Source organism: Gossypium hirsutum, chromosome A10 (genome assembly GCF_007990345.1).
Source record: "Gossypium hirsutum isolate 1008001.06 chromosome A10, Gossypium_hirsutum_v2.1, whole genome shotgun sequence".
Classification (NCBI taxonomy): Eukaryota; Viridiplantae; Streptophyta; class Magnoliopsida; order Malvales; family Malvaceae; genus Gossypium; species Gossypium hirsutum.
The window spans coordinates 20946903-21018991 of record NC_053433.1 but is presented as its reverse complement, the minus strand read 5'-3'; the positions used below and the strand labels follow the sequence as shown (position 1 = coordinate 21018991).

General features: G+C 35.3%; 2 protein-coding genes and 1 long non-coding RNA gene across 11 annotated transcripts; 2 read left to right on the top strand and 1 right to left on the bottom strand.

Annotated features, from left to right (window-relative positions):
* The first annotated feature begins 33944 nt into the window (after window positions 1-33944).
* LOC107897585 (serine/threonine-protein phosphatase 5) lies at window positions 33945-44368 on the top strand. 8 transcript variants are annotated; one of them, XM_016823082.2, is made up of 14 exons: window positions 33964-34116; window positions 34538-34686; window positions 34891-35060; window positions 35143-35214; window positions 35995-36145; window positions 38359-38467; window positions 38547-38664; window positions 38987-39134; window positions 39529-39777; window positions 40453-40578; window positions 40699-40799; window positions 41825-41899; window positions 42011-42091; window positions 43807-44368. In XM_016823082.2, exons 2-13 carry the CDS (start codon window positions 34608-34610, stop codon window positions 42068-42070), a joined length of 1458 nt encoding a protein of 485 aa, XP_016678571.1. In that variant the 5' UTR covers window positions 33964-34116; window positions 34538-34607; the 3' UTR covers window positions 42071-42091; window positions 43807-44368. The 8 variants fall into 8 exon arrangements, with proteins under 8 accessions (XP_016678564.1, XP_016678571.1, XP_016678570.1 ...); XM_016823081.2 differs by lacking the exon at window positions 43807-44368 and adding an exon at window positions 42351-42574; XM_016823078.2 differs by lacking the exon at window positions 43807-44368 and adding an exon at window positions 42343-42574.
* A 987-nt stretch (window positions 44369-45355) lies between these two features.
* Window positions 45356-48118, bottom strand: LOC107897586 (uncharacterized). Of its 2 annotated transcripts, XR_001684207.2 has the most exons (3): window positions 46857-48036; window positions 45976-46693; window positions 45356-45862 (listed from the first exon to the last, which is right to left on the bottom strand). It is a non-coding gene; the product is annotated as an uncharacterized lncRNA (long non-coding RNA). The 2 variants fall into 2 exon arrangements; XR_001684206.2 differs by having other exon boundaries at window positions 45976-48118.
* A 3909-nt stretch (window positions 48119-52027) lies between these two features.
* LOC107895777 (restin homolog) lies at window positions 52028-53175 on the top strand. Its single transcript, XM_016821004.1, has 2 exons — window positions 52028-52726; window positions 53011-53175. The coding sequence occupies exons 1-2, from the start codon at window positions 52028-52030 to the stop codon at window positions 53173-53175; spliced, it is 864 nt and encodes a 287-aa protein (XP_016676493.1).
* The last annotated feature ends 18914 nt before the right edge of the window (window positions 53176-72089 follow it).

The window sequence follows — 72089 nt, the reverse complement described above, 5'->3', positions numbered from 1 at the left end:
CATACTGGGCAACTGAACGACTGTGCTACTGTACCGGAAATTGACTGTTATTGATTGATATATAATTTAACTAAATGTTTCATTGAGAAAGAGCTTTGAATATAATTAGTGCTATTACATTTGAAATTAATAGCTTAAATGCATTTTGTGTTAATAATTGTTTAAGTGTTGGTTTATAGAAATACCACTGAGTGAATACTCAGAGTACGGTTTGTTTCCATGTGCAGGTTAAGTACGAAGGTGACTAACAACTCAGCATCCAAGACAAGCCCGAACTTAAATACTCAGTGATGTATTTTATTTTGAGAAATGGCATGTACCTAGGTTGTCTTTTGAAGTTATTTTGAGTATGAATGTTATTAGTGTGAGAATGAAAATGGTTAACTCATAAATGCAAATATTGTGTTTATAATATAGTCTTTTATATAGTTTATTTTGAATTGATTTGGATTATTTGAAAGATTTAATTTTAAATTGCTTGTTATTAATGTTTGCAGGGTTGGTAAAATTGGACTATAAGGTTCATTTTGAGTCCACACGGCATGGCACACGGGCGTGTGATCAGACCGTGTGTCTCACACACTACCCTTACACGGGCATGTGAGCAGGCCGTGTGTCCCTTGCATCTAAAATGTAATAACCAGAATGCTCAGGTATGCCCACACGGGTATGTGCTTGGCCGTGAAAACTGCTCTAGGTTTGAATTGAAAATAAATCCACACATGCTAAGCATACGGATCTGTGTTTTGGCCGTGTAATATTAGTTTGTTCTAGAGTTATAAGTCAGAGAAGTACACGGGTAAAGAACACGGGCGTGTCCCAGCCGTGTGAGTCACATGGGGTGACAACACGGGTGTGTCCCTAAACCACACGGGCGTGTGGTACTGTTCATTAAAATTTTTTTGGAAATTTTATAGAAAACTTTATAAGCTTCTGTTTGGGTCCCGATTTGTTTCTAATATCTTTAGAGGGCCTGAATTTCCATTAAAGGGTCAATAAGATAAATTACTGAACTACATAATGATTAATTTTATATGATTAGTGTTATACACTGTAGTGACCGGTAATGCTCCGTAATCCTATTCTGATGCTGGAAAAGGGTTAGGGGGTGTTACAAGATCCTTCCGAATTCGACTCTTCTTTTGCTCCATCATCTTTGTTTTTGCATGAATCGCTTCGCTCCCTCTTCGGTAATGGGCTCTATGGTTCAAATATGTAATCTGGAAACTCAGGCACAAAAATAAACGGGTCGTTGTAAATTTTCATAAGAGCACTTCTCGTCGAGTCATCCCTTATTTTTTAGTATCTCTAGTAAGCTTGTTGCTGCCACTGCATATGTTGCATTATGTCCATCAACTTTGACAGCTCATCTCGAAGATCTGGGCAAGGCAGTTGAGCTCTGAACATTGAAGTCTCAACATTAGGTTCAGCTTCTGGTTCCATTGGTTCCACCCTATCAGGGATCTCGGCTGATTGCATTGGTTCGATCTCTGTGGGATCTTCTTTTTCTTCTTCGGGATCCTCACTTTCTTTAACTTGTTGCTGTAGAATAGAGTCTCCAGCTAGTCGGTAGAGGTCCCAATTTGTCTTCTTTATGTTTGCAAGAATTTTAGCTTTCAAGCACAGAATTGTTATTGTAAAAGGAAAGTAAGCTGGGCCAGAACGTCTAATGGCACAATTCAACATTTATCTCAGGATGGTTTTCCCACATCAATGGTCTTTCTAGTTAAAGTCGAGTATAATAAGACCATTCGCTCTAATAAAATCGTAGTTCTATGTGAACTAGGCATAAGGCTGAATCGAATGAAATAAAACCATACCTTTGCAAGTGGTGCCAAATATTCTCTTCTACAAGTGTGGATTCCTTGCTTTGACACAGTCCACTTAGTATCTAGAACTGCAAGTTTCTCGAGTATTTCTTGCAAACTCGTTAAGGAATAATATTAATCGTTTTCAAAATCAGGTAATTCAAAGAACTCATTAATAGCATTTGAAGTTATTGGTACCTTGATTACGCGGACAGATACTTCCTTCAATTCGCTTGATGTTAAATTCGCATAAAATTCACGAACTAAATCCTCATCCACACTAGGTCTCTTCTCACAAAACAACTCCCAATTGAGAGTTTTTGCAACCTAACGAATACGCACCATAAAATCAATATAGTTGCTTTCTTTCAATGTGAAGCCTTTCTCTGGGTGCATCTGTTGATTCTTGAAGATACTTTCGTATCTCACTTTTGCTTCTTCACAGTGGAATTTGTTTCGTGATTCATCAATTTGGATAGAGGCACGAGTTCTCTTGCAAGGCATGATTAACCTGAACATAAGATAGAAACAAATATTTTCTCAAAAATTTAATTAATATAAAATATTAATAATTCAATAAATTGAAAAATTAAATGATTAAATAAAATTTACAATTTAAGAGAAAAAAATTTCTTACCATTTTTTTATAAAAAATAAGAACTCCTAAAAAATTAATTAGAAAACAGAAGAGGTCAACTTAGGGTAGGTTGGAGGGTTATCGGCTAAAGGGGTGCAAAGTTGGTGTGCCGCTCGGGTGTGCGAGGCAATAGCGCACAGCATGAGTTGGGAGCAAGCAGCAACGGGTGCAGGCTAGGCTGGATGTGCGAGCAGCGTGTGGATCCTTGTCGAGCAGACCTAGCATAAGAGTACACGGGAGCTGGGCACCGATAGCAATGCATGGGACGAAGGCCTGGTGTTGGCAGCTGGTGTTGGAGCAGCACGAGGCGCGCAATGCAGCGAGCGATCGGGGCAAGTGTGCGCGAGGTGCGCATGCAGCGTGCGATGGAGCTGGGGTTGCTGGCCAAATGGCTACTAGGTAGCTAGGCGGAGTTCGCTAGGAAGCTGCAGCACTTAGGGAAATTGGTGTTTAGAGGGAATGATGTATGAATGAAAAAAAAAAAGAATAGAGGGGTGGAATTTATAGTGGAAGGAATAGGAATTAGAGTAGAATTCTTAGAGCAATTTAATAATTAAATATTCTAAGTTCTAACTCTACACAAAGTTAACAACAATTAATAATTAATATATATGCATATTAAATTATTATTGCTATTAATTTATTAAGATGAGAATAAAATATGATTAAAATTAATCCTAATTCTATGCTAAGTTGATAAAAATTAATATATACATTATAATAGATATAATTATATATTAATGATTATCATCTTATTTATTAAATTAAAAACATTTATTCTAGATGTCTTTTTCAAATATTTATAAAAAGAGATACCTAATTTTCATTATTTACAAAAAGAGCAATAAAATTTTAAAAATAGTTCGATTAAGTCCCTAGACTTAAAGAAAATTTAAAATTGAGTTCCAATTTAAAACTTGGATTAAAATTGACCCTTTTTACTTAAAAAACTAAAAATTTATTTGCCATTTAGGGAATAATTTCTCGAAAAATTATGTCAAAATCAATTCCCAGGAAAGATTGGAGGGGTCACAAGTGGTCCCGCTTAAGTTCCAATCTCCTAAACAAAATTTATTTAAACATACTAGTCCCGAAAATACATCCTAAATCATTTATTTAAAAAGAAAACAAGAAAATTTAATCATTTGATAAAATGAACGAGATTTGACCCCGTTCAATTTTATCTCCCCAGTAATGTTTCAAGCGTTGAGCATTAACTCGAAAATTACCTCCCTTACTTTGAAGTTCAACAACTCCATATGGATAGACTCGATGAATCGTAAATAGACCAGACCAACGTGATTTTAACTTACCTGGAATATGCTTGTCATGCCATTTCTTAAGTCTCTCCTTAAGTAATTTCGCATTCTTGTATGAAGACATTCAAAATTCTTCTAACTCATTAAGTTGAAGCATCCGTCTCTCTCTAGCAAGCTTAAGATCCAAGTTGAGTTGTTGGAGAGCCTAGTAAGCTTTTTACTCTAACTCCAAAGGCAGATGACAAGCTTTCCCAAAGACCAACCTATAGGGTGACATCCCTAAAGCATCATCCAGTCTTTTAGACCAATCTAGTCGATTTGGGCAAACTACCTTCTTAAGTATGCCTTTGATCTCTTTGTTTGCAAGTTCAGCTTGCCCATTTGTCTGTGGATGGTAAGCTGTGGCAACCTTGTGCTTCACTCTATGTTTGTCAATGAACCATTTCAACCACTTGTTCACAAAATGGGACCCTTCATCACTGATGATGGCTCTTGGGGTTCCAAACCTTGTGAACACATGCTTTTGCAAAAACTTCATCACAACCGTAGTATCATTTTTCAGATATGCTTCGGCCTCAACCCATTTAAACACATAGTCTATAGCTACCAATATGTACTTGTGACCAAAGGACGGAGGAAAAGGACTGAGAAATTCAATACCCCAAACATCAAATAATTTTACCTAGATAATGTTTGTTCGAGGAATCTCGTTTCTGTTGGTGACATTTCCAACCCTTTGAAATCAATCACACTCTTTACGTAAGCATATGCATCTTTAAATAGTGTTAGCCTAAAGAATTCGGCTTGTAATACTGTGGCCACAGTGCGTGTACCTCCGAAGTGTCCCCCATTCGGAGCTAAGTGACAATGGTATAGAATCTTATGTACTCCATATTCTGCCGTGCACCTCCTGATCATTTGATCTGCATACTTTTTAAACAAGTATGGTTCTTCCCAGAAAAAGTACTTCACATCGTGAAGAAACTTTTTCCTTTGATGATATGTCTTATCAATTGGCATCAAACCATAAGCTAAATAGTTAGCAATATCAGCAAATGATTTACCTTCAGTATGTGTTCATCTAGAAATGTTTCCTGAATGGGTATAAGTGGAGAATTCCCTTCTTGCAACACCAATCTGGACAAGTGGTCTACTACTTGGTTTTCTACACCTTTTTTATCTTGAATTTCTAAATTGAACTCTTGAAGAAGAAGTACCAATCGGATCAATCTCGGCTTAGCGTCTTTCTAGGAAAGTAAATACTTAATTACCGAGTGGTCCATATAAACAGTCACTTTGGTACCTACAAGATAAGATCAAAATTTGTCAAAAGCAAACACAATAGCAAGTAACTCTTTTTCTGTTACCGTATAATTCAATTGAGCTCCTGTCAGATTTCAACTTGCGTAGTAGATGGGGTGAAAAACTTTGTTCCATCGCTGGCCCATAACAACTCCTATCGCGAAGTCACTTGCATCACACATCAATTCAAATGACAATTCCTAGTCTGGTGTGACTATTATGGGTGCCGAGACTAACCGACTTTTCAAATCGTTGAAAGCTCTTAAGCACTCCTCATAAAATTTAAATGTCGTGTCCTTCTCCAATAATTTGCATAAGGGTTTAGAAACATTGGAGATGTCCTTGATGAATCTTCGATAGAAACCGGTGTGGCCCAAAAAGCTCCTAACACCCATTACAGATGTTGGAGGGGGGAGTTTCTCAATAACATCTACTTTTGCTTTGTCTACCTCGATTCCATGTCTTGTTATCCAATGCCCAAGAATAATACCTTCTCGTACCATGAAATGGCACTTTTCCCAATTAAGTACAAGGTTTGTTTCTTTGTATCACCTTAGTACCTTGGCTAGATTGGCTAGGCAATCATCATATGCATCTCCGAATACTAAAAAATCATCCATAAAAACTTCCAAATATTTCTCAACCATGTCAGTAAAAATAGACATTATACATCTTTAAAATGTAGCAGGTGCATTACATAAACCAAATGGCATGCGCCTAAATGCAAATGTACCGTACAACCAGGTGAATGTTGACTTGAGTTGATCTTCTGGTTCTACTGCAGTCTGATTATACCCCGAGTATCCATCAAGAAAATAGTAACAGTCTCGCCCTGCGAGTCTATCCAGCATATGGTCCAAAAACGATAAATGAAATTGATCTTTCCTAGTTGCCTTGTTCAGCTTCCGGTAATCGATGCAAATTCTCCATCTCGTAACCATTCTAGTCGGTATCAACTAGTTATTCTCATTTTCAATGACCGTGATACCTCCTTTCTTTGGTACGCACTGGACCAGACTTACCCATGAACTGTCTGAGATGGGGTAAATTATACCCGTATCTAACCACTTGATGATTTCTTTCTTTACTACGTCCTTCATGATGGGGTTCAGTCTTCGTTGTCCATCAATCGTCCCTTTTTTTCCATCTTTCAGGATAATCTTGTGCATGCATATAGTTGGACAAATTCCGCGAATATCGGCTATGGTCCATCCAATATCCTTCTTGAATTGTTTCAATACCAAGATGAGTTTCTCTTCTTGCTCATTGGTTAATTCTGTTGAAACAATCATAGGTAAAGTAGAAGCGCTACCTAAATAAACATATTTTAAATGTGAAGGAAGTACCTTGAGTTCTAATTTAGGTGGCTCCTCGATTGACGCTTTTGGTTGGGCATAATCCCTATTCTCTAACTCCAAAGTTTTAAAACGGGATTGCGGATTAAATCCCCTTTGATTAGCTTCTAGCAAAGCTAAGTATTCATACTCCTCTTCATCATTTTGAGGGTCTAATCTCAAAATTTGTTCTAATAGATCCTCAACATAGTTGAGTTCCTTCTCCACGATTAAATCCTCAAAATCAGACACTGCAGAACAATCATCAATTGTGTTAAGAAATCGCATAGACTTAAAAATGTTCAATGTTACCTTATCATCCTGAACACGCATAGTAAGCTCGCCCTTCTGCACATCAATAAGGGTCATGTTTCTTAGAACGTTCTTCTTAGGATGATTGGCACCTCTTTGTCTACTTCAAAGTCTAGAATCACAAAGTCAATAGGAAAGATATATTTTTCTACACGTACCAATACATCCTCGATTTTTCCTTCTGGATGTGCTAAGGATCGATCTACTAATTGAAGTGTAACCATAGTCGATCTAACTTCACCTATCCCTAAATATTGACATAGGCATCAAGTTGATACTCGCACCCAAGTCACATAATGCCTTACCGCAATATGTTGCTCCAATATTGCAAGGTATGGTCAAATATCCAGGATCCCTCAATTTTGGGGGTAGTTTGTCTTAAAGATATGCACTGCATTCCTTTGTCAAGGCTACCGTCTCAAATTCTCCAAGTTTTCATTTTTTAGATAGGATATCCTTCATGAATTTAATGTAGTTCGGCATTTGTTCAAGTGCCTCAACCAACGGGATGTTGATATGAAGTTGCTTGAGTACGTCTAGGAACTTCTTGAATTGAATTTTTTGCTTCTGCTTCTGAAGTATTTGAGGGCAGGGTGGTGGAGGTTTTCTTACTAGAACTGATTGATTCGTCTTCTGTGGTAATTCTGTATCTAACAGAGTTGTTAGGTGATCAGAATTAGCTGGTTCTGAAGTTACCTTGTCTAATTTTACAAATTCTAGTTCTTGGGAAACTGGAATTTCAACGCTCGGTTGAACTTCTTTTGAGTCTTGAGCGTCAGCTGGCTCCTTCTCAACTTCAACGGAATTGGGCTCTAAAATATTCTCGCTCCTTAATGTCAATGTTTACAATGCACCTTCCCTAGATTCCTCGGATTCTCCATATCACTAGGTAAAGTACCTTGTGGTCAGTTTCTGAGTTCAGTTGCAAGCTAGCCTATTTGGTCTTTCAGGTTTTTCAATGTAGCTGCTTGGCTTTAGATTAAGGCATCATTCTTGGCCATGTATACCTTCAACAAATTTTCTAAGCCATTGGATGGTTCAGCTTGGGTTAGTTTCTGAACTTGTTAGGGAAAACTAGGTGGGTGGGTCGATCTAAGTTGGGCATAAGTATTACTGGTTCCAGCCCCTTGGTTACTCCAGGAAAAATTTGGATGGTTTCACCATGATGGGTTAGAGAAATTGGATTGCAGTCCTTGCCTCCCTCGATTTTGATTCTAGTTACCCATGTAATATACGGATTCTGGGTTCGATGGACATTTTTTAAACAAATGTCCTTCCCCACAATAGACACAGACTATATTTTCAAATTGATTTGTTACCTGTGATGCAAAAATATTAGACCCATTAGTAAGAAGATTTTTTAACATTGAGGATATTGATGATACCTGAGATGTGAGTGAAGTAAGAGCGTCTACTTCATGTATTCTAGCAACTCGTCTTCCTGACGCTACTTCATATAATATATAATTATATCTATTATAATATATATTAATTATTATCAACTTTGCATAAAATTAGGATTAGTATCATATTTTTTTAGTAAGCTTTTATTTTAATAAATTGATAGCAATTAATAATTTAATATGTACTTTAGTTAATTATTAATTGTTGTTAACTTTGAGTAGAATTAGAATTAGAATTTTTTTAAATGTTAAATTGTTCTAAGAATTCTACTCTAATTTCTACTCCTCTCACTATGAAATCGACCCATCTATGCTTCTCTTTTTTTTTCAGTCATACATCATTCCTTCCAAACACCAAAATCCCTAAGTGTCACAGCCTCCTAGCCAACTCTGCCTAGCTACCTAGCAGTCATTCGGCCAGCAACCCAACTCCATAGCACGCCGCACACCCATCACGCTCACGCCTGCCCCATCGCGCACTACATTGCATGCCTTGTGCTGCTCCAGCTCTAGCTGCCCAGGCCTTCATCCCGCACCTGCACCCAGCTTCTGCACGCATTCATGCCAGGCCTGCTCGACGAGGATCTGCATGTTGCTCGCACATCCAGCCTAGCCTGTGCGTGTTGCTGCTTGCATCCAACCCTTGCTGGGCGCTGCTGCCTCGTACACCCGGGCAGCACACAGACCTTGCACCAAACCAACCCCTTTAGTCGAAAACCCTCCAACTTCTTTTAATTTGCCATCTTTTGATTCATAATTATTTTCTTAGGAGTTTCTAATTTTTTACAAAAAAAGGTGGTAAGACCAATTTTTCTCCTAAATTTTAATTTTATTCAATTATTTAATTTTTAAATTTATTGAATTGTTAATAATTTGTATTAATTAAAATTTTGCGAAAATAATTTTTCCCATCTTATGTTCAGGTTAATCATGCCTCGCAAGAGAACTCATACCTCTACCCAAATTGACGACTAGTTCCACTATAAAAAAGCCAAAGCGAGACATAAAAGTATCTTCAAGAATCAACAGATGCATCCAGAGAAAGGCTTCACATTGAAAGAAAGCAACTATATTGATTTTATGGCACGTATTACTGAAACTCTCAATTGGGAGTTGTTCTGTGAGAAGAGACCTAATGTGGATGAAGAGTTACTGCGTGAATTCTATGCGAATTTAACCTCAAGTGAGTTGAAGGAAGTTCCAGTTCGCAGAATCAAGGTACCAATAACTTCAAATGCTATTAATGAGTTCTTTGAATTACCTAATTTCGAAAACGGTGAATATTCTTCCTTAATGAGCAATATCGAGCCTGAAAATTTGCAAGAAATAATAGAGGAACTTACAGTTCCAAGTTCTAAGTGGACTGTGTCAAAGCAAGGAATCCACACTTGTAGAAGAGAATATTTGACACCACTTGCAAAGGTATGGTTCTATTTTATCCGTTTCAGCCTTATGCCTAGTTCGCATGGGACTACAATCTCATTAGATCAAATGGTCTTATTATACTCGATTTTAACTGGAAAGACCATTGATGTGGGAAAAATCATCCTGAGAGAATGCAGAATTGTGCCATTAGATGTTCGGAAGGATCTGCAAATAAATAAAGGGGGATCTCGACTTATTTTATTTATGTTCTTAGGTTATTTTAGGATTAAGTTAATTAGGAATTTTTATTCTCGCATAATAAAACAAGAGATGGAAGTCATTAATAAAATTGAACAAGTCGCGAAGTATAAAGTTTGGCAATAGATATATACATGTCTAGGAATGGATTTAGAAAGAGCTTGGTACTTAAGTAGTCAAATTGACTCACCTCCTCTTTTCTAGAACCCTACCTAGTGTATAGTATCTATTCACTTTAAACAATAAGGACATTATTCATTTTAAGTGGGACGATTGAAAAATTGAAATTATTTCCACTCAGAATACTTTTAATTATGATTAGGATATATTTTGTTCAATAAATTGAAATTTTGTTAAGTATGCTAAACTTCAGTATAATTAAAGTTCTATTATTTCAATAAATTGTTATGTTAGCTTAATAATGATATAAGTGTATTTTTAATAAAGCATGCTGTAACTCCCCGAATTTTGGGCTTAGAAGAATTGGGCCTTGGGTTTGGGAGCCCCTAAAATTCTTGAGAATAAGAAAATGGCATAATTATATGTTAGTCCTATTGGGTTAGTGATTTTGATGTTAGGGGGGTCTCTATGAAGTCCCGGGTTCAAGCCTTGGCATAGGAAAAATTTTGGTTTTTAGCATTAAGGGAACCTGACTCTAGGTTGAATGCTTCTTAAATTTTGAATGGTAAAATTTGACGAAAGAAGCATGGAGGTTTAGGTGGTAAAAGACGCCTCATAAGGGAGTGACGACTGGGGTTCGAGGCTTGGAAAGAGCACTGGATATTTTATTTTTCTTCAAGGACGTGTAGGTGGTAGAGTTTGATCAAAACTCTACAGGATAAAGGATGAATGAGTCTTAGAGGGATATGAGGAGGAAGTTAAGGGATAGAGTTGATTGTTAGAGGGAATCAAGGAGGATTTGAATTAAGAGGAATTCTAGTCGAATAAGGACTTTGGGTAGCAAAAGAATTCGACAAGTGGGATTTGGTTCATTTTCGGTATTTGGGGTATTGTCTTGGTATAGCTGAATGTTGCTAGAAGAATTCCGGGTGTTTTCTTTTGTTTTGTTCACTCATTTTGGTACCTCTGCCTTTCATTTTCAAGACTCTTTGACTTCGAGTTGTCCGTTGTTTTGTTTTAGCCGAAAGTGCATTACCATTTAGGTCATCTATTAGCTGATTTCTCCCCCATTTCTCATCTTCTAATCCTCTCCCTTCTTTTCTAATCCTTTTACCTCTCTTCTTTCCTTCTGGCTTGAGCCAAATGCTAACCCTCTTCCTTTTCTAAACCGTGGCCTTTCTCTTCTATTTCCTACTAATCTCTCATAACCGAAATCCCTCTTCTCTCAACTATCTTCTTGTAAGCCGGATTCTCTTGCCGCAATGCTACTTTCTTTGATCTTAAAGTGTGTAAAGTCAAATACTCCCTACTCTCTCTCTCTCTCTCTCTCTCTCTCTCTCCCTCTTTCTCTCTCTCTCTCTCTCTATCAGCTATTACCGAATCCATCTCCTTTCTATTCTCCTATCATAAGGCTGCGTTCTTCTCCTCTTTTGCCAGGATCTAGTGTATGTCGTGGTGACTCATTTTCTTTATTTTGGTTTTCATTGTTGGTGTTCTTCTTTGCCCTGTTGCCGAATCTTCCCTATCTCTCTTAGTCTGATGTTGGTTGGTACCTAAGTTCACTCGAGGATTGATAGTGGGGCAAGTGATGTGAAGCAATTGACATTCCACTTCTAGTTTTGGTCAAGTAAGTACTTTTGCCTTGTTATGAGTGAAGGCCGAATGTTCTTAATGACCCTATGAATTGCCAAGTGTGGATTGAACCACATGTTTTAACAATCCCTTTTGGCAAGGCTTTATCATTTAAGGTATGTATTAGTGTGGTTTCGATTCATGTTGTAGGAAAATGAGAACAACAATATGAATCGAGTGGCTAACTATTAGTCCTGAATATTGTAGGTTCGTCACTAGGGGATTCGTAGCACGTTTCGTAAACCAGGTGTGTACATACACCACCTTAACTCTAGATCTGCAAATCCCAAAATGTCAAAAAGTCAAAAAGCCAAAAGAAAGGTAATGGTTACTACACAAGCGCGCGAACACACGAGTGGAAAATCTGATGCGATAGTAGAGGCCACCATGAGCGAACTCATGGGCTGTGGTCGTAATGGGCCATGTTGGGCCGAGTTTGGCCGTAAGGGCCCAACGGGACCGTAGGCCCTAGATGTGTAAAATTCACCAATAGGTGGGAAAACGTTGGACCAGCCATGTCACTCACATGGCTTGGATCGAAATCGGGCCTAGTGGGCCAATGGGTTGTGTGGGCCTATGGGCCTGCTTAAATGGGCTTTAGGCGCAATCGCTCTATTTGTTTGCTAAAGGTTGCACAGGTCACGCGAGAGGACTGTGAACCTACTGATGGGTCAGTTAGTGTACTTAGATCTCAATTTACGAAATGACCGTTATGCCCCCGAAGGGTAAAATGACTAAAATGCCCCTACATGTTATATGTCATTTATTATATGTTTGCATTCATGTGATATTATGTTGCATGGGGGATGGGATCATTGATTTGGAGGAAGTATATGATTTGTTAGGGGTGCTTGGTCGCTTGACGACTGTGGATCCACCGACGGCTTAAAGCTATTATGTGGTTGGCAGCTCTGCTGCGAAATTGGTTAGTGCCGCAACCGATGCTACATCATGAGTGTAGGGATAGGTGGGTCGATTAGATCCCCACAGGAGTGTAAGGTTGGATGGGATACGGAGTGCAGGGTTGGTTAGGTATTTGTGCATTGCATAATCTGATTCTGATTGTGACATTGGCTCAGGCCCAACTAAGGCTACTATGGACTAAGGCCCAAGTGCCACTGTCATTGTAATGGGCTTAGGCCCAAATAGATGTAACACGTGCTTTATGATCGATGAGGGTTTTACACACTGAGTTTTCGTAAACTCACCCTCTCTTTTAAATTTTTCAGGTAATCCTCAGTAAGCGATTCGATGCATAGGAGGACTCGGAGGTGGAAACACTACGAACGGCTTTAAATTTTCGTATTTTATTTTACATTACTTAAATTACTTTCTCTTTGGGTTTTTGATGTAATAAGGCCTTTTTCTCTAATTTTCTAGCTTTTAATTTGGGGGTTGTTAACTATTATGATTTATTTCTGTTAAAAGTAGAGCGCAGTTTTCCAAAATGATATATGTTTTCATAACATCACGTTTTCGCAACATTATTGAAATGCTTCCGCAACAAACAAATTTTTAAAAGTAAGGCTAGTTTAAAATGGTTAACAAATAATTAAGTTGACTTTAGAATTAAACAAAAGGGCTTTTCTCTTTCAAGCGAGTTTTATTAATAAGACAAAGTTTTTCGAAAAAGCATTTTAATGTGACACGCCAGATTTGGTCATAATGTCTAGGCCGGGTTTGGGGTGTTACACATGCAAATCGTACCATAAAATTTTTAGTTCCTTAGGAAAGTTAAACGTGCAAGAAAGTTTAAGTCTTTAGAATTGACTTAGTAGTTTCTTAAGGCAAAATCCTAGGAAGCATGGAATGTTGAAAATGATTTATGCAACTTTTGTTGGGACCGCTTGAGCCTTTCAAGCCAACTATAATGAAATTTTATCCCTTGAAACCCAACTTTGAGACTATATGGCCTAATTTTATTTGAACATTTGCAATATTTAGCCATCACTTTTCTCTTAATTATCTTTAAATTGTCCCAAACATTAGACTCAGTATGTAACACCCCTAACCCGTATCCATCACCGGATTAAGGTTACAAGGCATTACCAGACGAAACACAACTCAGCACGTTCATATAATACATTTACAAGTACAAAAATATATATTAGTTTATTTCCAAGAATTTTAAAACTTGAATAGCAATCATTAGTTCAATCATATAAATCAAAATTTGCACATATTAATTACATAACCAACCAAAACTAGTCATGTTTCACTAGCCACTTCACACCTAGGCGAATCATACTTCATAACACAACCATTTCGAAATCAATAATCTAATCCCAAAATTCGAACCAATTAACATGCATTAAGTTAATATTATACATGCTTTATAATAACAACATTCAAACCATACATCACAAATTTATAAAATTCATACATATATACTACTTAACCAACTAACCAAACATATTTGACTATTATAAAACATCATATCGTAATACATATACAATATATTTCCATTAGCCAAATCTTATGGCTATATAGTAAAGCATTTGGACACCTACTTAATCATCAATCATATGTCACTTTCATATACTCAATTTACAACAATGCATCCATTATAAAACTTACCCACTTGCGCATATTTAAACCACAACTAGCCCTATCAAATCATAAAATTAAATAATATCAATATATGTTATTTATGAGCTTTGTACATGCACATATTAGCTTAAGTTGAATTATACCACACGGAAAAATAGGCAAAAATTATACAAGTACATACAAATATTTCCAAAAGACGAAATTTAATTGCAAATGTAACCAATTCAACCTACCTATTTCATATGCTAAATAACAAAATAAATTTTCACAAGTATACAACCAAATAATTAGTCATCCATACGGCTATCAAAATAACCTATGATTTTACCCATTCCTCCTTAATAAACTTTATCATTAAATTACAAAAGACAAATCAAACTTACCTAATTTGCATGCAACGATCATATTTTAACATTACATAATTCAATATTCGAATAGTCATATTCAAGTACATTAACCGAATTAAGATATACCAATTTCTTATGCTATGTATCATGTCAAAATTCATATACTCATCCATATCATTCAACTCTATAATCGGTCATCTATTTAGCCTCCAAAAATTCATACCCCATCCGTCCTGAACCATACATAAGACTTACTCATTCAAACATATAATATGTGCGTACTTAACCAATACAACTGAATCAAAATAACCATTATACAATCAACTATATATTCATTATTTACTCCATTACAAAGCCGAATCACAAGACTAACCACATATACAAATCAAACCATATACCAAGCTTATTAAATGAGCTAGTTATAAGTTATTCATATCATTACCCAAATCAAGACGTATAACCAAACACCATTCATACATGTCATATAACATACTTACCAAAATGAGTTTAAACCATGATCAAATATAACCGAACGTAAGCATAATGATCAAGCCATTTTCACATGGCTTTTTATATACACTTTTAAACTCAAACACATTAAGACTAGCTTATACATATATATACTTCCAAAATCAACCAAAACAAATGCTAGCCTATACATGCCATATGTTCATAATTCAAGCTTTTAAAAACCAAAATAGCAATCAATAGTGTGATGAAGTTCCTTGACGATCCCTGAGCTCGTAACTAGCTTTCAAAATCTATAAAACAATGAACGAACACACACAGTAAGCTTAAATAGCTTAGTAAGTCATAAGCAATTAAATTATCAAATGAACATTAACATTATAATTTCAACTTGGCTGAATATGAACAATCTCATGTACATATAAATCACTCTTTTAACATGCATAATTTATATCATCATCTCAAGTACTATACTTACCTTATTTTCATGAACATTTAACTTCGCACATACCTGAACCATTTAGCTCGATTTCAAATTCGATCTTAACTCAACATTGCCCGTTGAACCATTCGAAATCAATAAGGATACTCGGATAGCTCGAAAAGCTCGTACAATGCCAACCTCCCAAACGAGGTCTTACGTGTAATCAAATATCGATGCCACTGTCCCAGACAGGGTCTTACACGGAATCATATACGATGCCAATGTCCCAAACATGATCTTGCACGCAAATCTCAAATCGATGCCAATGTCCCAGACGTGGTCTTACACGAAATCACGTGTCGGAATCCTATGTCATGACATATGTATCCTAACTATTCCTATGGTTCGTACGGGGCTTTTAGACGCCGTAATTCGATCGATTCATGCTCGTAACAAATCATTCTATGCTAAATTCAATTCGGTAATATAGTTATAAATACATACAATTCAATTTGGCTATGTACAGAATAAATACATTCAATTTAACATCATTTATTCACTTACAAACTTACCTCGTACAGAGACAAACAGACCGGGATGACTATTCGACAACTTTTGATTTCCCCCGATCCAAATCTGATTTCCTCTTTTCTTGATCTAAATTATTAAAATTTAACTTGTTTATTCATATATTCATTCAAATTCATCCTAAAACACATAAATGGGCAAATTGCACTTTAGCCCCTAACATTTCACATTTTTCACAATTTAGTCCCTATTTCACAAAACATAAAATTTTCAAAATTTCACCACACCCAAGCATAGTCGAATTTCACTAAGGTCCCTAGGAACCCATTTCGTTCATTTATTTCATATTTTCACCCTTCAATTTACAAATTTCTCAATTTAATCCTTAATACACATTTTTACCAAAAATCACTTAATTAAACTTAATAACCTAACAACAAAAATTTATTTTTCATCATCAAACAACAAAAAAAAAGCTCTCATCAATGGAAAATCACAAAATCCACAACCAATTCAAAAATTCAAACATGGGCTAGCTAGTATTTGAAGCAACGATCTAAAAAACGCAAAAATTATCAAAAACCGAGCAAAGAACATACCTAATTTAAAGCTTCCAAGTTCCAAAATGTTTATACAACCATGGATTCTTTTTCCATCAATATTCGGCCATGAATAAGATGAACATGCATGGTTTTAATTTTATGTTTTATTATATTATCATTTATTTTCATAATTACTAAATTAGCCTTTTTAATTTCATTTAAAATCCACTAACTTTAGGTTTTTATGTCCATACATAATTTCAATGGTATATTATCAACATAAGTACCCCACATTAAAAGAACACATCAATTCAGCACATAATCAATTAAACCATAACTTTTACATTTTACGCGATTAAGTCCTTTTATTTAATCGAGCACACAAACGATAAAATTTTCACATGAAACTTTCAAAAATATCAATGCACATACTATAAACACCAAAAATAATTTTAAAATATTTTTCTGACTCATATTTGTGGTCCCAAAACTACTATTCCGATTAAGGTATAAACCAGGCTGTTAGACAATACTATTCAAAGTATCCTTTGAAAATAAGTTTGGGGGAATTGAAAAAGTATCAAATGCTCTAAAAATTGTAGCATATACAGTAAAATGCTCGTGTTAAAAAAAAGAGAATACATGTACTTGAAAGAAAATAGATGTACAAAAGAGCATGTGAAAGCAAAGTAAGTTGGTGTATTGAGGGAAATTATTCCAAAGGTCCGATTGAAGTTGAGTTTAAGGTTTCAAGCCTAAAGTTATCTATCTTTTACCTACCCCTAGCCTAGCCACGTTACAACCTTTTAAAGGCCTATTGATTCAAGATTTTTATGCTACCTACATTAGTGGAGAGAAATTGCTATGTTTAACATATGAAGCCATAAGTTAAACTTAATAATTGCAGCTTAATCCTGAATAAGGAAATAAAATCAAATTGGTAAGGGTTAGCATGTCTTTGTTAAGGAAGCATTTAGTCTAATTGTGCTATCATAATAGTTGTTGAGATTATTTTGAACGATATGTATACTTAAGTAGCATAACTATCAAATTTCTTGTTTCTGAGCATAAGTATATTAAATTCATAATTCTGGGAAGAATGTTGTTTTGAAGGACTTTTTCAAAGGTGTTTCTGAGAAATTCTTTTCAAATTTGTGCATTACTCGGGACAAGCAATGAATTAAGTTTGGGGGTGTGGAAACACAAAAATATGCACACTTTTTCATGCCCTTTATAACTTAAATTCATGTAATTTTGATAAAATTCTTATAAAAAAATTAATTTTTATAAAATAATTAAAATTACACTTAAATTATGAACATGTTGAAATTTAATTAATTTTATAACCAATTTTGATTACTTTTGACCATTTTTTGACAGGATGGTACAAGGGCAAAAAAACGACTCGGCAGACACTGCTAGAAGTTCAAAACTGAGAAGCAATTTGAAGTATCAAGGTGAATTAATTTTCAGCCTAAGTCGGTCCAATTATGTGTACTAATTCATGATATAATTACTTTTAATTTATATCCAATTTAATTTGAATTAAATAAATTATTATTAATTATGAAAAAGTGGTCCAGTTGAGCCGAACCGAGTGAACCGAACCGACTAAGAAGTGGACAGCCCAAAACCGTCCATATGCTGACCCAAATCAGCTTATTGGCTGATTATTTAGCTTGCAAAGAGGTTGTTGAAGACTTGTTCAAGTTGCAAATAAACCCCTTCACAATTGATGGCTTTATAGTTTTGTCCCAAGCCTAAATTAGCAAAGTTGAAACTATAAACCTTGCCACATGTGTGGCCAGCCAAGGGAGGGCTCTTTGGCTGATAATTTTAGCTATTTTTAGCAGCCCTATTTAGCTATAAAAACCCCTTAGGCTGGTCATTTGAAACACATCTCAAGCATTCACATCTTTTCTCTCTTCTTTTCCATTCCAAATTTCCTTGCTCTCTTGCCGATTTCTCCTCTTGGAAAAGGGGCATTCATCAGCCATTTGGAGCAGCAATTAAGTGTTCATAGCAGCCTTGGTCGACGAGGACAAGGGAGAAGGAAGAACAAAGCAAAATAGTCAAGCCACTGAAAAACACCGGATTTGATTCTTGTTCCCTATCTTTTTAATTTTTGTTATTGTTATGATGAACATATCTATGGTTATTTATGTTGTTGGAATAGTTAGTTTAATCAATTTAGCTTGAATTTAATTCGTGTTGGTTGATTGCATTTCGTTTGCTAAAATTGTTAAAATTGTGTTTATGTTGTTATAGGCCTCGGTAAGATGCTTGATTAAGTAAAATCATGACTAAGTTATTCTTGCATTACAATTGTGAGGTAGCTAATGAATTAATTATTTAAACAGATTGAAATTGTAATTAATGGACACAGTACTTAATCAGTGCATGTTTAATCATCTAAGGTAGCTAAGGGTTAAATTAGCAACGGTATCTGACGATACATTTGCCTTGCATAACTTTCAAGATTATTGTGATTAAACTGTTTCAAGGTAAGGATACCTTGTTAGCTCACGTAGTCTTTTATGTGCTTATTAGATTTAATTAATCGTTTGAATTGACATAAGGATATGTACAAGAGATTATTTCGATTTAATAAGTATGTATGTGTAATAACATATTTTCCTATTAAGATTTGTTTAATCGGTTGAATTGACATAGGGATATAGTCAAGAGGTGAATGGATTTTGGTAGGTGAGTATGTTCATAAGTTAGTAAATTACCGAGTTGCCATGAATTTATTCGTAACAATTTAAACATGAGTTTAATAATTCTAAGTTAAGAAATGTAATTAATCTAACACAATTATGTCATATTGACTAAATCAGCTTTTGAAATCGTGCATTAGAACTTTATTTTATTTTATTTACTTTACTTTGTTTTTTTAGTTCTTAATCACCTTTCAAATCAAAATATTTTTCTTCACCAAAGTGTTTTAAATTGTATTCATAAATAATTCTTTTCACAGTCCCTGTGTGTGATAACTCGACATTTACTTGTCACTTTATTACTTGTTGCGATTGTGTACACTTGAACATTTTCGTCGTTCCAGTAGCTGATTGGGAATTTTTCCAAGCTAAATTCTAGAACGAATACATTGGTGAGATTTATCTTGAAAATAGGAAACAACAATTTCTCATGTTAAAACAAGAAGATATGTTGATGGTAGACTACGAAGGGAACACTCGCGGCTTAGCAAGTATGCCAAGGAATTGATTCCTACGGAAGAAGAAAATTGCAAACGCTATTTGTGGGGATACAAAATGAAATTCGGACTCAACTAGTAACATTGAGAACTAAGGAGTTTGCGGACTTATCAAAACGAGTAAAGATGGTCAAGCAATCTCCGGGTTTATGCAAGAAAGTTGAGCCTCCTCATGCTACAGGTAGACGATTCAGGAACTTTAATCCTTCTTTTGCATCAAAAAGAAGTAGAGAATCATGAGAAATTGGGAAATCAGCTACAAGATCAAACATGCTAAAGTGCAAGACCCTCAACCTACAGCATCAGTGGGTAGTGTAAAGGGACCTAATAGAGTTTTAGAGATGCAGAATTGCAAACATTGTGGAAAGAAGCACTGGGGAAAGTACTGGAAATTAACAAAAGATTGTTTCTGTTGTGGGTCATTAGAACATTTTGCTTGAGAATGTCCGAAACATGAAGATAATTCACAGAGACCCACCTCCGAGGTGAAGGGCCGAGGGATGAGTAGAGGTGGATCAGTTTCGAAGGGTGGATAAGAAAAAGGAATGAAATAGTTGCTCATCAGCCTAAGACCAGAGTGCTGGCATGTGCTTATGTAATTCAGACTTGTAATGAGAGACATGCTACTGATGTTGTAGCAGGTATCTTTCCTCTATTCTCCACACCTGTTTATATTTTAATAGATCCTAGTTCTTCTCATTCGTATGTCAATTCTGATATGGTTAAATCTAGGAATATGATCTATGAAATGTCGAAAGTAGCTATATCTGTATCAAGTCTTTTGAGCCAAATCGTATTAGTAGATCAAGTTTGTAAACGTTGTTCTTTAGAGATTCAAAATTTAGTGTTTCATGTAAATTTTTTGATTATGTCTTTCGGTGATTTTGATGTAATCCTGGGTATGGATTGGTTGACTGAACACAGAGTGGTTTTGGATTGTCGTAAGAAAAAAATTTCGATTCAAGATAAAGAGGGGAAGGTTATAGAGGTTTGTGGTGTTAAAACAAATGGGTCAAATCTAATTATTTCTTCAATACAAGTAGATAAATTGTTGAGTTTAGGCTGGTAACAACTTGGGTGAGAAATATGGCTTGGAAAATGGCCTATTTTTGTCCACACGGGCAGAGACACGGACGTGTGTCTCAGCCGTGTGTGACACATGGCCAGGTGGCACGGTCGTGTGTCCCCTGTAACTTCTATAGAAAGCAAGTCAGTAGCTTCACACGGCTTAGCACACGAGCATGTGGCTTGACCGTGTGCCACCAGTCAATATACCCTTCAGTTTTCACACGGCCTAGCACACGGCCTGGCACACGAACGTGTGAGGCTATTTCAAAGGGTATACGGCCTAGCACACTGGTGTGTGGTCTAGCCATGTGACCCAAGTTAGTATGCTCACTAGTTTTGACATGGGTGTATAGTCCCATTTTGAATGCCCACATGGCCTGAGACACGGGCGTGTCTCTTGTCTATGTGGCAGTGTGAGACACACGACCTAGCCACACGGGCGTATGTCCTCTGCACATTTGAAAATTTTCTATGTTTTTCGAAAAATTCCTTGTGCACCTGGTTTAGCCCCGATCTATTTTTAATGTTTATTTTGGGCCTCGAGGGCTCGTATTAGGGACTACATAATTGATTGTGATTGGTTTTGACTTGAATATTATATAACTTGAAATGTCTGAAATTATGTACGTTTGATCAGTAATATTCTGTAACCCTATTCCCCACTAATGGAGGAATATTTTTGGGAAAAATTAAAAAATTGTTTAATTTCAAAAATTAAATCCTACTAACAACCCAACTCCCCACTAACGAACCACAATCCAACAGAATCTGACCACTAACCTCATCTAACTACCACAGACTTTCATTCCCACCAAACCTCTTATTAACCCACCGAATCAAAAATTATCATCCACGCTCACATGGGGATTTAAACACAAAACCTCAAGACAAGCTAACACCTTACCACTCAAACCAATAGGCTCATTCTAATATGAGTTTACGAAAAATATAACATAAGCCCACCAAAAAGGAATAAGACTAAGACCAAAATAACATATTTTCCAAAAGTGAGACTTGAACCTAAAACCTCAAACACAAACCTAGAACATTTAACCACTGAAGTAGATACTCATTTATGATGAAATCCATAAAAACAAAATTAATAAATCAGGGAGTTACAACTCTACCCCCTTAAAAGAAATTTTGGTCTCGAAATTTACCTGATTCGAACAGATAAAGTATTACTGACACATTGAGTACTCAAGTTCCCACATGGCTTCCTCAGTGCCATGATTCTGCCATAAAACCTTAACAAGCGAAATAGATTTCCTCATCAGAACTTTTACATCTCGACCCAAAATCTGAATCGGCTCCTCTTCAAAAGTCAAATTCGGTCTAACCTCGATCTCCTCAACAGAAACAACGTAAGATGGATCATACCGATACCGCCTCAACATAGAGACGTGGAATATGTCATGGATACAGTTTAACTCTAGACGTAGTGCTAACTGATAAACGACCGGTCCTACACATTTCAGAATCTGATACGGCCCAATAAACCTAGGGCTCAACTTGCCCTTACGTCCAAACCTCAGAACTTTCTTCCACAAAGATACCTTAAGGAAAACAAAGTTACCCACAGAGTAATCAATATCCCTCCTTTCTAGGAACGTATAGGACTTTCGTCTATCAGAAGCTGCTTTCAGACGATCTCAAATTAATCTGACTTTGTCCTTAGTCTCGGAAACCAATTCAAGACCCAAAACTCGTTGTTCACCCAACTCAGTCCAACACAGCGGAGTGGGACACTTATGACCATACAAAGCCTCATAAGATGCTATCTGGATGCTAAACTGAAAACTATTATTGTAGACGAACTCAACTAAAGGCAGAAAATCCTCCTAGCTCCTTCGAAAGTCAATCACACAACTCCAAAACATATTCTCCACTATCTGAATCACCCTCTTAGATTGACCATCGGTTTGAGAATAGACCGCAATACTAAAGTCCAATCTTGAACCCAAAACTTCATAAAGTTTCTTCTAAAATCAAGAAGTGAAAGGAGGATCCCTATTAGAAATTATAGAAACCAGAACCCCGTGAAGTCTCACAATCTCATAAATGTAAAGTTTGGCCAACTTTTGTAGTGAGTAATCTATCCGAACCAAAATGAAATGAGCGGAATTGGTCAACCGATCCAGGATGACCCAAATAGAATCATTCTTAGTAGTTGTTAAAGGCAACCCACTAACGAAGTCCATAGTCACATATTCCCATTTTTATAAGGGAATTGTAACGAGTTTGAGCAAACTCGAAGGAGATTGATGCTTAGTTTTAACTTGTTGGCACGTTAAACTACGAGAAACAAAATCTATTACCTCTCGTTTCAAACCCAGCCACTAGTACAGTTCATGAAGATCTCGATACATCTTATTTCCATCGGGATGCATAGCATAAGGGCTACTATGTGCTTCCCTCAGAATTGACTGTCTCAAATCGGGGTCGTTTGGTACACAAACCCATAATCGAAAACACAGAACCCCATCATTATTCGGCCCAAAATAAGACGTACTACCACTTTCTACATGACAGAAATGCGGAACCAGAGAATCATCCCTCAACTGTTTTTCCCGAATCTGATCAATCCAAGTTGGCTTAACTTGTAACTCAGCTAACAAACTCCTATCCTCAAACAGACTTATGCGAGCAAACATCACCCTCAAATCAGACATTGCTCTACGACTAAGAGCATCAGCCACCATATTAGCCTTACCAGGATAATACTCTATCGTTCAGTCGTAATTCTTGAGCAGCTAAATCCATCTACGCTGCCTAAGGTTCAACTCCTTTTGAGTAAGTGGGTACGTAAGGCTCTTGTGATCGGTGTAGATGATGCACCTCTTACCATATAGATAGTGCCTCCAAATCATTAAAACAAAAACCATGGCAACCAACTCGAGATCATGTGTCAAATTATTTCCCTCGTGTAACTGAAACTATCGGGACGTATAAGCCACAACCTAACCGCATTGCATCAAAAAAAATCCCAAACTGACATGCAACGTATCATTATAAACACAAATTCTTTACCAGATTTAGGTTGTATTAGAACATGAGCCTGAGTCAGAATAGACTTGAGCTTCTCAAAAGTTGATTGTTGCTCATCAGTCCAAACAAAATGAGCATTCTTGCATAACAGTTTAGTCAGAGGAGTTGCAATCAACGAGAACCCCTCAATAAACCTTTTGATAATTGATGGCTGTCGATTCCACCAATATAAACCTACACCTAATTTGCAAATTAAAGCAGTATAGGGAGTAGAGTCGATCCCACAGAGACTGGGTTTACTAAAAATTATTTATCTCTCGACCAGATTTATGTTTGGGCAGTTGTCGTGCCCGTGATGTTTGGGGGGATAAAATATGAAACCTGAAATAAACACAAAAAAACGTAAAAAGTAAAAGATGAAATAAAAAAAACAACGACGTAATCTAAAGAAAAATCAATTTAACTTAGCTCAGCCTTAAGTACGGGTTTTTCCGTCTTTAACCCGATCCTCGAAATTAGGTGAACTTCTCTTTCCCAATAAGCTAGTTATAGCTACCAAGGACGCCTCGGACACCAACTCTTCCTTATGTATATTAGTTATGGAATGTCCTATAACTAACCCTTACCGATCGAACAACCTATGAAACGTTCGTGATTTTAGAACTCCGGCAGCTTTGCGTTCTAAAAGAGCCTAGCTCGAACCAATACCCTCAAACGTTTGGGACATTTAAATCCAGTTACTACTTCCCTTGACGGAACCAAACAGCAATCCCCACTTGGCACGCCAATGTGTTCAAGGAAGACCAATTAGATAATCGATCCTTTCGGAATTCCAACTGTACGTCTAGCCACACTAACTCAAACGACGTCTTTTTTGACTTAGTGTTGTCTTAACTTTGTGAGTTGACGAAGTCATACTCTTAATTCGGAGAAATAATAAATATCGAAAGTTGGGAGTTAAACAGCTCGGGTTCGTAACTCACGGGTTTTTTTTACGGGGTTAACATCGGCTTAAAACTGAAAGGGTTTTAGTGTGGCATGAATTTAATCATGCTAGAAGGTTGTGGATTGTGTTTTGGCTTTGTGTGAAGGATGATGGAATTTTGGAAAGGAAATGGGACTTGGAGAGCAATTGACCCAATTGTGAAAAAGAAACAAAAAGTAGAGACAAAGCTACAAAATACAACGTTAAACCGAAGAGAAAAGAAATGATATTCCAACTCTAAATTGAAAAATAAAATACAAGAGAGAGAGAGTAATTCTATTCCAAGTAGAAGAAGGAATACAAATTAAATGATGATTTTTCTAGGAAACTAAAGGCCACTATTTATATACATAGGGTTACTAAAAATAGCCTATTCTAAATTAATAAAATAAAAATAATAAAATAATAAAACTAAATAAAAAAATAATATCTTCTATTTTTAGTTTTTTACAAAGTCAAAATTGATGTTAAATCCTTGGCCTTCCCATCTTTATGATTTGGCCCCAACTCAACGATTTGTCTTTCAATTTGGTCTATTTTTACTCGTTTTTGACCAATTGCATCCTTCACAAGATTAAATCATAAAAAACACCAATTAAGCAAGGATTAATTCAGAAATAAACCTAATTAAACACAAGAATTATGTAAATTAGTGTGTTTATCAATAATAACCCACAAGACCTAGAAAACTGCGGATCTCAAAAATGTTATTTGGCTGCTTCTAATCAAATATAGCCTTAATATTTCTAGGATCAAGTCAGATCCCTGCAACAGAAACCATGTGCCCTAGAAATGTTACTTCTCTTAACTAGAATTCACACTTGCTCAACTTAACGTAGGGCTGTTTCTTTCAAAGTATCTGAAGAACTATTCTATGATGCTCATCATGCTCACATTCAGTCTTAGAGTACGCTAGAATATCATTGATAAAGACTATGACAAACTGATCCAAAAACGGCTGAAAAACCCAGTTTATCAGATCCATAAATGTAGCCGAGCATTCGTCAAACCAAAGGGTATGACTAGGAACTCGTAGTGCCTATAACGAGCCCTAAAAGGCGTTTCATGAATATCAGCTTCCTTAACCCTAAGTTGATGATACCTAGAATAGAGATTTATCTTAGAGAATACTGAAGCCCCACGAAACTGATCAACAGATCGTCGATCCTCAGAAGTGGGTACTTATTCTTTACAGTTAGCTGATTTAATTGTTAGTAGTCGATGCACTTCATCATAGTACTATCCCTTTTATTCACGAACAACACCGGCGCCCCCTACGGAGACATACTAGGACAGAAGAATCCACGATCCAAAAGCTCTTGAAACTGAACCTATAGCTCCATAAGCTACTTCGATGCTATTCTATAATGAGCAATGGACACCGGAGTTGTACCCGATAGAAAGTCAATCCTAAAGTTAACTTCTTGATTCGTAGGTAAACCCGGTAACTCATCGGGAAGAATATCCAAAAAATTTCTCACTGTTCTTATGTTCTCGACAGAAGAATCTCTAGAAACTAAAACATTTACGTAGGCCAGATATGTTTCACACCTTCTTCGAACCAGTTTTTTGGCCACTAGAGTGGAGATTACGTTAGACAAGTAATCCTTACGCTCGCCGATTACCACAACCTTCACATCATCCTTAGTCCTCAGAATTTCCCTTTTAGTTTTGTAATCCAAACTAACTCGGTGTTCTACTAGCTAGTCCATTCCCAGAATCAAATTGAAATCTTCAAATGTTAACTTCATCAGATTTGCTAGAAACACAACCCATTGTACTTCCAATGGTACATTCTTATGCAGTCTGTTTACCCGAACTCACTGACCCAGAGGACTCTATATAGAAATCTCACCCAAAGTACTCTCGATAGGAATACCTAAATTACTAGAGACAGAACTAGCTATGTAGGAGTGTGTTGGCCCTATATCTATCAAAGTAGTATAAGGGACATAAAAAATAAGGAATACACATGTAATCATATCAGGGGCATCTCTTTCCTCTCGATGTCGAGCAACATATACCAGCGCAGGCTGTCTCGCCTCAGGCTGATTAGAACATCTACCTTGTGTTCTCTGTCCTCTGCCCAAACATTACTACCCAATGTCAGGCCACAACCCCTAGGTAGCTATTGTACTGTCCTCTAAGCTAAATAACACCCGAACTCAGAGCTTGCATTTGATCAGAATGTTATGGACACTCTCTAATCCGATAATCCATCGACCCGCACCAAAGGCATGCCTCTAATCTCCTCAAACACTTACCCGGATGGTGCCTACTATAGTCACTGTATGGCTGAACCCGGAGTAACTAGAACTCCTACTCTAGAAGGCCCATTAGGTCTAGCTCATTTCTTAGGCATCTGAGTAGAATTAGATGGCTCTGAATCCCTCTTATTCTTGCCCCTCTTTCAGTCCCTATTCTGATGCTCCACGTGTTTAACCTCTTCAGTGATCTTCGCCTTGTCCACCAGAACGGTAAACTCCCGTTCCCTCTGTGGAGCAATCAGTACTCTCAAACTATCCCTCAGGCCATCCTCAAAACGTACAGATTTTTCGTACTCAGAAGTCACTATTCCTCGAGCATAATGTCCTTAGAAATTCAGCCTCATACTCGGCCACTCTCTTATCTCCCTGAGTGAGATTCATGAACTCACACCTTCCAGTATCGACATAACTCGCTCCGACATACTTTTTCTGGAAGGCAGTCTTAAAATAATCTCAACTAAGACAATCCGATTGAGTACCCTCCTCAACCGATAACAACCATTGATATGCTTTATCGTGAAACAAAGAAACTACCCTTCAGTTTCTACTCAGATATGCAATCAATATAATTCATTATTCTCTTGGTGGCCTCTAACAGTATTCGGCCATAGTGGGGGCAACACTAGTGACACCCCTAAATAGTTCAGCTTTATTGGACTGAAGTCATTTAATTACAGACCTACGACCCTCAGATCTAGAATGGGGTCTAGCGACCCTCTCCAATATTCTAAGCATGGCTTAGGACAGTGCGTCATCCTCAACTGAGCAGCTTTGAGACCCAGTCTCAGCAGTAGGTGTAGCCGGAGTCTCGGTTGTATCCAGATTTGGTATACTGCCCAATGAGAAAAACTTAGCTCGAATCTCCCTACGGCACACGTCATGCCCATGATACCACGACTACGCGTTCCACGAGCGCTCATTGTTTTCAAAGTTTTTATCTACATTTCAAAATTTTATGTATCAGTTTCAGTGTTTATTAACAAATATTTTATACTTCAGAAATTTATCAGAAGTTTTAGAAATCTTTCAAAAGTCTTAGTTTCTAACAAACTCAATATAGTTTCAGACAACTCAGAGTTTTCTAACTACAATATTTTTGAGTTTAGAAGTACTTACTAGATTGGCACTAGAAACTCGATGTACCACATACGTAATTAAAAAAGAAACAAACTTTATTTGAAAACCAGTTCTTTTAAAATTATAATTTTGAACCCAAAATCCATATTCTGAGTTTTGTAAATGACTGTGATACCATTAAATGTAATACTCCAAACCCATCCTAGACGTTATGATCGAATCTGAGAGTGTTACGAAAAAGGGTTTTGAAACACATTTTACCATGTTGAAATTTCCCGAATAATTTGTTACTAAAAGAGAGTCCACGTTTTATAAAACACATTAATTCTATTATATTCATTAAGGAAAATGTTGATAGTCTACTCCTACAATAAAACTTATCTTGTAGCGGAAGTTAGAAATCATTATATTTAAAATCCGAGCTTGTGTTTTAGGTAAAATATTTGTTTGCGTAAAAACACTTGTTTTTGTAAATCATTTTATTAAAAGTCGCAGAATAATAATCTAGACCATTTCAAAATCATGAAATTAAAAACCAATAGTCCATAGAGTCCATAAATTACAAAACTTTCAAAATAACCCAGAATTTAAATAAAACCGTTAATTAAACCAGTTTGCAAACTAGTGGTCACTACTGAGACTCCGTCGGATCGACCCGCCTATGTCTGAAGATTACTTAATCAGAACAGATAAACAGATGTAAGTTTTCATAAACTCAGTTTGTAATTGAACAGAGTCATACATACACATAAACTCAGCTTTCTAAGTATATCAGATTAGAAGCAGACATAAGTCCTTAACAAAATTAGATCATATCAAAATCAGATTATCAAAAACATACAAATATACAAAGTCCTACCCTATCCTCTACACACCAACTCCGACCATCCCAACACACTATGTGGGGTAGAAAACACCCATCCATCCCTACACACCACATAGTGTCTTTACGACACTTATCAGAATAGTGTACAGCCAATCTGCTAGTATATCGGCAAAATGTCGCCTCACATAACACTTCCTCTACATATACAAATCCCACCCCATATAAAGATATAAAATACAGATATAACAGAGTTAACATGACCTGCATGCTCGTATACAGATATTATACATGTTTATACAAAATAGTCAAACATACATATCAATTTTCCTAAACTCAAATCAGTCTATCAAAATAGCAAAATTCATGCATTAGGGTTTGTTTTGCCCTTACCGACCCTACAAAAGTTCTACAGTTGATCGGAATAATGTGTGTGACCTTAGGGAAAATTTTAGTTTGGGCTCACATGCTCTTATGAACACACATGCCCAAATTGCCCTTGCCCGTGTGGCCCACACGGTTTGGCCCATGGCCTACATGCCCAAATTGGCCTAGCCCGTGTGACCTACACTACAACACACTCGTCCATCACACGATCGTGTATCCCACACGGCCGGACACACGCTCATGTAGCATCTACAGGCCACTTTTCCAGCTTTTGTCAAACCTTATTTTCTCGTGTTTTCGTTACACACCTGGTTCATTTTTGATTCTACAGCAATCCCAAGACCTTCGAAACCTAAAAACAGTAGCAATTAATTTATGAATTCACAACAAAAATTCAAACAATGCCCACAAACTTACCGCCGAAGAAAACCACCACTATCATGGATTAGGCTGTTGGAGTGTAATTCCCTACTTCACAACATTCTCTTAAATGCAAGACCCACTAATTAAAGGCTATAAAATAACATTTCTAGCATCCCAAGATACTAATAGTTAAAGATAAGCAAAGCTCTACTTACCAAACCGATTGAAGAACCCGAAAATCCAAGTTGCAACAATTGAATAGATAATTCACGAATAGAATCAAAAGAAGAAAAGTGGTTTTATAGAGAAAGGGAAAAATGTCAAAAGAGGGAAAGAAGAAAAAAGAATAAAAAAAGTTCAAAACAATGGGAGAAATATTTTTGGGAAATATAAAAATTATTTAATTCCAAATATAAAATCCTACTAACAACCCAACACCCACTAACCAACCACAATCCTACAAAATCTTACCCACTGACCTTATCCAACTACCAAAAACTACCATAGACTTTCAGTCTCACCAAACCTCTTATCAGGCAACCGAAGCAAAAAATATCATCTACACTCACACAGAGATTCGAATACAAAACTTCAAGGCAAGCTAACACATTACCACTCGAACCAGCATGCTCATTCTGATATGAGTTTACCAAGAATATAACATAAGCCCACCTAAAAGGGATAAGGCTAAGATCAAAAATAACATATTTTCCAAAAGTGAGACTTGAACCTAAAACCTCAAACACAGACCCAGAATACTTAACCACTGAAGGAGATACGCATTTATGACAGAATCTAGAGAAACAAAGTTAAATAAATCAGGGCGTTACATAGATTGTCAACTTACGGAACAAGTCAAGCGAATCGTTCGAAGCTCACGCTATCCTGATATTGGTTCGCTAGTCTTTTGACCATATTAAGGCTTGGTTATATGTGGCATGTACTTAAGAAATCTTAAACTTGTGCAAATGTTATATCTTAAGTGAGTTTGACATTTTGAAATTATGTTAATGTAAATATGTGTATGATGGCATTAGCCATTAAGATGGTATCTTGATGAGAAGTTTGACTTAGATATTTCCTTGCTTTGATGGTGTCTAAATGATATACTAGAAAATACGTGTACAAAGATGAGTTATAAGTTTAGGTATGTTTGAAATGATTTGGTAAGCTTGATACTTAAACATGATATTATTTGAATGGCTATTTGGTGCTTTATTAGATGATAGTGAAAGTGTCATTCAAGGCTTAATGGATTGGTATGTATGTGGTCTTTTAGTTGATTTCAAATTATTGATTGATGTGCTAATTGTGGCATATTGATGAGGCACTTAGGATGGTCGATATAAATGATGATTTTGGTTGATTTGGATGCTTTTGAATTGGCTGGGATGTGGTTTAAATGATAGCTTGTGGCATAGGTGATTTAAGGTTAAATAACTTATTTTGAAAGGTTTTTTCTAGGTACACACGGCCTAGCACATGGCTGTATGCCTTACACGACTTATAACATGGCTATACGGCTTGTAGGTTTTGGTTGATTTTTGTTGCACACAGGCACAAAGAGTTACATGGCCTGGCGACACGGACTATGACTTATTTATGATTATTTGCACTTTTGACCCACACAACATCAAGCTCTTACATGACTTGCCCACATAGTCGTGTGTCTCATCCCACACGGTCAGGGGACATGGTCGTGTGACCTCTGTTTGCAAATTTTTACCATTTTTTCATTTTAATTTCAATTTAATCTATGTCTTTTGTCGGGTTGGTTTAAAGTTTTCGTAAGCTCAATATTAACCCGAAATTGATTTAACTGATGGAATGATATTTAATTGAGTTTTTGAGCAATAATTATATGTAATTGTTTGGTATTTGTTTAGAACATCCTATGTCTCGGGTTCAGCGATCGGGCTGAGTAAGGGATGTTACAAGAAACACATATAATTGGACTCAATACATGAGAGACTCAAACTAAACCTCATGTAACATATGAGGGGTGACAACCTTAGTAATATATGAGGGCATGTCGCTACCTCATTTATTTTACTTAGAGTAGGATTGTATTTTTTATTAAAACAATATTATTTAATCATGAATTATTCTAGCATAACTCGTGTGCTTTTCTCTATAAGTAGAAATCATCGATTGACCTAATTACACACTTCGTAAACGTCATTATTTTGTCAAAAAGTAGTAGTAATTTTTTTACAAAGAATAAATTTTATTTTCTGGGAATATTGAATAGTTACCAATTTATAGATAGAATTTACTCTCCCATTGAAAGTAAATAAATTGTTGAATTTACTTTCCCATTGAAAGCAAATAAATTGTTTTTATTCCGTGACTTGGTTCGTGTTGTCCTAGTCCACACTTAAAGCAATTCATACTTCGAGGATAACGGATAAGGATGCTTAGTTGAAAGTCAATATCAACTTTAGTCCATATCGTACAAAGCTTACGTATATCTCGATTTAGGTTTATTGCTATAAATAACACAATAAGCTCGATTTAAAAAAAATTAAATTTCCGTTGTAACCAAAATAATTATTTTCTCAATTGGATTTTTACAATATTTTCCAAACAAAAGAGCATTACCTTCAATCTATTGACTTCGAACATCCATCCCCCAAATTGTACCTCGTAATCCAGAGTGAATGGAAGACCAATTTGAGAAAGAAGAAACCATTTTACATATTTAAATTTCAAAGCCCAATATCTCCACTCGAAGAGGTTGACAACAATCCAACCATTTAATAAGAGTAACCTTCCTTAAACCATTCATAGAGCCCTAGATAAAATTTATAACTATTTTCTCTATTTTCACATAGAACCCACTAGGAACGAGTGTTGATTGCATGAAATAGTTTAACACTAGCATAAAGACCGACTTGGCAAGTGTAACTATACCTGCCATTGACAAAGTCTTGGAGTCCCATACATTAAGGCGATTATGGACTTATCAATCACAAATTACTATGTTTTCTTTCTCACTCAATCATGAAAGAGGGAAAAGCCAAGGTAGAAGCCCAAATTCGAAATTTGTTGGTACCCTAAGTGAGTACTAGTTAAGGTAGATAGTTCATTAAGGGAAAAAAAACCTTCGCCTTTTGGTTGTTGACTTGATGTCTCGAATAATAATAAAATTGATTAATGGCGTATTTCAAAAGATTTGCCTTCTCCAAGTTAGCTTATAGAAGAACATTAAATCATCTGCATCAATGAAGACAAAATACAGTGTGAGATGTCACGAATTAACCCTATTGGAAAACCAACCTCAACTAGTGTATATTTTATAAATTCCCAAATGATACAATCATAAGATTTCTCCAGATCAATTTTGATAACAATCCATCTTGCTCCCACTTTACTAGTGCGTATCGAGTGAATAACCTCTTAGGTAAAGAATATTGTCTATAATGTTGTAGGCAGTTACAAAGCTCGTCTAATTTAGGGCAATAAGAGTAACATAATAGACTTCAACCTATTAATAATGACCCTTGTAATAATCTAGTAAACCATTAAATACAGATTAATGGAGTGAAAAAAAGATAGAACCTTTGAACTATTAATTTTTGGGATCAAAACCAACAAGGTTTTGTTCAATAAAGGAACAATTGTTTAACTACTAAACACGTCTTTAACAGCCTGACAGATTGACCTAACAGTAACTGGCCATTGTGACTGGAAAACTTAAGAGTGGAATCCATCTAATTAAGAGCCTTTAGGGGTGCCATATTAAAAAGAGCCAATTGAATTTCGTCAGAAGAAATATTGGACTCCAACATCCCAATTATAGGCTCATTAAGCTTCGAAAAATGTCCATAAAGAGGAAACTGACAAATATGGGGTCCATCAACTGTGTATAAGGTCTAGAAATAAGAAATAGCCTCAACTTTAATTACATCTAATCATAACACCACCTTTTTGTTAGAGAGTTTGAGAGTGACTATGCATTTTTGCTTTCTTCTTGTCATTGTATGACTGTAAACAAATTTATTCCACTTTTTCACAATTCATACAAAATTATGTAAAGTATACGACAATTGAACCTAAAAGCTTTAGTTAAATTTAAAAAAGTTATTTAAGGATTCATACTTGAGTTAATTGTCCACAAACTTTAATAATTTATCACGTTGAGAGTTTAAACTTGAGCGTTATTTAATACAACACTCTTCTTTTTACATCAACACATGTTAAACAAAGCTAAAAGTGTTACTTAAAACCTAGAACAATTTTTCAAAAATTAAGTAATTTAACATGTAATGTAACCTATTAAACAAGTTATACTCCACTATAAGTCATGATAGAATTCCCGTACTTTCTATAGAATTCATTCTTAGCAAAAAATATATTAATAATATATTAATAATATTTTTTACCATGCGCTGTAAAATAATTAAAAAGGAATAGAAGTTTCCTGATTTCTCTCCGCAGGGAAAACAAAATTTATTTGACAATCAAATCAATCCATAAATAGAAATACAATAAAATATAATAAATAAAAAATAGGTTGGAAAAGAAAATACAAGTTGTTCTGGTTTTAACTAGGGTTTCCCTTTCAGCCAAACTAATAAAAACTCCATTTTCTGTCGCTCGACAGTCAAAGCTCAACTACAGCTGATTTTTTTTTATCTTCTATTTTCCAGGTAACCTTCCTTCTTCCTCCTTAATCTACACTTAGGTCTCCCTCAATTCTTCTCTAACCCTATAACTATTAACTTTTATTTCTATTTTGCTTTTGATTGTTCGCTTATGCTTGAAATTTCTGTCTTTGAATATGAAGTTTTGAATATCCTAGCATAGAATATATGAATAATTTCTTTAAGTTGTATTAGCTTTTTTTTTACAGATGTATGTGCATGCTTTTTTATTTATTTATTAAAATTTTGATGATAATTTTAGATTTGTTATTTCTTAAGTGTGCTTTAGGTATTGTTATTTTCGAAGGTTTTCTGATACTTTTGTTATGGATGTTAGTTACTACATAGGATGCTCTTGTTTCAGAAGATGCAAGCATTGTCGTCTTGCTAATGTGTTGTTTGTTTAATGTTGTTGTGGATGATGCAGAGGTTTGTGAGAAGAAAATAAGCTTTTCACTAACATTTTAACTTGATTTAAACAAGTTGATAAAAAGGTTATGCCCGGTATGGAAAATGAAGGTTCTAACCTCTCACGAGCTGAAGAAATCAAAAACCAAGCTAATGAAGCATTTAAAGGTACCAATGTAATGAGCATGTAAATCTTAGTGTCACGGAATTTTATTTTGTTTTATTGAATATTGATTGGGTTAAAGTGTTTGATTCTGCATAGAGAAAGTGCAGAATGTAGATAGTCAAATGCATGTATGAGGATTATGATAGTGATGTTTGCAATTTCGTTGTGTTCAATTGTGCTGAAGCTCTCGATTTTCTTTTATTCAGCACACAAATATGGTCAGGCTATTGACTTGTACACGCAGGCGATAGAGCTAAATAGTCAGAATGCAGTGTACTGGGCCAATCGCTCACTTGCTCACACCAAATTGGAAGAGTATGGTAGTGCCATACAGGATGCTACTAAGGCAATTGAAGTGGATCCTAAATATTCAAAGGCATGCTTTATCTACTGAAGTGATTCAGCCTCTTATGCAGTATATATTTTTGTTCTTGTTCTGATGGTTCTCTAACTTACAGGGTTATTACAGACGAGGTGCAGCTTATCTTGCCATGGGGAAGTTTAAGGAAGCACTAAAGGATTTTCAACAGGTGCTGGGGTTGTAATATTTCAAAAAGATGTTTGTTTCATTGTCTTTGTTTAACTTCTTTCATTCAGAGGTTGCTATTGTCTGTAATTATTTCTCATGAATCTTTTTTACATGTTTTTTAATTCATTAATAATTGTAGCAGGTTTTTGCCCTTCTAATAAATAATTTTAATTTTTTCAGAAACTCTCTTTTCTTTTTCTTTTCCTTTTTATGCCTAGGGCTTGTGCAGAATATTTTTTTCTGTTTAAGACGAGATTAACAAGTTATTTCTCCTTCTAGTATTAGAGATTGTATGGGGTGGTGAGATGTGCTTGGTAACTCTAGATTTGAGATAACTTTACCAGTCTTATCATGTTTTCTATTTTATGAGCTGCATGTATGCATACATTTGCTTTTGAGTGAGAAAACCTTATGATGTTATTTCTTGTTTTACCTGAGATATACTGCCATGTTCCTTTGCAATTAATACACTCATTGCAGATGGATCCACCTTTCTTACATCATCCTGTCTAAGATTGGTCTACTGAAATTTATGCATAGAGAAGTTACATATGGTTTTTTGGCTGATTTCATTTAAGGACCTGGAGGAGGGTTCTTGATAGTGATGCCTATTTCCATAGATTCAATTTAGAGTTAACTGTCTTTATTCCCCTTGCTTATTTTGCATCTATTGTTGATACCTTATTTTTCCTATCCCATGAAATTCATATAATTGCTCTACATTAACATGTGACATATGGTTTGTGATGTCTGAAATATAATTTCCTCCCTCTGTAATCAGGTCAAAAGGATTTGTCCCAATGATCCTGATGCTACCAAGAAATTAAAGGAGTGTGAGAAAGCGGTAATGAAATTAAAATTTGAAGAAGCGATTTCTGTACCTGAGTCGGAGAGGCGTTCTGTAGCTGACTCCATAGATTACCGCGCCATAAGTATTTTCTTCTTCCCATTATTTCTACCATTTATTTCCAAACTTTGTGGTTTTTTTTTGTCTTCTAGAAATGGTCTTCCACATTAATATGATATTCATTAGGGTTGCTATTTCTTGTTTGCATCTATGGGTGATTGAAAATTTTAATAGGATGTCAAAATATCTACTGGCAGGATGCATATAGTATGTTTCTCTTTTCTTCTAAGAAAAAGGGAACCTGGTTTGTTTGAAATGAAAAATATCATTTAGGAATAATTGTGAATCTTTCTGTGTCATTTGTTGGTATTATTTGTGAGATAATGTGCAGTTAAGCTCTTTTTTTGCTAAGTTTCAGTGCCTTCTGATGTTATCACTTTACCTTTTTATCCTCTTATTGCAACATCATATTTCCTAGGGAGAAACTAAGAAGTGTCCTTTACAAATAAAGCAATGAATTGCCTAACAGTTAGTGCAGTTAAATTTTTTTCAATGCAGCTTGTGACCTAATACTATTTATGTTGTTCAGTCTGGAACGTGTCATCATCTTGGTGATTGATTCACTATGTTATATATATCTGGTATGTGTTATATATTGTGGGAAAATTGAGATAGTAAAAGGTAACTTTACTGAAAAGCTGTTAATTCATATAACCTTCATTGCTAGCCTTATTATCTGTTTATGGATAAGCGATATTTGATAATGTTTTGTTGTATCAGGCTGATTTTTTTTTATATGAAATTGTGGTCTTTTGGTCATATTGATAAAATATGGCATTGACCTGAATCCTCTTGAAATTTATGATCATCACTCTCCAAGTATCATAGTTTTCCTGATTTACTATAGGTTGTACTTGTGTGATTTATGTTTTGGTAATGTACAGGGAAGGAAATTGGTCATGGGAGATTTATCTTGTGATGATATCAAGTTATACATGATTAGTTATTTTTTCTTTAATGATAAGTCTTTTTTGTGTGTGGAGGAACTTGCCATATTGTTAATCAACATTTATATTAACATATTGCATCATGATAGGGACGGGTCCCATTTCACTTTCCATGCGCGCCCAGCTTCAGTGGCATTTGTGGCAGCACTAGTCACAAATGGTGGGGGCAGCAGTTGCCATAAGTGTGGAAGCAGTAGTGCTAGTGGTTGTAGGGACATGGTGGTGGGGTGAATCCACTGGTAGTGGTGTCTTTACTTAAGAGTTAAATGCTTGACTTAATCTGATAGTTTGAGCTATCAAACTATCAGATTAAGGGTGAATTCACTAAAAAGATGATACATTTCCACTAGGAACTTAGAAAGAATATTAATTGAAAGGGTACCGGCTATCCTGTATTTTCATAAGGCAGGAGGGAGAGATTAAAAAAGATCCTAAATGTTAGTAACATACTGGCTGGTTGGCAGTGGATGTTTTCCTTTATAACATCTGTAATATTTTACAGAATAAAATTTGTGCTGATTTTTTTTCTACTTCAGTGTTTAGTTTAGGCAAGAAGTTCTTACACCAATTTGATTAAAGACTAAGCTCAATACCAGTATTAAATGTTCTGTTTAGTTTTGCTCCTTATCTCTCCCTCGTTTTTACTCTGAACCAGTGGCTGGATGATGTGATAGTAGATTATTTGAAAACCTTAGCCCATAATGAACATGGCATTTGATTCCAAGTTGTTCATTTATCTAGCAAGGGGCTTGTCTGCTAGTTATTCCTATATTGTTCCTGACTATTGTTGCATAAGTTCTATAATGTAATAGGGAATAGTTACTGATCTTGAAAAAAATTATAAATTGAATACGGAATTTGAACAATTGAAAAGCTTTCAAAACTATGACATGCTCGATTATCAAAAGATCAATTTTAGGACTTTTAGGATGTATAGGTGCAGTACATATGTCTGAGAGAGTAAGTATTCTATGTACTTTTTACAGTGTGTATAGAATGGGTTTATGTTGAACGAATTTGGAGTTTAATGTAGCAATTCATTCTTGCATCAGAAAGAGGCTAATGCATTATCATTTACTTTCTAATATGTAAGCTGCATATAAGTTTTTAACTTACACTGATTAGCATTCATATAAATACAGATAAAACATTCTGTAAAACTTTGAAAGTAAATTGCTCATCAGTTTTGAAAGCACTGAATATTTTAGCTTGCTCTCTTGAATTGTTGAAAGTATCGTAAAAATGAATGTCTTTTGTGCATTAATGACATTGCTATTTTTTTTTGTTAAAGAGGTGGAGCCACAATATTTAGGCGCAAAAATAGAGGGAGATGTTGTTACTTTGGACTTTGTTAAGAAAATGATGGATGACTTCAAGAACCAAAAGTGTTTACATAAAAGGTTTGTTTAGTAAATGCAGTTATGGCTTCTGTTCTTGCTAAATTACTAGCTTTTTTGCTTAATAATATTATTGGTACAGATATGCATTCCAGATTGTCTTGCAAATGAGAGAAATGTTGCAGGCTTTGCCCTCTCTTGTAGATATTAATGTTCCTGATGGCTGTCTTTTAACCGTCTGTGGTGACGTGCATGGTCAGGTAATTTCACGCCTTAGTAATCATTAGCAAAGCTCTAACTCTAGCAAATGCACATGATTCATATGCTTTTGCCAAATAAGGTAATTAACAGAGTCTAAAGTGGACTTAGTGCACTTTAAGACTTGGTGATGTATATACTGTCGCCATCCGTTAATGTTAGATGCAAGTAGCTATCATGCTTTCTTGATTAACTAAATTTTAGAGCTATGATAATATAGCTAACATTGTGGAATAATTACTATGCTTCATTTTATTGCTTATGCTTTTGCTTTCTTTTAGTTGCTTTTGTCTATTAAAGCGTTATTGTTCCATTTTCTTGTAGTTCTACGATCTGATAAATATTTTTGAGCTTAATGGTCTCCCTTCTGAAGAGAATCCATATCTCTTTAATGGTGACTTTGTTGATAGAGGATCTTTCTCTGTGGAGGTCATCCTCACACTATTTGCATTCAAGTGCATGTGTCCATCAGGTGAACTCTACTTCTGACATTCTCTGCCTCACATTTCCTCCTTGGCCTTTCCATGAATTGCATGGTCCTTTTTTCCTGTTTCTCTCCCCTTGTCCCTTTGCAGATAATTTCAAATATTTTAGATGCATCTTTTTTCTTATTTGTGCTTAAACCAAATTGTCACTGGAGTATTAAGGTGCTTTATTGAGCACTTCTTTTAGGTTATCTCTATCTAAATTGATCTTCATGATCTTGATCGGAGACTCCTATATCAATCTTCTTGATAGGGTACTCCCTAAATTGATGATCTTGATTGGAAGCTCTCTAAACTGATCTTCAGGACTTGTTACCTATTAGTATGATATATATAATCTTGGTTTAACTTTTTTTTTACATCTAACTTGGCAATTTTCAGCTATTTACCTTGCTAGAGGGAATCATGAGAGTAAGAGCATGAACAAAATCTACGGTTTTGAGGGCGAGGTCAGGTCCAAGCTGAGTGAGACATTTGTGGAACTCTTTGCGGAAGTATTCTGTTATTTGCCTTTGGCTCATGTAATAAATCAAAAGGTCTTTGTCGTTCATGGAGGCCTTTTCAGTGTTGATGGGGTGAAACTCTCTGACATTAGAGCAATAGATCGATTTTGTGAGCCTCCTGAGGAAGGTAATCTGGAAAACTGTGTTTCTCCTTTACTTCTCCTGAAGATTCTCTTATGCTTGGAACTAGTTCATATATTATGCGTTGACTATTGATTTTTCTTCTGTTTAAAGTTTTGAAACTATGTTGTCAACATTTATTTGTTCATCCACTTTTTTAGTTTGGATATGGATGTTTCTCCACTACAATCCAAATTTTTATCTATATAATATAAAAATTGTGACATAGGAGGTCTGAAATTTTTTTGAAGACACTGATGCCCTTTTTAAGCTTAGATATCCTTTCCACCTTTAGAAAAAATATTCTAGTAAAATTTAGTGATAGAAAATTTTTCTTCTTCTAGATTGAATTGAATGGGAATGAAACTTTTGTTAAGTTTAAAACTCTGTATTACTTTTGCTCTCTATTTCTAATAGTTTTTTAGGATTAAATTATGATTTTACTTTAATTACCTTGTAGTCTACCTAAATAATGATTTTTAATATGAAACTTTGTCATTTGTAATCAGTATAATACTTGATAAATAATCCAATTCACATGTAAAATGCATGTGAAAAAGTAGTCATCTAAAATGGCTATGCGTGAAGAAGTTGAAACAAATTTAGGAGCAAAAAGGTAGTGTTAAATAATAATACTACGCTTTTGACTCTCTGTCTCATGGTTCTTTGCTGATTTTGTCAGGGTTGATGTGTGAATTGCTTTGGAGTGATCCACAACCTTACCCAGGACGAGGGCCTAGCAAGAGGGGAGTAGGTCTTTCTTTTGGTGCAGATGTGACAAGGAGATTTTTGCAGGATAACAATCTAGGTATTTATCGGATAGTTTGTGTGTTCGTGTATGTGTTTTATATTATTTTATTTTATAGTGAAAAGGTGAGGGGGGAGAAAGAAAGAAATTGATATTGGTGATATTTTGCTTAATTGGCAGATTTAGTAGTGCGATCTCATGAAGTAAAAGATGAAGGTTATGAGATTGAGCATGATGGTAAACTTATTACTGTTTTCTCTGCACCAAATTACTGTGATCAGGTAATTGAATCTCAAATTTCTACTTCATAATTTTATCCTCGGGTCTTGTGTAATAATCTCATATGGATATTAATGTACGTAAAAAGTTGATTGTGTCTGTCATCTTGCAAGCTTCTTTTTTAGATTAATTTAACTGTTTTTCATTAACAAGTTAGTATCAATTGTTTGCTATAATAAGTTGCATCATCTTTTTGTACCTCTCTTAATCTTGGATCAAGTTGTTTTAGAGAACCAGAAAGATAATGGCAGATTATGGTCAAATATTGAAAAGCAATTGAGGTGGAATTATGAAGCTTATCAGTCTGGGTTTATTGGTTGGGGATAGCTGCATGCGTATGCTTCTGTTCTTTGAAACCTGCATCATATAGTCATTGTCAAATGCAATGTGTCTTTGTTGTCCGGTGCACATGTTTCTTCATTTTATGGTCATTCTGAAGTACACTGCAATATTGAATGGTTTCAGGCATGTGGTCTTTCACAAGTGCAATAAGTGTGTGTCCTCCAGTTCATGAGTTCCTCCATTTTATTCTGTAGTTTACTGTCATTTTCAAGCACACTGCAATATTAAATAGTTTCAGGCAGAGTGTGTGGAACATCAAGTTTCCACTAGTATTTTGGTTTTGTTTCTGAAGTTACTCAGATTGTGTGTGAGTGTATGACATGCGTATGCCCATTTTCTTAAGCTTTTTCTTGTATTTGGGGGGACTTGGTGGGGTTATAATCTCGTACCAATGTTTGGATGTGTCGGATATGGGTATTTGAATTAAAATAGAGTCGAAGCAATAGGATACTACTTTTAAGAGTAGTATAATTTGTTATAGAAAATTTAATGTTAGAATTTTGCATGAGATTTGGCCTTTTCCAACTCCACTGCCTCCTCACCTGTGCTCTCCTCCAACACTTACTATCCTTTAGGTCTTTCTTTTGATCATTCTGTTTGAAGTTGAAACAGAATTATTAGGTTGGAAGTTGTATTTATATAATATTTTATAGTCTAATACAATTCATTTAACGGTTTGTTTCAGATGGGTAACAAGGGTGCATTTATTCGGTTCGAAGCACCTGATTTAAAGCCAAATATTGTTACATTCTCAGCAGTGGTTAGTAATTTGTGTTGCTTTTATTATTGTTTACGTATTGTTTTCCTACTAGAAAAAGACCGTGAATGAAAGCTTTGACTGACTTGCTTCGATGTCTGATTTGCTGCACAGCCTCACCCTGATGTCAAACCGATGGCTTATGCCAATAACTTTCTCCGAATGTTCCAATAGTGATGCCCTACATCTTTCTCAGTGAGTAGTAATGCTCCAATCTCGTATGAATTAGGTTTTTGCTATAAAATCTCTATACTGCTCTGTAGCTCAATTTTTCGCTATACGATGTTTCTCTATTGCTCAGTGGTATGATCGTTTTTTTGGGATACAATGTCTGTTCACGGGTTGATGCTAAGTTTGTTCCTGTCCAGGGGGCAGCTGGCAAAGTGGTAAATGTTGATAACTGCCCGTTATGGTTTTTTATGTTATTGTTTCTTTTTATTTTTAAGAATTTCAGGCTTGGGGTTTTAATCTAATCCAATCCAAAGGCCAGTTCAAGTCGGGCAAAAAAGCCAGTAAAAGATTAAAAAAAAGAAAAAGATAAAGAAAGAAGACACCTCCTGGTATTGGCAAAGATTCCGCTGGTAGCGTTGTAAAATAGACAACTCGCTGTTTTTGTATACATGTGTCCTAAAATACTTCGAAAATTTTCAATAAATTTGTGTAGTTTTTCTTGTTGAATCCCTTGGCTGCTGTTTTCTTCTTAATTAGAAAGTTTCCTAAATGATACTTAACCAAGTTTAACAGATATTTAAGTAGCCTTCTAATATTTGTCCAATCAAGTTGGTTTATGTTAGTTCATTTATTTCAATGTTATCTGTGTAATATTCCATAATTTTGCATCTATTTTATTAAATTTTAATTATCTTTTTAATGTTATTATTATATTATATAATTTTTGTTTGGCATAAGTTACATAGCAGAGTTTTTCTTTTTTAATCTTTATGAAACAAATATTTGGTATATTTTTTAGTAGAGTTTTTCTGTTATTTAAGTATAGTATAGTCATGGGGTTAAGAGTGTTTTATCAAAAGTAAAGTATTAAGAAATAAATATTTTTTAAAAAAGAGATGCAATATTTTTTTAATACTGTATTCATTAATTATTAACAAACTATATTATGAAATTAATATAGTGATATCTTTCAAAATTTCTACTTGAATTATTTATTATTTATTAATTGAAGTTGAATAAACTAAAAAAAATGTTCTTTTTATAATTAAATGTTTTAATTAAATAAATATATCTTAATTTGGGTTGACTTAAGAAGAGAATTAAGAATCAAAGTTAGATGGCAAGTATGCTATGTTAAAACATGTGCCTTATGTCCATTAAACAGGCAGTACTTTTTAGTTATAAAACTTTAATTCAAAACATATTCTTGAATCAAAACAAGCTAGTATCTTGGATCTAAGTCACAGAGCATACTTTAAAAATTTAAGAATCATTCATGAAATTTATGATTCTTTTTATTCTTGCTTAAACCCAGAAAAGAAAGGAAAGAGTTTAGAAAGTTATAGTATAAGAAAAAACACTGAAAATTTTATTAGATGGAAACTCGATACCCTAACAAGATGAAATACATTGCCTTTTATAGGCAAAGGAGATAAGAACAGACAAATATAATTATAGTACAAACTAGATAAGAACAAACAAACACAGTTACAGTGCAAACTAATAATGCACTAATATAGTACATACTCATTACTTATAAAGGAAAAGCAATAAAGCAAATGATTCTTTCTGTTCTTCAAGTGGCAAGATGCTTTAACTGTTAGCATTCAAATGAGGAAATTGTGCACTGTCCATAGAGCTTTCACTGTTGCTATCATTATCTTTACACATATCCTCATAATTAGCATATTGAACTGAATTATTATGGAGTTTTATCCTTTCAATCTCAACTTCTGCAGCACATAGGATACTTTTGGAACCATTTAGTGGAATCTGGAATATCATCTTTATATTCTTGAAGTGTTTGAAGAAGTTGTTGATAATAAGGGCCATTTGACACAATATTCCATGGAGCATCAATATGTGGAGGAGGTCAAATTTCAAATGGGATAACTCGATTAAGCTGGAAAAGATATTCTGCAGGTTTCTGTATTCATTATCAGAGTGCCTAACTTCATCAGAATAGATTCTATGAATCCAAGCTGTGAGAAAGGAACCTAGCTGTGTAGCTCGTCCACACTGCACGAAATATTGTGGTTTATAGAAAATGATTACAGCTTCATGTCCAGTAGTTCTCATTTGTTCATTTGTAATCATGTTCAACCATTTGTCAAGAGGATGGAACCAGCTTAAGAATGTGAAAAAATTTTGGTATTCAAGTTGGATATTTTCATGAACTGTATTGCGCAGGAAATATTTGATGTCTGAAACAGATAATCGAATGGCTACATGGTAAAGATATATTTCATCTTGTAAGGGTATCGAGTTTCCATCTAATAAAATTTCCAGTGTGTTTTCTTATACTATGGCTTTCTAAACTCTTTCCTTTATTTTCTGGGTTTAAGCAAGGATAAGAAGAATCATGAATTTCATGAATGATTCTTAAGCTTTGAAAGTATGCTCTGTGCTTGCCATTTATTGGATCCTGCACAACAAAACTCAGACTTAGATCTAAGATACTAGTTTGTTTTGATTCAAAAAGATATTTTGAATTAAGGTTTTATAGCTAAAAGGCAGTGCCTGTTGAATGACCATGAAAATGTTTGTGTTTTGGCATAGCATACCTGCTATCTAACTTTGATTTTTAATTCTCTTCTTGGGTTAACCCCAATTAGTATCAGAGCCATGTTTTTTCTTAATAATTCATGATTTTCCTCTTGTTCAAGCATATGCTCAGAAAAGAAGTTTTACTAAAAATGTCAAAAAACTCTTTATCCAGTCTATCTGTTTCCAAAGCTCCTATCTTCATGCCCAACTTTCCGCTAAAATCCCATTCTGCTAAGAAAATTTCTTACCTGTATGAAGCTACTTAAGAGAAGAAGAAAAAGTTCAAGAATATGCTTAAGCCTTTGAATTTGACAATTATCTGATCACGGGTGATTCAACTGAAAAGTTTGTCAATTTAAAGATTCCTCCAAAATTCCCAAAAGAATGGTTTGATGCAGGATACACTCACATCCACTTTGGAGCTATACGTTTAGCCTTGAATTATCATGGAACAGAAGGTAGACCGGCAGTTGCCCGAATTGCCTTGCTGGATTCCAAATACCTTAAGTACCAAGATGCCTGTATTACGACAATAGAAGCTACTCTAAATTCTGGGCTGGTTATGGTCACACTTTTCCCCAGTTTCACCATGTATTTACATGATCCAAATCTAACGATAGCCTTAAAAGTTCAGATCCAGATTGGCGGTGCCCCTCAAGTTGCTTCAGTAATTATAACAACTTTACATTACCAGATTGTATATAGGGTTCAAGATCATGCTTTTAATCTCTCAAAGTATGGTACCAGTAACTTTCTTCTTATTTCGGTCAATACACAGGACCAACTCCACTGTATTCATGTTCCAAGACAAATCCCAAAGGCAAAACTGATAAAATTACTGCCTAAAAGATGGATTACAAATTATGAGAAGCTCCATGAGCATAATCAGCCAATACAATCCACAAAGAGCCAGATCACTTTCAGAAGGAATGGAACTATAGAAATTAAATTTGATCAAAGTCACTTGTAGAACCCTGAAACGCCTTCTGTGTTTCCCACAATGTTAATGATGCAACCAGTACCAGACCCAGAGGAAGGAGATAATCCAAGACTGTTGCTGTGGACCCTGTGAACCAGGTCCAGAAAGAAAGCTTACTGAAAGCTTTACTGCTGATGGGAAACCACACTATATGTTCAGAGATCCCAAAACAGGACATTGTCCATGGGCTCTTAACTGTACGTGTGAGTTATGTGCATATGATCGCTTTGATGGCTGGATAGATAGCATGGATCATAACGAACTTAAATCTGGTAAAAAGAAGACAAAAAGAAAATCCTCTCAGTCTGAGTTTTACAAAAGATACATGAATGGAGACCCTTCCATTGGCCATTTAGGAGAAGACAATGGTAAATTCCTTTACCTTGTTGATTACTCTGCAAAAATTCCTCAACCAATCCCGATATTACTAGCTGACCCAAACCCACCAGCTCCTTCAAAACCTTCGTTTCCTCCTGCACTTAAAAAAGTTATAACTCTAAACAAAAACCTTTTCCCTTCGCTGTGCTATATCCAAATTCGTAAATGGGTTCAAAAGAATCCAGTTCCTGAAACTACACAAATCCCTATTCCCACCTCAGTATGTATGTATCATTCTATAGATACATCATATGAACAAGAATTTCCACCTTTATAAGAATGTACCCAATAGGGGTATACACATACCCCTAAAATTCCTTCCAAACTTCAGGCAAAGCCACAAAAATTAGTGCTATAGAAGTTGCCCTAAACTAGCAACTGAAAATGCCATAGCACAGAACAGGGCTATCAAGAAACTAGATTCTAAAGTCTCCAATTTGGATTCAAAAGTCTCAATGGTGGAAGCTAAGCTTAATGATAACTCCAAGATGGTAAAAGACTTAATTTCCCTTCTATAGAAATGCTTAAAAGAAGTTGTTAGAGAAACGACTACTCTAGGACAAGATTTCTTTTTCTATATCACACAAAAGGATAAGAAATTCAAAGGCTGAAACATCAGATTAAAATTTTGAAGGAAATAGGAAAAATTCCTCTGCCAGAAATAAGTCCTAGAGAGAACAGTCCTCCATCAGACGGAGCTTTCATTAAGTTTCCCGCAGTCCCTGAAGAAAAAACCAAGTTTCCATTAACTTCATATGTAGATAAAAAAGAAAATGGAGAAAGAAAAGAAAGAAGCTGAAACAAAGAAGATTCAGGAGGAAGAATCTTCTCAGCATGACTCCAAACAATTAGGAAAGAGACCCATAATTGAAGATTCGCCCCCACCTTCTCTTCCCCCGAAGCAAACTTCCAAATCTTTGATGACAACACCAGAAGAATCGTTTATCATCATTTTTAAAACATTGTTAAGACAATCTGGTACCAGGAATTTTAGCTATTCAGCTTGTAATAGGCCAAATTTGTCCGGATCCATAAAAAACCAAAAACCCAAAAATAAAATAATAAAATTAAACAGAAATAAATAATAAACCAAATTATTTATGAGTCCAATGTCCATTTACAAAATTTCGGGCCTAAATTAAACTAAACCCAAACCTATTGATTTAGACCTAACCTAATTACATAGAACAACCCCAAAAAAAAATTACACCCAAAACCCCTTAACCCAATTCATAAACGGCCCAAAGAAGACCAATAGTCTGAGAACATAAGGGTCGTTTCTGGAATACGCTAGAGCAGCGCCAGAGGGTCGGGCTCCCACGAGCGGCTTCCCACGCACGGTCTCCACGTCACCAGGGCCTCTTCCTCCGTACAGTTACTCCTGCAACAGAATACACGAGAAGCAGCAATAACAGAATACAATAGCAAAAAAGAAAAGAAAAAAAAGAAAAGGAAAATAGATTTCCTGTATTTTTAATTCTTATTTTTCTGGCTATAAAAAGCCATTGTTTGTACTCTAAAAATTTACGCACACTGAATATCAAAAAAGGAGAATCAAAAAGTTATCAAAAGGTGATTTCATATTCTGTTTATTCTTTTCTTTTTTTTTCTTTCGATTTGCTTGCAATCTTTTGCATGAAAAAACGAAAAAAATACCTGAAACGACATCGATGAGAGCCCAAATATCTCAGAAACATGGAGATACGGGCAAGGGTCGAATGGTGTTGAGTGTTTTCCTTCGAATTTTGCTACGTTCTTTTTGAAAGAATAATATGGGATCTAAAGTTTTTTTTTCAAAAGAAGAAAAGGAAAAAGAATAGCTTACCAGATCTCCATGGGCGTGGCCTTCGTTGGCAGGATCTGGTCATTGCTGGCGCACCATCGACCACCAAATTAGATGGTGGTTCGGCGGCTGCTAAATGAAACCCTAGCAGAATTCAAAGCTTTGGTTCTTTTTAATTAAAAGATTTGCTATGTTTAAAGAAGAAAATAAGTGAAAAGAGGTTTTAATAGCTGATTTAAAAACGACGCCATTTAAAGAAGGGAGGGATCTGCGCGTTGACCTTATCCAAAGGTCGTATCGGCGCCCTTTTGCTTTAGATGGGTATTTTGCGTGGTTAATCCCTCCCCTTTGCGCCTTATTTCAATTGGCTCTTATTTGCGTTTTATCTGTTTTTAAAATTTTTCCTAAAGTCCATGTGCTATTGCATTTTAGCTCGCGCCTCAGCGCAGCATTTTGAGATCTGGCATATTTCCAAATTTGGTCCCTGTGTATTTGCACGCGTGGCGCGCTGGTCCCTATTTTAATCTCAATGGTCTATTTTATTTATAAATTATCCCTTTTATTTTAATTCAATTTTAATTGAGTTTTCCATTTGTATAACTTACTATTGTAAAATTCATTTAATATTTTTATATATGTGTTGATATATTTTAATAATTTTACTTTGTTTTTATTTGTATAATTATTTTGAAGTTTTTTTTATCATATTATTTTAACATTTTGTATAATATCTCATTTAAATATTTTTATGTATATTTGTACATATATTATTTTAATTGATTTTTCTATTTGTAATACTTATTATTTTAAAATTCACTTAATATTTTTTTAAAAACATGTGTTGAGCTATTTTTAATAATTTTTCTTTGTTTTTACAAAATTATTATTTTAAAGTTCTTTTTTATATCATATTATTTTAACACTTTATGTAACATTTCGTTCAAATGTTTTTATATATATTTGTACATATATAATCCATGGTAAAATTAATTTGATCCTATATACATATTTAATCCCACGTTATTTCTTGCATATAGTTGCTTCTAAATTATTTATATATATGTTTTTTTTAAAAAAACCTATTATGTATTACCTAAGATAATAATTTTTCTTTCCCTTCATATTTTTTGAATTATTAAAGTTATCTTTTATTGTATATTGTCAATTTTAAATAAATGTATCTTTTTTTTAAAATATTTTGCATATTATTTGATTCAAAATGTCTTCTTTTTTTAATATCTATTTTAAAAATTATTTATATATTCTTAGTTTTTTTATAAATTATTTTAAGTTCTAGCATGTGTTATTTGCTCATCAATGCATCATTTTTTAAATTGTTTTGTATCATATTAGTTTTATGTTGTTTGGTACCTCATGTGTTAATTGTTTTATATTATTTCATGTATATTTGTTGCACATCATTTATTCATTTTTTAATGTATTATTAGATCAATTGTTGTTCACCCATGCTTGTGAATTTGGTTATATTTTGGATTTGTTATGTATTATTGCCTGCTTGTTAATTGGTTTCTTCAGGTTATATTATCTTTATTCACCAAGTGTTGTATTTTATGTGTGCATGTTATCCCATGTTTATTATTCCTCTTTTTGGTACAAATGTTGTTTTGTAATTTCCAATTTTTTAAATTAACTATTCCATTTTATTTCAAGTCAAATAAATGTGGTTTGAGCTAGTTTACAATTGTTTATTTAAAAATTCTAAAATAAGGCAATGCCCAATGTTTGGAAATTCGGGGAATCGTGCCCTATTGTGCTGGGTTTCGATTTTTCGTCAGGCTAAATAATTGGGCATCCTTTTGTAATTTTCAACGTATGAGCTTTTGGGAAGTCAAAAATTAATCGTGTTTTCAATGGTATAAAGGATCGTGTCCTATCGTGCTGGATGTGATGCTGCATTCCTTTGAAACGAGAGAATTTTGACGACCAACTTGAACCACTCAAATGTTTTAAAAGGAACCATATTTCAAAATTTTTTTAAATCTTAGACATAAGGACAGTACTTAATCAATTTGGTACCAATTTTGGGCGTAGTGAGGGTGCTAATTCTTCCTCATACGTAACCGGCTCCCAAACCCCTTTTTTTTTTAAATTTACATAGGCCAAAATTGATTTAAATGGAATAAAATATTTTATTAGGTGATCCAATCACACTAAACAAAAAGATTGGTGGCGACTCCACATTTTGTTTTAAACGTCGATTCCCATTTTTTTCCCGAAATAAAAAAATGGTTTCAACAGCTTGGCGACTCCACTGGGGACTGAACAAGAGAGTCAAGCCATAAAATTGATTATTTTCTGTCCTTTTGTCTAAAATTGAAAATTTAATTTGAAAATCATGGTTCTTTGTTGCATTTGTTTTGGTCCAAGTCTTGTGGAATAATATGGCATTGTATTGCATAACAGTTGCGGTTATACCCTTAAGTGGGAGTGAGAAGCTATGCCTTCGTGAGGTTTTCACCTCCGCATGGGCTAGTGAATTACTTTCGGGATACATCTGTACCTATGATTTTGTGAGATTTTCATTTCCGCATGGTCATAGGGAAATGTATTCCCTTGAACCGAACTCGATCCATATGAGCATATAATGGACGAGGATTGAGGAATTTGCTGGTTCGGGTACATTTTCTTTAGAACTGAGCCACATATAGTGAACCCTAAGAGCCATCCTTAGGTAGAGTTATGTTAAGCCTTAGTAGTTTCCCATATATGTGTTTTGATTATCTTTGTTTTCCTTGTATTTTTATCACTTATATTTGGTACTGACTTGTTGTGTTTTGTTTTGATTGTGTTTTGCATTACATTGCATATTTAAGGAGGTGTTGATTCGTGTTCGATTACTAAGTTAGAAGATTTAACATGGAGAATGAATTTCTTGATAAAGTTGAGGATAATGCGGCTGTCTGTACATGGTCAGAGAAGATATAATCAGAGAAAGGGGATGGCCTAATAGAAGGATATACATCGGGGTTGCAGAACTTCACCCGCATCAATGTGACACAGAATGAGTTGCAAGAATTGAGAGATATATGGGCTCGTTGGGATGAGGGAACCAAGAAGTTGTTCTATCAAAACTATGGTGATATACCCTACTTGTTCGATATCTAGGTAGACAAGTATTTGTTCCGAGCTATGACTCAGTTCTGGAACTCTGCTTATTGTTGTTTTACTTTTGGGGAAGTAGACTTGGTACCCACTGTGGAGGATTATACTACCTTGCTGCGATGTCTAAAAATTCAAGTCAGCAAAGCTTATTCTAAGGTTTTTAATAGCCCAACTTTTGCGAAGAAGTTAATGAATATTACCAGGATGAGCGAGCTTTGGGTCACTGCTCGAATTCAACAAAAGGGGGATGGTAAATGTATTCCTTGGGGGAATTTGAGAGATTTGATTTTAGTACATCCGGATGAAAGGAAGAGGGTTGACATCTTCGCCTTGAGCATTTATGGTTTAGTGATATTTCCAAGGGCTTTAAGGCATGTGGATGAAGTCGTCACTGATTTGTTTGATTGTCTTGATAAAGGAATCACACTTGTACCTGCAATACTAGCTGAGACGTTCAGATCCTTGAGCATGTGTAGAAGGTCAGGCGAATGTAGATTTATTTGATGTGCGCAGCTGTTGATGGTGTGGTTTCATGGGCATTTTTAGAAAGTGAACAAGGTATCTTATCGGGTCTTCTCTGAAAGTTACTCCTCATTAAAGGAAGAGGAAGCTATGTAAAGGAAAGATGATATTTCAGAGGAAAAGTGGATTGAAATTCTTCAAAATCTCAAAGAGGAAGATATGAAGTGGAGAGCCTTTTGGATGGTCCCTGATGAGATCCTTTATCGATGTGAAAAATTTGATTGGGTACCATTGCCAAGGATTTGGGGAGCCATTGGATATACTCCTTTACTTACATTAAAGCAGTATAAATCGAGGTAGTTTATACCCACGACTTACGGGCTTGCTTAGTATGAATTCTTATATAAAGGTGACCACTATAAGAAGAGGGTTCGGGAAATGTCTGATGCTTGGAAGCAAGCTCGCTGGATGAAGAGGTTGGCTGTTAGTTCCATGACGACACCTGAGTACAATGGATGGTTTAGGAAAAAGGGTCAATGATAATATTCCTCGGCCAAGTTTAGAAGGCACCCGACCAATGGAGGAACAGTTACAAGTTGCCCCGTCAGAGTTGGAAATTATAAAACAGGACTTTGAGAAGAAGAGTTCTGAGCTCGGGAAGAGGATTGAATAGTTGGAGGAAGAAAAGATGCATCTGAGATTAGATGTGGAGGTTCAGAAGTCAGAGGCAGAAAAGTTACGGAAAAGAAAGAATGAAGTTGAGGAGGATTTGAAAAGTTTGAAGACGGATTATAAGAAGCTACGCCTATTGATGAGGACTGCTGGGTTAGGGAAAACTTCAGAGCAGTGGCGTCAGGAAATTCGAGAAGAAAAGACTAAGGCTGATCATTGGGAAAAGAAATTCCAGGAGGTTCAAGCTCGAAATGAGGCCTTTGAGAAAACTCTATCAGAGAGTAAAAGTGAACAAGTTGAATTAAGGGCTAGAGTAGCGGAACTTGAGAGATCTCTTTGTCTGTATCGGAATTGCAATTCTGTAGTGGAGTTGAGAGCAAGCTTAAACAAGATAGAAGAAATGAAAGGGAAAATAGAAGAATTAGAGGCGGCATTGCAGAATTGTGAAATGAGGATTGAGTTCTTAGAGGCAAGTGAAGAACAATGGAGGGGACAGCTTTATCATTCTCAGAATCAAGTTAGAAGTAGGGATTACATTATGAGAGAAATCGTAACACAAATTCGGGAGGTAGCTGATTACTTGCAGACTTTGGTGGTACAGGCAGAAATATTAAGTGTGAAGTATGAGCTGGAGTCAGATCCGGGACAGGAGTTAGCTTTGTTGCTCAGGAAAATTAAAGCTCTGAGCATTAGGGCAAAGTCTTATTGTAACTCGGTTTTATGTAAAGAATTTTGTTTTCTAGTAAAGTTTTCTAAATGGAATTAAATCAGAATTGATGCCTCCTTTGCATTCATTTCATGCATTTGCATTACATTACATCATATGCATTAAAGACCATTAAAAGATCCTAATTAATTAAAAATTATTTCAGTAATCTGGAAACCAACAAAAACACACCAAATACACATCCCTACGGTACAAGGAAAAAGACCAAGTCAATGGACAAAAGACTTGAAAAATTAAAGCAAATACAAAGGGATATGTAAGAACAAATGCAGTTACAGATGCAAGAGCAGCTAGTTAAGATTCAGCAAGAGATGAAGGATCAAATGATGGACTCCCAAAGAAATATGATGTCTCAATTGTCCCAGTTGCTGGTAGGAAGGATGGATAAGGGGAAAAATCCTATGGACAATGTTGGGGAAACTAATGAAGACCCTTAGTATCCTCCTGGTTTCACTCTAACACATGTACAGACGCAACCTGAGATTAATCTGCAGAAACCATCTGTTACGATCAGTTCTCAACAGTTTTAGGCTGGGGTTTCAATACCAATAAATTTCCAAGCTGGTTCAGGCTTTAATCCTGGTAATAACTCGAATAATCCAATGGTGCCTGATTTGGATGAAGTTGCGAAAAAGGAAAAGGCAAGGGCAGAATCATAAAAACAACTAGAGGAACGGTGTAAATGGCTGAACGAAAAGGTCAAGGCAATAGAAGGTGTTGATAGACATCCTGGAATTAATGCAAAAGATCTGAGTTTGGTCCTAGACTTGGTACTTCCGTACAAGTTCAAGATGCCAGAATTCGAGAAGTACAATGGAACGAGCTGTCCTGAAGCTCATATTACCATGTTTTGCTGAAGAATGAATGGGTATGTTAATAATGATCAATTGTTGATTCATTGCTTCCAAGACAGTTTGGTGGGGGTAGCGTCTAAATGGTACAATTAGTTGAGTCGAAATAGAATTAGTTCATGAAGAGATCTAGCACAAGCATTCATGAAGCAGTACAATCACATAACAGATATGATTCCTGAAAGAATTATTCTGTAGAATATGGAGAAGAAACCAAACAAAAGTTTCAAGCAATATGCACAGAGATGGAGGGAAGTGGCTATCTAGGTTCAGCCGCTGCTCTTGGAGAAGGAAACTACTATGCTCTTTATTAATACTTTAAAAGCTCTGTTCATAACTCACATGTTAGGAAGTGCCATAAGGAGTTTCGCAGATGTGGTAATGACTGGAGAAATGATTGAGAATGCAATAAGAAATGGAAGGATAGATGCAGGAGAAAATGCCAAAAGGTCTGCTCCGCAGAAAAAGAAAAATGAGGTGAACAATGCAAACATGGGGTATTCAAAATCTGTTACTATAAGCCAACCAAAAAAAATAACCGCTGGTCAGGGTTCATCAAGGCAGGAATCTAGAGCAAAGCAAAACAATGAGAAACTTCAATTTACGCCAATCCCCATGACGTATAAAGAATTGTATCGAAGTTTGTTCGATGCATATGTGGTGGAACCTTTTTATCTAAAGCCATTACAGCTTCCGTTCCCTAAATGGTACGATGCCAATACTCAATGTGAGTATCATGCGGGGATCATAGGACATTCAATAGAAAACTGCACTACTTTTAAGAAGCTAGTTGAAAGATTTATTAAAATGGGCATTGTGAAGTTTGATAATGCGCTCAATGCAGAAAATTCATAACCTAATCACACTGATAGTGGGGTAAAAGTGATAGATGGAAGAATGGGGAAAAGAACCAAGGCGGATATTACAGAAGTAAAAACTCCTTTGAAGTGGATTGGAAGGAGATGGCAAAAAGTGGGCTAGTTACTTCGAATTCAGAAGGAAGTTGTGATGAGATAAAGAATTACTGCGAGTTTCATCATGAATGGGGGCACGAAATTCAAGAATGTGAAGATTTCAGAGCATTAATCTTGATGGACAACAAGGAGATGGAATTTTATAAAAAGGTTAAAGAGGAAGGGTATATATGCGCATCAGAACCCACGATGAATGACCCAAAAGTCAATTGTCCTATGGTCATTATTTCACGTCCTAAAAATGAAGCAAGGATTCAGATGACACCGAAGATCAAAATTCAGAAACCAGTAATTTTCTCTTACAAGGATAAGAAAAAGGTCCCTTGGAACTATGATTGTAATGTGACAGTCCCGGGAAAAGAGGGTTCAGTCAGCCCATTAAAGAAGGATCAAAATATAGGTTCTCACACGCGTAGTGGAAGACAATATGATTTGAAAAATACCCGAACAGAGCTTGTAAAAGAAAAAGATTTGATGGTTGAACAAAAGAGAGGAAAAGCAGTAGAACCTGGGGTGCCTGTTAATAAACCAGTGAAAGAAGAAGAAGCTAAAAAATTTCTAAAATTTCTAAAACATAGTGAGTATAGTGTGGTGGAACAGTTGCAAAAACAACCAGGTCGCATATCCATATTAACTTTGCTCCTAAGTTTAGAGGTACACCGAAGTGTATTGATGAAAGTACTAAATGAGACGTACGTGACCAATGATATTTCTGTCAACAAGTTGGATCGGTTGGTTAATAATATAAGTGTTGATAACTTCATCTTCTTCAATGATGATGAGATACCACTAGGAGGAATGGGATCTACCAAAGCTTTGCATATAACCACCAGATGTAAAGGATATATGTTGTCAGGGGTTCTGGTAAACAATGGGTCGGCATTGAATGTATTGCCCTTGTCCATATTAAACAAGTTACCTGTGGATAGCTTACACATAAAAGGATGTCAGAATATAGCATGAGCGTTTGATGGCATGGAAAGAAAAGTCATGGGGAGAATAAAAGTACCTTTGTTGATTGGGCCAACTACGTATGAGGTAGATTTCTTAGTGATGGATATTAAGCCCTCTTACAACTGCTTGTTAGGGAGACCTTGATACATTCGGCAGGGGCAATTGCTTCATCATTACATTAGAAGCTAAAGCTGGTATCAGAAGGATGGCTGGTAACGATAAATGCTGAAGAGGATATTATTACGACTGTAAGCAGTGATGCACCATATTTAGAGACAGATGAGGAAGGCATTGAGTGTTCTTTTTGGTCTTTGGAGTTTGTAAATGCAACATTCCTCACTGAGGGAAGCAGAATTCTGGAGCCAAAAATATCCAAAACTACGATGATGGGTCTACAGTTGATGTTAGGACGCGGGGCTTTACCAGGAAAGGGACTTGGGAGATGTCTCCAAGGAAGAGTTGAGGTTCCGATGTTGAAGGACAAAAATGATCGCTTTGGTTTGGGGTTCAAGCCAGATGCCAGGCAAAGAAAAAGGGAATTGGAAAGAAGGTAGAAAAGAAGAAAAGCACGTGTTAGTGGTGGAGAAATTAAGTGGGAGCCCATGATAATCCCCCACATCTCCAGGACTTTTGTATCGGGAGGGATTATTTATCGTAAACGAGGGATGCCAGAGAAAGAAAACATGGAAAAATATTAGGAAATGTTCACATCAATGCCATATTTGAAGAAGCAATTGAAGAGGGGACTTGGTCAGATATTCGTCCTTATGAGCCTGGGAGTGTTCTAGACAATTGATGCAGAAGACCTTCATGTAGTTTTTAGAACTTATTCAGAGTAATGTTCAAAACAAACTTGTTGCTTTAAGCTTAGAGGCAATAAGGATTTCTTTGTGAAATAGGCTCATGTTCAAACATCATTATTTCAATGAAGTACATTTTTTGCTATCATTTTGAGCAAACATTCTTTTGTTCTTTCCACAAACGATTGTGTTATTCTTTCTGTTTAAATAATTACCCTGGTCCTTTTTGGAATTTTCTTCAATCATTCTTTCATTTCATTCATAATCATACCTTACAGACAATAATTACCAAATTTATTCATTCTTTGTATATTTTTTTTGTACTTATAATAAGTCCCTAGATATCTATATCATGAGTGACGCTGTTACTAACTTAGAATCACTATTTGAGCAAGACATGTGTTTAGAGGGTTCTTAGGACTTTGAAGATGATAGAGACTGTGATTTATCTCTAGACTTGTTAAGGATGGTAGAACAAGAGGAAAAAGAAATTTCACCTCATAAAGAAGCAGTGGATATGGTAACTTTGGAAGAGGGGAAAGCTGTAAAAATTGGAACATGCATAACTGAAGTAACAAAGCGAGACCTTGTTGGGTTGCTTCAGGAATTCAAAGATGTTTTTGCATGGTCATACCAGGATATGCCCTGGTTGAGTACTGATATTGTAGTACATCACCTTCCCATAAAAGAAGATTGCAAGCCAGTTCAGTAGAAGCTTCGAAGAATGAGGCCAGATATTATCTTAAAAATAAATGAGGAAGTCAAAAAGCAATTTGATGCTGGATTCCTTCAGGTGATCAAATACTCAGAATGGATAGTGAAAATTGTGCCTGTTCTTAAGAAAGACGGAAATGTGCGAATATGTGTGGACTATAGAGATCTAAATAAGGCTAGCCCAAAGGACAATTTCCCCTTGCCTCACATTGATATGCTAGTGGACAATACGACTGGTTATTCATTATTTTTCTTCATGGATGATTTCTCGGGGTATAATTAGATCAAGATATATCCTGAAGACATGTGAAAGACGACTTTCATAACTTTATGGGGCATATTCTGTTATAAAGTGATGCCGTTTGGACTAAAGAATGCTGGAGCGACATATCAAAGGGCCATGATGACCTTATTTCATGATATGATGCATAAAGAGATCGAAGTTTATGTTGATGATATGATAGCTAAATCACAAATTGAAAAGGAACACATCCAAGTATTGAGAAAGTTGTTCATGAGATTGAGAAAATTTCAGCTAAAGCTCAATCCAACAAAGTGTACCTTCGGGGCTAGATTAGGAAAACTATTGGGCTTTGTAGTCAGTAAAAGGGGAATTGAGATTGATTCAGATAAAGTACGGGCTATACAAGAGTTGTCTTCACCACGCACTCAAAAAGAAGTTCGAGGCTTTCTGGGAAGACTAAATTACATTGCTCGATTTATTTCTCAATTAACAGAGAAATGCGACCCCATATTTCGTCTTCTTAAAAAGCATAACCCAGGAGAATGGAATGATGAATGCCAGAGAGCTTTTGATAAAGTTAAAAGATATTTGTCGAGTCCTCCAGTGTTATCACCTCCAATCTCAGACAGGCCGTTGATACTGTATTTAGCAGTGTTTGATAATTCTATGGGATGTGTGCTTGGTCAACATGATGAATCAGGAAGAAAAGAAAGGGCGATCTATTACCTTAGTAAGAAATTCACTGAGTGTGAATTGAGATATTCGCCAATTGAAAATTTGTGTTGTGCTCTAATTTAGACAGCTTGGAGGTTGAGACAATACATGTTGTACCATACGACTTGGTTAATCTCAACGTTGGATCCTCTAAAGTATATGATGGAGTCAAATGCCTTGAATGGAAGGATGGCTAGGTGCAAATTCTGCTTTCTGAATTTGACATAATCTACGTGAGTCAAAAAGCTGTGAAAGTAGCGGATTTTCTGGCCAGTTGAGCTTTTGAAAATTATGAGCCCTTGGATATTGATTTCCCCAATGAGGAGATAATGTATATGGAAACACTACAAAAGATCACTCTTGGAATTTGAATTTTGATAGAGCCTCAAATGTTGTGGGTAATGGAATTGGAGCAGTCTTGGTATCTCCTAGTGGAGATCATTATCCATTCACATGTAAATTGGATTTTGATTGCACAAATAATATGACAGAGTATGAGGCATGTATCATGGGACTCCGAGTAGCTACAGAACAAATGATCAAGTTATTGGAAGTATATGGAGATTCTGTGCTGGTAATTTACCAACTTTGAGGTGAATGGGAGACAAGAGATTCCAAACTAATCAATTACAGAAGGTTGGTGTTGAGGTTAGTTGAAGAGTTTGATGATATTTCCTTAAATTATCTCCTGCGTGATGAAAACCAGATGGCAGATGCTTTGGCTACTTTGGCTTCCAAGATTAAAGTGAACAGACAAGAAGATGTTAAACCTATTCAGATGAGTATTCGTGTGGCCCCATCTTATTGTTATAATATAGAGGAAGAGGAGAGAGATGATCATCCTTAGTATCAGGATATATTGTGATACGTGAGAAATCGTGAATATCCGGACCAAGCAATGGAGAATGACAAAAGGATGCTGAGAAGGTTAGCCTGTGATTATGTCTTAGATAGGGAGATCCTGTACAAAAGAAGAAAGGATTAAGTACTTTTGAGATGTGTGGATGCTGTGGAGGCCAAGAAAGTCTTGGAAGAAGTTCACGAAGGCGTTTGTGGAACACACACTAACGGGTTCACAATGGCCAGACAAATTATGAGGTTTGGGTATTATTGGTCAACCATGGAAGGAGACTACATCAATTATGCTAAGAGGTGTCAAAAATGTCAAATTTATGGCGATAAGATTTATATACCTCCTTCGCCTTTGCATGTTATGACTTCTCTATGGCCGTTTTTCATGTGGGGCATGTATGTCATAGGGCCAATCTCGCTGAAGGCTTCAAATGGGCATCGTTTCATTTTTGTAGTCATCAACTATTTTACCAAGTGGGTAGAGGCTGCTTTATATGCCAATGTAACTAAATCGACAGTCAGCAGATTTTTAAAAAGGGAAATCATATGTCGATATGGGATGCCTAAAAGGATCATATCTGATAATGCATTAAATTTGAACAATAGCACAATAGTAGAGGTTTGCAGTCAGTTCAAGATCAGACACCATAATTCATCACCATATCACCCAAAAATGAATGGGGCAGTAGAAGTAGCCAATAAAAATATCAAGAAGATTGTGGGAAAAATGACCGAAACTTACAGAGATTGGCATGAGAAGTTGCCATTTACTCTCTATGCTTATCGAACATCTGTCAGAACTTCTACTGGGGCAACGCCTTTCTCATTGGTCTATGGAATGGAAGCAGCTCTACCTATTAAGGTGATACATTCTCTTCGAGTTTTGTCAGAATTGAAGTTAGATGAAGCAGAATGGATACAGTTTTGATATGATTAGTTGAATTTGATTGAGGAAAAGAGGCTAAGGGCTATTCAGCATGGTCAGATGTATCAAAAAAGAATGATACGGGCTTATGACAAAAAGGTTCGCCCAAGAGAGTTTCATGAGGGAGATTTAGTTCTGAAAAAGATCCTTCTTATACAAAAAGATTTCAGAGGAAAATGGATACCAAATTGGGAGGGGCCTTATGTGGTGAGGAAAGCTTTCTCCGGAGGAGCATTATTCCTGGCTGAAATGGATGGAAGAAACTTGTCTAATCCAGTGAACCCGGATTCGGTCAAAAAGTACTACACCTAATGAGGGGAAGAAGCCAAAGTGAAAACCCGCAAAGGGCGCTTTGAGACTTCCTTAAAAAAGGGGGGGCCAAAGTGAAAACCCGCAAAGGGCACTTTGAGACTCAATAAAAAATGAAATTTAAAAAAAAAAGGAGAGACCAAGGTGAAAACCAGCAAAAGGCGCCTTGCGACCAAAGAGGATTTGAGTTGAAAACCCGAAAAAAGCGGCTCAAATGTTGATCCAAAATGGGGAAGGCGATGATCTTGCTATACCTGAATTAATGAGGAAAGGGTATGTTGCATCTTGGGGCATTGACAAAGTACTTCTGATCTCCTAAACACATGTCAAGTTTAGATTGGTCTTCAAGAAGTTCGTACAAAGAAACTCAGTTTGCGATATCAAGGGTACCTAGTCTTCATTTTATTCCTAATAAATTAAGTTATCTTTGAAATAGTCTTTCCTTTTCAAGATATATATTTATAAATCAATTATCATTCTTTTGATGATTTATTCACTTTGAGCTCAAATTCAATCCCATTCTTATCCATTATTATGATTTGATTGCAAGCATGTTGCATTGAAATAATGATGAGTGAACTAGTAAAGTTTTCACAATAGAAGTTTCGCATATTACTCTAGAAGTTTCTAGATAATGCAAGAATCCGAAACATGACTATTGCTTAGAATTCACCAAAGCTCAAGGACATATTTGAATAAATCGCCTCTTTAGATTTTTGTCCAAAATGATGATTGAACAAAAGGACAAGATATGGCGTTGGTGATACAATTTCAGAAAAATGATCAATATAAGAAGGAGTTATTCTCAAGAAAGGGGAAATGATATTTTGTATCCATGCAAATATCAAAAATGCACATCTAGCTATAACACTCGAGGAGCGAGGTAGCAGATCGAATAGATGAAAATTCAACTATGAGTTGCAATAAAAAACTTTTTGTCCCAGAAAGAATAGTGGAAGGGGCATTGGAATTATAGCGGGGCAAGCTTGCTGAGCAGAATATGATTGTTTCTTTGGGATACTCTATCAAAATGCTAGTTGAGCGAGATGATTGTGTAATACGTCAGTGACAACATACTGATGAATAACGAATGATGATACCTTAAGGGTTAAAAAATGGAATCATTCGCATTTCTGCATACATATATCATTCATATCACATTTAGTTAAGAGCATTGGATTCATTTCAATCATAGCATCCTAATCATTTGGCATAAACATGGGCATATAGAACTGAGTCTACAGGACATGTTCCCCAGAGGACAATATAGCGATATCGGTGAATTCATAGGTTTTGTCTCCTGAAGTACTAGTGCAGTAGATCGAAGATGGCGAATCTTATCTCCATGTATTGGCAATGGAGCAGATTTCAGCCACCAGCCTTATCTCTCTGAGGTAGCAAGAGAGCAGGTTGGCGATTGTAGTCTTATCTTTCTGATGTAGCAAGGAAGTAGACTAAAGATTGAAGATCTTATCTCCCTAAGCAGTAGTGGAGAAGATCGAAAGAGGCGAATCTTATCTCCCTGTATCGGCAATGGAGCAGATTGAAGCCACTAGCCTTATTTCTCTGAGGTAGCAAGAGAGCAGGTTGAAGATGGTAGTCTTATCTTCCTGAGGTAGTAAGGAAGCAGACTGAAGATTGAAGATCTTATCTCCCTAAGCAGTTTGGAGTATATCGAAGATGGAAAATCTTATCTCCATGTATCGTTAATGGAGCAAATTTCAGCCCCAAGCCTTATCTCCCTGAAGTTGTAGTGGAGCAGGTTCAAGATACAAGTCTTATATTTCTGAGGTAGCAAGGAAGCATACTGAAGATTGAAGATCTTATCTCCCTAAGCAGTTGTGGAGCAGATCGAAGATGGCTAATCTTATCTCCATGTATCGGCAATGGAGTAGATTTTAGCCACTAGCCTTATCTCTCTGAGGTAGCAAGAGAGCAGAATGGAAATTGTAGTCTTATCTTCCTGAGGTAGCAAGGCAGTAGACTAAAGATTGAGGATCTTATCTCCATAAGCAGTTGTGGAGCAGATTGAAGACGGCGAATCTTATCTCCATGTATCGCAAAGGAGCAGATTTTAGCCACTAGCCTTATCTCTCTGAGATAGCAAGAGAGTAGATTGGCGATTGTAGTCTTATCTTCCTGAGGTAGCAAGGAAGCAGGCTGATGATTGTAGATCTTATCTCCTTGAGAAAACAGTGGAGTAGATCGAAGTCGACGAATTTTTAGTGGAGTATACCCCTGAAGACGGTGGAATTGACTGAGATTACTTGAAGAAGAAGAGCACCAAAGAAGTCAAGATTTAGTAAAACCGGGTAAAATTTGTACTTTTAAAGTCTTTGCTCTATTCTCGTTACACGACAATGAGCAAAGAGGGGCAGCTGTAATAGGCCCAATTTGCCTGGACCTATAAAAAACCAAAAACCCAAAAATAAAATAATAAAATAAAACATAAATAAATAATAAACCAAATTATTTATGAGTTCAATGTCCATTTACAAAATTTCGGGCCTCAATTAAACTAAATCCAAACCTATTGATTTAGACCTAACCTAATTACATAGAACAGCCCAAAAAAATTACACCCCAAACCCCCTAACCCAATTCATAAATGGCCCAAACAAGCCCAATAGCCTGAGAACACAAGAAACCCTAGATGTTTTTGAAATACACTAGAGCAGCGCTAGAGGGTCGGGCTTCCACGAGCGGCTTCCCACACAGGTCTCCACGTCACCAGGGCCTCTTCTTCCGTACGGCCACTCCTGCAACAGAATACACGAGAAGCAGCAATAATAGAATACAATAGCAAAAAGAAAAAAAAGAAAAAAAGAAAAAGAAAATAGATTTCTTGTATTTTTAATTCTTATTTTTCTGGCTATAAAAAGTCATTGTTTGTACTCTAAAAATTTACGCACACTGAATATCAAAAAAGGAGAATCAAAAAGTTATCAAAAGGTGATTTCATATTTTGTTTAGTCTTTTCTTTTTTTTTTCTTTCAATTTGCTTGTAATCTTTTGCATGAAAAAAACGAAAAAAATACCTAAAATGACACTGATGAGAGCCCAAATATCTCAGAAACATGGAGATACGGGCGAGGGTCGAATGGTGTTGAGTGTTTTCCTTCAAAATTTGCCACATTTTTTCGAAAGAATAATATGGGATCTAAAGTTTTTTCCAAAAGAAGAAAAGGAGAAAGAATAGCTTACCAGATCTCTATGGGTGTGGCCTTCGTTGGTAGGATCTGGTCATTGCTAGTGCACCATCGACCACCAAATTGGATGGTGGTTCGGCGGCTGCTAAATGAAACCCTAGCAGAATTCAAAGCTTTGGTTCTTTTTAATTAAAAGATTTGCTATGTTTAAAGAAGAAAATAAGAGAAAAGAGGTTTTAATAGCTGATTTAAAAACGACGCCATTTAAAGAAGGGAGGGATCCGCGCGTTGACCCGATCCGAAGGTCGAATCGGCGTCCTTTTGCTTTAGATGGGTAATTTGCGCAGTTAATCCCTCCCTTCGCACCGCATTTCAATTGGCTCCTATTTGCTTTTTATCTGTTTTTTAAATTTTTCCTAAAATCCGTGTGCTATTGCATTTTAGCCTGCGCCTCAGCGCAGAGTTTTGAGATCTGGAATATTTCCAGATTTGGTCCTTGTGCATTTGCACGCGTGGCGCGCTGGTCCCTATTTTAATCTCAATGGTCTATTTTATTTATAAATTATCTCTTTTATTTTAATTCAATTTTAATTGAGTTTTCTATTTGTATAACTTACTATTTTAAAATTCATTTAATATTTTTATATATGTGTTGATATATTTTAATAATTTTGCTTTGTTTTTATTTGTATAATTATTTTGAAGTTTTTTTATCATATTATTTTAGCATTTTGTATAATATCTCATTTAAATATTTTTATGTATATTTGTACATATATTATTTTAATTGAGTTTTCTATTTGTAATACTTATTATTTTAAAATTCACTTAATATTTTTTTAAAAACATGTGTTGAGCTATTTTTAATAATTTTACTTTGTTTTTACAAAATTATTATTTTAAAGTTCTTTTTTGTATCATATTATTTTAACACTTTATCTGATATTTCGTTCAAATGTTTTTATATATATTTGTACATATCTAATCCATAGTAAAATTAATTTGATCCTATATACATATTCAATCCCACGTTATTTCTTGCATATAGTTGCTTCTAAATTATATATATATATATGTTTTTTTTAAAAACCTATTATGTATTACCTAAGATAATAATTTTGCTTTCCCTTCATATTTTATGAATTATTAAAGTTATCTTTTATTGTGTATATTGTCAATCTTAAAGAAATGTAACTTTTTTAAAAACATTTTGCATATTATTTGATTCAAATGTCTTCTTTTTGTTAATATCTATTTTAAAAATTATTTATATATTCTTAGTTTTTTTATAAATTATTTTAAGTTCTAGCATGTGTTATTTGCTCATCAATGCATCATTTTTTAAATTGTTTTGTATCATATTAGTTTTATGTTGTTTGGTACCTCATGTGTTAATTGTTTTATATTATTTCATGTATATTTGTTGCACATCATTTATTCATTTTTTTATGTATTATTAAATCAATTGTTGCTCACCCATGCTTGTGAATTTGGTTATATTTTGGATTTGTTATATATTATTGCCTGTTTGTTAATTGGTTTCTTCAGGTTATATTATCTTTATTCACCAAGTACTGTATTTTATGTGTGCATGTTATCCCATGTTTATTATTCCTCTTTTTGGTTCAAATGTTGTTTTGTAATTTCCAATTTTTTAAATTAACTATTTCATTTTATTTCAAGTCAAATAAATGTGTTTTGAGCTAGTTTACAATTGTTTATTTAAAAATTCTAAAATAAGTCAATGTCTAATGTTTGAAAATTCGGGAAATCGTGCCCTACTGTGCTGGGTTTTGATTTTTTGTCGGACTAAATAATTGGACATCCTTTTGTAATTTTCAACGTATGAGCTTTTGGGAAGTCAAAAATTAATCGTGTTTTCAAAGGTATAAAGGATCGTGTCCTATCGTGCTGGATGTGATGCTGTATTCCTTTGAAACGAGAGAATTTTGACGACGAACTTGAACCACTCAAATGTTTTAAAAGGAACCATATTTCAAAATCTTTTTAAATCTTAGACATAAGGACAGTACTTAATCAATTTGATACCAATTTTGGGCGTAGTGAGGATGCTAATTCTTCCTCATATGTAACCGGCTCTTGAACCCTTTTTTTTTAAAATTTACGTAGGCCAAAATTGATTGAAATGGAATAAAATGTTTTATTAGGTGATCCAATCACACTAAACAAAAAGATTGGTGGCAACTCCACATTTTGTTTTAAATGTCGATCCCCTTTTTTTCTCGAAATAAAAAAATAGTTTCAACATAGCTATAAGAAGAAGAAAACAATTCTCAAATAGAGTCATCATCTATTGAAATATCCACAGAATTCTACTCAGATTCCTCCTTAGAAGATGAGTTAGGTGAAAATCTTAAAAGGATTGCCCAAGCTCAACCAAAGGTTGAGGTCGTTTCTGATGATGAACCAATGGCAGATGCAACTCAACAAGGAGAATCATCATTTCAAGCTCAAGAACCACAAAAGGACCATCCATTGGTCAAATGACCTTCACACTTAATGATATTCCACCAGAAAAATGGCCAACCAGAATTCAAGAATTTCATTCTTGGCTTGACACCCAAAAGCTTATTGAAGAAAGCAACTACAACATTCTCTTGGAATTTGTTTCCATGTTTACAGGATTGTTAAGAGATTGGTGGAATTCAATTGATCAAAATTCACAAATGTAGCTCTTGGTCCTTCAAGATCTGAGTACTCCAATCTTGACCATTCATCAACATTTTGTTGGCAATCTAGATGATTTACTCAATCTGAAGCGACAAGAGTTTTTTAAAAGAAAATGTTGTTCCTACAGCAAAAGAGACCTGTCAAGGCTTTTCAAAATAATGACTCGACTTTTCTGCTCATTAAGACTCGACAGTAATATCAAACTAATAATCCTTTCTTCAATCCCAGATCCCTTAAAGTTATAGTAAATAAAACTCTTCAGAGACAAAACAAAGACATTCTGAGTCTTACAGCTGGAGAAATTCAACAAGAAGTTCTTATTGCTCTTGAAGATATTTGCAAAAGAAGGAAAATTTTTAAAGATTATCTTTATGGAGATGAAAGGATTGACAAAGCTTGTGATGATTCTTACTTGAAGTTCAAATTCCCAAAAGATCATTCTTGCGTATGTAGAACCAAAAAGAAAAAACATTTCTAGAGATCTATCTTCCAACACAACAGATCCTCCAGAACTTCAAGAAAATGGAAGCTAAAGTGGAGATATTTGAGATGAAAGAAATCTCCTCAAGGTACAAAATCGTCCAGATGCTATATTTGCAATAAAAGGGGGCATTTTGCGAAAAAAATTTGTCCCAATAACAAAAAAGGTGTAAAGATGATCCAACAGATCCAAAACAAAGCTGGAATTCAAATAAAAAAAGATGATGATTTCGAATCTCTTTTCTTAATAGATGATGAACCAACAGAAAAGCCCCTATGTGCTATTCCATCTTATTTTCCAGGTAGTGAGTCTGATTTTTCGGACTCATCCATCTACATGATGATCGCCATGCAGGCCCTACAAACACACTCCAATCAGTTGTTGCAAAGGATACTGTACCAGTTTTCCAAGTCTCAGTGAAGATCTATTTAGACAAATAAACAAATACAGTAAGCTTATTACTGTTATTGCATTTCTTGACACTGGAGCTGCTGGTACTATCATGAACCCAAATGTTCTTCCATCAGAATGGTGGATGCATTATACAATATTTTTCAACTCAGCAGCAAATTATCCTTTTGCAACATATTTGAAAAGTAAGCCTATCACCAAACAAAATTTCCCTGGATGTTTTGTTAAGACAACTGTTCTTGGATCCAAGCTTCCAGGAAAAGACATGTCATTGGTTTTGATATTTATTCTAGAGCCCAACGTCAGAATCCTTCTAGTCAGAAAAGATATCCCAAATAGTCTAAAAACTAAAAAACATTGGCTGTGCAGATTCCCATATTGAATTTCTCTCTAAATGCTCAAACCCTCTGTGGAAATTTTTTGATTTCCTAATCTCTTTTCCATTTAAGAAGAATGAAGACATAAATCCCACAAAAGCCAGTCATCAAGAATGAATCCTGAACATCTCCATCTTGCAGAAAAGGAATGTGAAGATCTTCAACGACAAAGCTTAATTGAACCCTGAGATTCACAATGGGCGTGTGAAGCATTTTATGTAAACAAAAGGTTTGAACAAATAAGGGGAAAACTCAGACTGGTGGTAAATTATGAACCCCTTAATCTTTTCCTTTATGATGATAAATTTCCACTGCCAAATAAGAAGGCTTTATTCTCCAGTTTAGCCAGAGCTAAAGTCTATTCCAAATTTGATCTCAAAGCTAGATTTTGGCAATTAGGAGTCATTCCAAAAGACAGGCCGAAGACGGGGTTTTGTATTCCAAACAGACATTACCAGTGGAAAGTGATGCCTTTTGGACTAACAACAGCACCATCCAAATTTTCAAAAGGCCATGACCAGGATTTTTCAGCCAATCATGAATAGTGCCTTGATTTATATTGATGACATTATCTTATACAGTCCAAATGAATAAGCTCATTCTAAATTGCTCAACCAGTTTAGTCAACTCGTATTCCAGTATGGAATTATGATTTTTGAAAAGAAAATGAACATAAACAAATCAAAGATAGAATATCTTAGAATGAATATTAAAGAATGCAAATATTCTCCAAGACTACATATTACTGAAAAACTCCTTAAGTTTCCTAATGCAGATTTAATCAAGAAGTAAATCCAACAATTTTTGGGAGTTGTTAATTATCTTAGAGATTTCATCCCTAAAATCTCTAGATACATTAACCCTTTCACCAAGAAGTTAAAGAAAAATCCACCTCCATGGAGAACAACTAAAACCAAAGCCATCCAAAAATTGAAAGAAAAGTTACAACATTTGCCAGCATTACATATCCCCTCTGATAGAGAAAGAATTCTTTAAACAGATGCAAGTGATAAATATTGGGGAGCCATTTTATTTGAAGAACTTGAAGGAAAAAGACACATGTGTGGATGTAAAAGTGGAAGATTTACTAATGCAGAACTTCATTACCACTCCAATTTAAAAGAAATCCTTACAATTAAGAAAAGGTATTTCAAAATTTGAATTCCATCTAATTGGATACCATTTCTTAGTTGAAATGGACATGTCTTCATTTCCACATATGCTCAAGTTCAAACAGAAAATTGTTCCACATCCTCAGCTCTTGAGATAGGCTGAATGGTTTTCTAAATATTCCTTTGATGTTAGACACATTAAAGGAAAGACCAATGCTTTGGCAGATCTTTTAACCAAGCCAAAAAAGAGGTTATGGCATTCAAAACTATCCAACTCAGGCCCATAATGATGTACAGACTAGTAGCACCATCTTCTTCAAAAAACTCTACGCAAGCCTTTCCCATTCCACCCAACCTGAATCCAAAATTTCCTCCAGAAGTTATGAGGCTAGTTGAAGAAAAAACTTTTCACCAAAAAACCTGAGACATGATGTTTGAATATCAACTTTAAATTTTAAGAAACTTTTTATAATTAATGGAAATTGAATGCATGACATTAATGTTATAAAAAGAATAATATTAACTCTTGTTATAATACTGCTTATGATCATAATTTTATTTATTTGTTCCTAATTTATACTTTCAAACTCAAGAAATGATAAATTTTACATCTTACAAACTAAGAGGTTTTATATTAATAAATAATAATTTTGATTGAATACAAATCTTAATTTGGCAAGTAGCATATCTATGAGAAAAATTAAGATATAAAAATCGTTCGGTTAAAATTTAGTATTAGTTATTTTACATAATTTTTTAAATTGGTAAACCGACTAAGAGGGCATAATAATTTTTTAAATTGGTAAACTGACTAAGAGGACATAAAATGAAAATATTTATAAATATTTTATTTTATTAATAATGTTCTCATTTGTTATCATTTGACTAGATTTTAAATCCATATTAAATTATACTTATTATACTTATTATTTTGTATTGATTATAACGTAATCAATGTTACAGTGTAACACACCGAACCCAGCCCAGACGTTATGACCGGATCCGACATGCCACATCGAAGCGTTCAAAACATTTTATATTGTTGATCTAGAAAAACTTACTTAGTGTTTTAAAAGATAATTTCATTATAGGTTAAAGTGAATGGAAGCTGTGCACCAGGTAGGAAACCGGAAAAGAGGTGGTGAGTCCATCGGACTGCTTAAGTACCAAGCTCCCTTCGGATCCAATCCTAGACATGCATACCGCCATTTCCACACCTTAACGTCATGGATATTTCTAGGAAACTGATTTGATTAAGTCATTTTTAGGAAAAGTGATTAATTTTGGAAAATACTTTCATTGCGGAAGCTTTGCTTGTTGTCGTGTTATTTTGAAATCAATTGTTGTTTTTGAAAACGTGCCCTAAAGCTATCCAATTTCAACAGTTAAAATAAGTAATACCTATCTTAGTAATACATTCTAAAACCATAAAAAATAATTAAGCGGCCTTATTACATTTAAAAACCCAAAACTTCAAACGTAAATAAAAGGATGTCCAGTTCACCAGAAGAAAATCAAACTTTCAGAACGGGTGGCCACTCCGAATTCCCTCACAGCTCCAAGCCCACTATGGTTGGGGATTTCCTGCGTGAATGAAAATAAAAGGGGTGAGTTTGGGGAAACTCAATGTGTAAGGAAAACCCATTCAAAGCCTAAGTCAGCTCAAGCCCATTGGGCCTAAGGCCATTCAGGTAACAGTGGTACTGGGCCAGAGCCCTTTTCAGATTACAATAAATTGGGCCTTAGCCCCTTATTCAGATAACAATATGGCCCATAGGCCTATTTTAAAATACATGTAACATCAATAACATATGCAAGCCCATTTGGGGAGACTACTCAACCCACCAACCACTACACTCCACCCGTACCAGCCATACACTCCATGTGGGGAATAGCTCAACCCACACAGCCCAACACTCCACAGTTGCAGCCTTACTGCTCAGTTAACAGTAAATTGAGGCAAAGCCTCCAGTACGTGGACAAGCCACTTTCAGTACTTCCTCCGTCAATATCCCAATCCCATGCATCAGATAATAACAACATGACATGCAGTAAATAACAACAGTCAAGCATGCATTTAGGTCAATTTAACCCTAGAGGTATTTCGGTAATTTATCTCCTAGGGGTAAAACTGTAAATTTTCCACTTTTAAAGGTATTTCAGTAATTTATCTATTTTAGGGTTTTTCATGCATATTCCTACCTTTCACGTACTAACAGAATCACGTATCGAGGGTTCTTACCGAATTGGGCCCATTGGCCCATCATTCCAATTTTGGCCCATTAAGCCCAAAAATATTGAGGGCGCAGAAATCATGCACTTTGCAGTCCAAATTTTGCAGTTTACCAAAAACATTAATCGATTTACCTTACGAGCATTCGCACACTCGCAAATCTACAAAATACCGATTTTCGGCATTTTGGCTTTTCGACTTTTGCCGATCCAGACTAAGAAAGAGGGTGTTAGTTACACACCTGTTTGCGACGATATGCTGACGAGATCCACACACGAACCGCCTACAATTGGATTACTAACACGTTAATCTAACTATTCAAATACAAACTACGTATTAAACCCTTACAATATTCAGCCAACCACACCTACAGATCATAGTAAGCTTATAAGAAATCAATAAGCAACTTATTAACAAATTTTTGTCAATGTTTACCACATAATCATAATTTCACTGCAAGCTATCTTCCTGAGAAACAGTCACTAAATCATTTATAACTGGAGCTACGAAACTCCAAATCAAGTGCCATTAATTTTCCCTGAAAATAGACTCATATATCTTATATCCATAAAATTTTCAGAATTTTTGGTTTGGCCAATCAATACCAGATTTTTCTCAAAGTTTCGCATGTTTCACTATTTGACTAATCTGACCAATCTTAATTACGAATCAAATTTCTCATTGTAAAGAATTCAAAATATGTTCTCGTTTATTTCATTTGAAACTGGACTCAACAAACTTTAATTACATAATTTATTCAGCTTCTAATTCATCTCCCACAATTTATGGTGATTTTCCAAAGTCACGTTACTGCTGCTGTCCCAAGCAGATTTATTACCAAATCACTCTTTCACACATAACTTGCATGCATGTTTTTTTTTAAACATGTATATCACCAATCAATCATCACATACCTATGATTTTACTTAAGTATAATCTCCATTTCATCATTTTAAAGCACAACATATTAGCCGATTTTTCCCCTTAGCATCTAAGCACATGCATGCTTATTTGTTTAGCTCAACTTCACATATCTTCCATTTTTCATCAAAAGAACATAAAATAACAACCATTTCCTTCATTTTAATTCATGACCAAATGCTCACAACACAACCAAAAACCAAAATATGCTTCAAGAGTTAAGGTAGAATCAAGAAGAACTCAACATCAAGATAGAAGCAAACTACCATGAACTTACCTTCAATTTTCTTCCCCAAGTGACCGAACATTCAAGAGCTTTCTCCTCTCCTTTCTATTCTCTAACTTTAGGCTATGATGAACAAAGATGGACAAAACTTTGTTCTTTTCACCCTTTTTTTTTAATAAAATTTTATATTTCATCCATTTAATTCTTTAATACAAAAGACATGAAATTCCCATCATGGAACATTTACCTAACCCATTATCATGGAACATTTACCTAACCCATTATCATGAAACATTTACCTAACCCATTATCATGGAACACTTACCTAACCCATTATCAATTTTTATCAATTTGTACCATAAATTATGGATATCAAGTGCTCATATTGTCTACAACAACATGATGGCTGGCCA

Bases quoted from the DNA above. Each gene is read 5' to 3' on its own strand.
- LOC107897585 (XM_016823082.2), top strand. From the start codon at position 34,608: ATGCCCGGTATGGAAAATGAAGGTTCTAACCTCTCACGAGCTGAAGAA. The intron at 35,061-35,142 runs GCATGCTTTATC...TCTAACTTACAG, and splicing joins TGGATCCTAAATATTCAAAG to GGTTATTACAGACGAGGTGC. The intron at 35,215-35,994 runs GTGCTGGGGTTG...CTCTGTAATCAG, and splicing joins CACTAAAGGATTTTCAACAG to GTCAAAAGGATTTGTCCCAA.
- LOC107895777 (XM_016821004.1), top strand. From the start codon at position 52,028: ATGCATCTGAGATTAGATGTGGAGGTTCAGAAGTCAGAGGCAGAAAAG. The intron at 52,727-53,010 runs GTTTTATGTAAA...GAACAAATGCAG, and splicing joins CAAAGTCTTATTGTAACTCG to TTACAGATGCAAGAGCAGCT.